The following is a 72,089-nucleotide window of genomic DNA, read 5'->3' as shown; positions in this document are numbered from 1 at the left end:
CTCCTGCTTTCAGTTGTAGGCCCTCTTGGCTCCATGGTGTGGTGGTTGACATTCTTCAACTCCGTCTTAGCAGAGTGGGGTAAGTCCCCTTGGATTTTAATCACAATTCTGGAAGGATGCCAAAAGCAAAATATAAAAACACAGTTGTGTGCAGCATAGGAGGCCCTGCTAAAAGTGAAAGATTTAACCCTGATAGTGACTGGTCACTCTGAAGACTGCCATCCCTATCCAGGGGTGGATTGCAAATAATAAAGCAAGACAGAAATGATGGACTATTGTAAATCACCCTCAGATCTATGAAAAAACACCTGGGATAGATACCTGCTAGTAGTAACAGGTGACTGTCTGTCATCTCCCTGCCCATTCCACTAACATCCCTTTTAGGACTGTTGATGAAGATGCTTTTGTGAAGATCCAGGGCCCTACCACTGAAACCTGAGAAAAGGCAAAGTGGCTCCACTGAAAAGGTGAACATCGTGAGTACCAAACCTTGTGGTGCCTGGCTCAGCAATTCTGGCTGCCTGTTACTCACCAACAGTGCATAGACACCCCCCATAAGTTCTTTTGTGCTTACTCCAATGACTGTAACATAAGATTCCTCCTACTCTTGAAAGGAATGAGTCCTCAGGGGTATACTACAAACCCTCTGGAGAGTAATACAACAAAAAACCACCTGAGCTGTATTCATTACTTTACTAAAACAAAAAGGGGGAAATGTGGAGATACGGCCAGAGGTTGAAATACTTCACTGAGACGTGTGGCAATTGCTGCCACACATCGCATTAACTTTACAAATCCTGGAGCTGTGAACTTGCAGCTTGTGTCTGCCTAAGGACTTTGGGCCTGTGTGCTTTCTCCTTATGCTTTTGTGGCAGGAACCATTAATATTACAATGGAAAATGGATACTGACCCCTTGGGCTAATGACACGCATAGTCATAACCTACAAAAGAATTTGTGGAAACTTTTTCTTGGAATTGCCCATACTTATGAATGGTTGGGAAATAAAGACAAGACAGGATAGCATTTGACTCTTAATTAAACATATTATCTTAATGCCTGTGCTAGAGATCCATTTGTATTCATAATTGATAAGATAACTATTAATAATGAGTCACTGTTTTATGAAAAGTGTACATTGTATACATGTCTATCAGAAAGTGTGTTGCAAGATGGAGAAACAATAGCGAGGGCCAGAAAAAGAAAAGGCATCTGGATACCTGTGAGAATGATGTGGATTTGGCAGTTGTCTCCTGAAAGTCACTTATTGCTACATATGGCACAAGAATTCTTGAGACAGACTGGCTGCTTTATTGGACTGGTATTATAAGCATTTTGGGACTAACTGGAATCATTACAGCTGCTTCTACTGCTGCAGTAGCTCTACATGAAACAGTACAAACACAACTATATGTATATGATTGGCTTAAAAATGCTAGTGATTTGTGGCATAGTCAAGAGCATATAGATGAGTAGTTAAATAACTGAGTTAATGATTTGGAATCAGCTGTGTTACATGTTGGAGATCAATTGTATAATTTAAATTTGTTAAGGGGGTCGAGGTGTGTTAATTAGAATGAAAGTAATTTCTGTATAACTCCACTTGTATATAATTCATCAGATATAGAATGGAAAAAATTAAGACTCATTTGCTAGGCCAAAAAAGTAATATCTCACTGGAAATAATTGAATGACAAAGAAAAATATTAGAAAGGCCTCATAATCAAATTCATGTAGCCAATGATAAGGATATTTTTTCAGACTTGATTTCACATATTACAAAGTTTAATCCAGTTGATTGGTGGAAATCACAGCATTTTCTGTCGTCAGCTTTAGGAATAGGGCTAATCATATTTGTTCTGTTGCTCATGATTTTTGCCTATGCTGGACAGTGCTTTAGAAGAACATTGCAAAGCATAACAGCCATGGGACACATTAATAATTTGGTGCTAACAAAAGCACTTCAATAACTTCCTCTATTTGAAGATCTTGGCTGGTAGTTAATGATGGGTAAGACTCTCAAGAGGAGGGCAACCTGAAACAGGCATGGTCACCTCGACTAAAACAAAAAGGTGGAAATGTTGGAAACTAAGGCATAGTAGTCTCACAAGGAGAGACGTGCTGTGTCCATGGTTACACTAGCACCCTAAGGAATGTGGCAATTAAGAGTTTTGAGCAAACAGGATGAAGCTGTTAAAGGCTGAAAGAAAAGATGAGGACATACAATTTGTAGGTAGATAGAACATTTACATTTTGTACCTTGAGGTAAGATTCTTTGAAATCTTAGATCATGAATAATGCTAATAGTTAACTGCATGTTGCTGCTTGTTCTCACGTAGACTGAGGTATATATATAAAGCCTCTTGTAAACAATAAAGTTTTCTGATGAGTCTTTACTCAAGAACCCCCTGCTCCCAGGTCTCTCTCTCTCTTTCTTTTTCTTTGTTTCATTCTCTTTCTCTTTGTTTCATTCCCAATATCCTGCAGGCCCAAATCTGCAACACAGAGAGCCTTTTCCTCCTTCTTCCAAAGTCTCTATTTTTAACTGATTATACATTTCTCTGTTCTGCTCACCTCACCTGGGATCTGTTTGTTTTGAAGGCACTTATTTCCTCATCTTCCCCTCTAGGATACCTAGCAGAGTGGTGCTTAACGAGTGCTTGACCAAAGAATGCACCAATGAGGTTTTGGGGCTGCACCATGCACACCAGTGAGGCTGAGTCCTAACATGATACCCCCAAGGGGATGGATGATCCAGCCTCCACTGCTCCTAACTCATGGCCACCAGCCTATTCTCCCCTCCATATCTACTAAGACATGGTTCCCCTCAAAGGGATCCCACTTCCCTCCTGTATCCTGTGCTTCAGTCTGTCTAGGAGGGACACTTCTCCATCTGGTCCTCAACTGGGGTGTGAGCTGGCACTTTCTGTCTTTCGACTCCCCTGGGCATTTCTGTACTCAGCATTCTTTTCCACCGTCTGGGACAGGAAACCTCTGTCTTGCTTTCTTCCCTCTAATCCTATTCTGGGCCCTGTCTTGTCCCTTTGTAGAGGTTGATGTTCCTCCCTCATATCAAGGGATGTGTTGAGGGTTGCCACCCAGGGGTGATGGGGGGCAGCAGAGTCCAGGCATATGGGCTGGCCTGGAGAGAAGGGGGATTGTCATGGGTTAAATCATGTCCCCTCATCTGGTCATCACTTACAGAATGGGACTGTGGTGAGGGCCATCATCTATGCTTAGTGGTGATGCTCCAGGACATGCTCACAGTTGTGGCAAGTGTGCCATGCTATGAGGGTTGTGAATGTTGGGATGGGAGTGGGACATGTGGGAATCTCCTGTATTTTTGGTGTAACATTTATGTAATGTAAGCATCTTTTAAAAAAATTTAAAAAACTATATTTAAAAAAATAGTCATGGCGATTATCTATCAATCAATCAATCAAAAGGCAACACACACACAATTGTGTCCCCTAAAAAGATATTCAACTCCTAACCCCAGGTCTTGATGTGTCACCTTATTTGGATAAAGTGTCTTTGGACATGTGTTTAGCTTAGATGAGACCAAACTGGATTCAGGTAAACTCTAGTCCCATATGACTGGTGTGCTTATAAGGGGAGGAAATTTAGATACAGTGTCAGCTGGAGGGGAGAAGGCCATGGAACAACAGAAGCTGCAGCTGGAAACTGTGGACCACCACAGAGTACTGGCAAAACACTGGATGCTAAGCAACGCGTGGGAAAGAATCATCTACAGGTTTCAGAGAGACCTTGGTTTTGAACTTTTGGCCTACAGAATGATGGGACAATACATTTCTGTTGCTTTAAGCCATAATGTTTTATTGCAGCGTGTCTAAGAAATTAGGAGAGGCATGGAGCTTGATGGAAATAGGAATTGGAGGTTGGCAATGGGAAGTCAATGTGTCTGCTCCTGGCACATCAGCTATATTTCCTGAAACCCAGAGTCATGAAGGGTTGCCTCAGTGTTTAGCAATCAATGCACATCAGGGATGTCATGTCACGGTCCTGTTTCAGGGTGCCTTTTTAATCCCCTCCCAAAGCGGGATTAGAGGCCCAACTCGACCACCCCTCAAATGTAAATATGGAATAATGGATGGACTTGATTGTAATACATTATAATGAGTATAAGAAGCACTGTTTCTTTATGGATGTCATTCTGGCTGAAACAAGTAGTCTAGGAAGGTTAATGTTAGTTGGAGGACAGCTGGAAGACAATATAGGGATGTACAAAAATTATTTTGGTGTTAATGGGGATTGTGATTAATAATATAAATAAAGGAATATTCTACAGGGTGTTAAGAATGTGCTGATATATAGGAAAATACAGCTAATGTGATTTATAGACAGTAGTTAACAAAAACTTTGTAATTTTTGTTGCAAAAGCAATTAAGTTCTATATTAATGTTAAGGTAAGAAGAATATGAGGTTTTGGTTTGTGAGATATGAATATGATCCAGCATTTTCCCCTTCCTCTAAGGCTTTTAAGGATGATGATGGGGTGTGGGGGTTGCTGCATCACAGATCTTGGTCTTCTAATCAGTCCCTCTCTTCCTCCCCTTATTTCTTCAAGAGTGGGACTAATGCCTCCAGGCCCTCATCACCAGAGAGGAGGGGGGAAACTGCCACTCCTGTCCAGATACCTTCCTGCCAGGTTGCCTAAGGCCAGGAGGTCAATATTCTCTTGGGAGACAAGATGTGGTCCCTTGGACTGTAGAAGGGGCTGCAGAGGGAGTTCCCTAGAGATAATGCCTGGGGCATTTCAACCCTCAGAAAGAAGGACCCAGATGGGTCTAGGGGAAGAAGGGAGGGAGGAAGAGTGGGGATCTGACCCAAATTCTTCCCTGTCTCTCCATGTCAGCAACCTGCTCTTTCTCCGATGTCATTCTTGGAGCAGCTTGAAGGATGAATTAATGTGGGGGACACACTGGAGGAGTCCTCATGTTTGGACTGAGGAGGCTACTCCATCCTTCTCGAACCCTCCCTCTACACTCTCTCATTCCTTCATGCCACAGTTAAGGACTGACTGAACAAATCCTAAAGAACCAGGCTCTGTGGTACCTTGATTGCCTCTAGGAGCAAAGTCTAATAGAATGGAAGGAAGGAAGGGTGGAGAGAAGGAAGGAAGTGAGGGAAGAAAGGAGGGAGTGGGAAGGAGGAGGGGGAAAGAAAGGAAGGAGGGAACAAATAGGGAAGGAAAGAGGGAGGGAGTAAACAAAGGAAGAAACAAGAAGGAAAGGAGAAAGGAAAGAAGAGAGGGAGGGAAGGAGGAAGGAAGGAGCGAAGGAAGGAAAGAGGGAAAGAGAGAGGGAGGGAGGGAGAGGGAAGGAAGGAAGAAATGAAGGAAGGGGGAAGGAAGGAAGGAAAGAAGGAACAAAGGAAGGGAAAAGAAGGGAGAGAGGGATGAGGAAAGCAGGAAGGAAGGAGGCAAGAAAGTACTCTCCAAACCTGGAGACACTGGAGAAATGACAGAGTAGACACATAATAAGTGTCTATTAAATGACTGAAAAAAATAACAGGGTAAAAGTCCTGTCCTCCAGAAATTCATAGTTACATTCCATAAATAGGTCCTTGACAAGAGCTTGACCATTCATTCAAGTGTTTATTCCCTCAGTGCCTCCAAAGTCTTTATTCCTGTGTACAGATCTCTGATGATACAGGAGTGAATGAAACAGATGAACATAAAAAACACAGCAGGCTAAAGGCAGACAAGATCAGAAAGCAAAGGCCACCCCTGGTTGGATGGAGAAGGACAAAGCCAGGCAGGCCCAGGCAGGGCCAGAGGCAGTGGCAATATCAGGGTCCTGCCTATTCTTGGAAGCCTAGGGTAAGCATGCCCGTGGGCCAGCGCCGGTCTGTAGCCTCTGTGTGTGCATTGTGCTGACCTTCTAGGGTGCAGGATGCCCAGGCCTGAGGGGAGCCCCGGGCCATATGTGGTCCCGCCTTTCTGCCCCTACTGCTGAGAGCAAGGACGCTCTGCATAGTCATCTCACAGGCACACCCTAGCTTGTCTATACACCTCTCCCTAGCCTTCAGAAGGCCTTGAATCTTCTCCATCTAATGGGGCCAGTCTTGTTTCAGTAGCCCGATCATGGTCCTCTCTGTTCACCTCCCCAGCCCCCAACCTTCTCCTTCATTTCCATCAGAGGTAGAGCTGAGTCCAGAGTTCTCTAAGGTTCCACCCTGCTCTGGGCTCTGTTATTCTCCTTCTCCTATTAGTCTCATCTCACCCTCAAGCACGCTGGGCTCTGGCCCACCACTGAGGAGCCCAGGCAGTCTCTAGTCATTCTCTCTGCGTGGAATGGTCTCCCCACAGGTATCCTTGAGCCTTTGCCTCCTTTGAGCCTTTGCTCAGGTGGTGCCTTCTCAGGAACGCCATCCCTGACCACATGCCCTTCCTGACCCTTCACTCCCTCCTTTCCTTTACTTCTCTCTGAAGAATTTATCCATTGTCATACACTGTTCTGCCAAATAAAAATTAACAAGAACAGAGGCCTAATGATATACCGTTTATGAAATGTGAAGGAGATGGATACAACTGATACATATTTAGTCAAAATAGTATGCAGGAATAGTTGCCAATTAGTGATTAATAAGATATGTGGCCTGTAAGCAACAAACAGGGGTCCAGCTGTTTGAGGAAATTCACAAGCCACCAGAAAGTTAATGGGAAAATTTTCCCCCTGATTTAAAAAGATTTGTCTTTTACTTTTTAATAGCCTTTTTTTAAAAAAAAAGATACATAGATCACAAAAATGCTATATTAAATTATATATATATATAAGAGAGGCAGGGCAAGAAGGCATCTGAGTGAGTGTACCTCATAATCTCTCCTGCAAAGAAGAGGCTGAGTAGGGTTGGAGTCTTGCTGGAGCAGGTTGTTTTGGGGGCTTGCAGAGCAGGAGGTGTCTGGACATTGATTCGGAGAGACAGTGACAGAAGTGGTTCTTGCTAGAGGTAGAATTTGGGTTTCTGACAAGGAGGTCAGAAGTTGTGCGGGAGGTGGGACCCTTCCCCCTATGGCTGGCGGCCACAGCATTCCCTGAAAACTGTTGGTTGGTTGTGTTCCCAAGCCCCCTGTTTCCTGGATGCATGGTTCTGGGGTCCGTGTCCCCTAAGCCCCCATAACCCATGCTCCACAGACACACATACCTTGAGTGCGCAATATCCCAGACTTCTGATTCCTGAATCCAGCATTTCCTGAGGTCCATGATTACCCTAGCCCTCCAGCTTTAGGCTGACTCTGTGAGTGTGAGAGATTTGCTGTGAGACACAGAGGGGCTAGGTGAGTGTGGGTTCAATGTTCTGGGCCCCTCCCTCCCTTTTTCTGAGCTGGGAGGAGCATGCCAGCTGGCTTGGGGAGAGCCTGGGAAGAAAGGAGAGGTGAATCTGCTGAGAAAGCCCAATTTACCTAAATGCCCTGGGATAGGAAACTTGGTCTGGGAGAAGGTGGAGTTAGAAAATCAATTAGCCCTCCCCTAGCACACCTAAGGGAGAGGGACTGTAGGACGTGCTTTCCAAGCTTCCAATAACAGATTTGGAGTTCCTGGTGAGGTGTAGGTGCTCTCTCACTGGAAATAGAGTCCTTGTCTTCTGTGTTGAGTTGATTCAGCAAGGACCCACTTGAATCTCCCACCGGAACCCTCATGCAGCTTTTCTACTGCCCTGGGAGAGACGGAAGTGAAGAAGGGAGAAAGGGGGAAATTCAGATTCCCAAGTGCTTTATTTAACTGCAAAGAGGATTTCTTGCTAAACCTTTTTTTTTTTTTTTTTTGGTGGTGTGTCTTCTTGTTTTTCATTCCTCTTTATCCCCCCAAGGCCTTTTTCTTTTCTTTTCTTTTCTCTCTTTTTCTTTTTCTTGCTTGCTTCCCCCCCTTTTTGCCCCCCTGTTTTTATTTATTTTATTTTATTTTATTTTATTTTTGTACATTAGGTGCTGGAGGGAGCACTTCACATTTGCTGTATTTCCTCATCCTCCATTTCCTCTTTTCAGTGTGTATTGATGTTGGCCACCAGCACTATCCCCTTTCCTCTACATCTTTCTATCCTCCATCATTTATTATTTCTCTTACATTCCACCTCTCTTTTTTGGCTCCCCAATTTTTTGACTTTTTATTTCCAATACCTTTGTTCTGTTTTCTGTCTTTTATTCACTCTTAATATTACTGTCTTTCTTTTCTCTTTCCCTCTCTACTCAAAACACTGGCCTTTTAATTCATACTATATTCCTACCCATATTCAGTTGACTGTCTCAGTATAGGTACTCTACTTTACTTACTGTTATAACTCTACACAACTTACATGAGTCTAATATCCATTCTCCTAGATCTCACATGGTTCCTCTGTTAACATTTATTATCAATACTACTTTTAGACATTTTCTTTTCTTGCTCCTTTTGTTTCCTCTGGCCCTCATATTTTCCTTCAAGTGAACTTAGCTAGCCACAAGAATATGGAACAAGAAGAACAAAGTGAAAAAGAGAAGACATAACATGTAAGCAAAAACAACAACTAATTAAGCCCCAAGACTAGACAAAGAAGCTAAGGAACTGATTAAACCCATCAAGATAAAATGATGACCAGACAGTAACAAAAAATGACAAACCAACCAATAATCATGAAACCATGCCCCAATTGAAAGACTAAATAATCAGGAAACCATGCCCCAATTGAAAACTAAAAACTAGGATGAGGTGGAGACCATCAAACAAGTAATTAAAGCTCTCAAAACATATATTAGTAACCAATTTCATGAAGTGAAGTAAGAGATTTAGAATATGAAGGAAACACTTGGAGAGAAAACAGAAGAAATTGTAATCATAAGCAAAATCATAACGAATATGATGATGAAAAGCACAATTCAAGAAATCAAAAATACACTCTCAAGAAATAACAGCAGATTTGAAGAGGCAGAGGAAAGAATTAGTGATGTGGAAGACAGTACATCTGAACTCGAACAGATAGTAGAACTCATCAATAAAAAGACAGAAAAAATCTAGCAGGGACTTAGGGACCTGAATGACAAGGCAAAACACACAAACATACACATTATAGGCATACCAGAAGGAGAAAAGAAGAGAAAGGGGACAGAAGGGGTGTTGGAGTAAATAAGGCTGAAAACTTGCCAAATCTACTAAGGGAGATGGATGTACATGTCCAGGAAGCAGAACACATAAATCCCAACAGGCCTACCACAAAACATATACTTGTCAAATTATCCAATGCTCAAGACAAAGGGAAAATTCTAAAAACAGCAAGAGAAAAGAGAAGCATCACATACAAGGGAGTCTCCATAAGATTAAGTGTTGATTTCTCATCTGAGATCATGGAGGCAAGAAGGCAGTGGTATGACACAGTCAAGGTATTAAAAGAAAACAATTTCCAACCAAGAATACTCTATCCAGCTAAGCTAACATTCAAAAAGGATGGAGAGTTCAAAATATTCACAGATAAACAGACACTAAGAGGGTTGCCAACAAGAATCCTGCCTTTCAAGAAATATTAACGGGAGTTCTGCGGGAAGAAAAAATCAGAAGAGGCAGAGTTGGAGAAGAGTGTAACAATAACTAAAGCGACAAAAAGAGAAAAAAATTAAAGTGTGACAAACAGAAGTCCGAAGAAAATATGGCTAATATGAATAATTCCTTAAAAATAATAACACTGAATGTCAATGGATTAAACTCACCTGTCAAAAGATTCAGACTGGAAGGTTGGATAAGGAAATATGACCCATCTATATGCTGTCTAGAAGAAATACATCTTAGACCCAGGCATTCAAGGAGGTTGAAAGTGAATGACTGGAAAACAATCTTACAACCAAACAATAACCAAAAAGTGCAGGAGTAGCTTTATTAATATAAGACAAAATAGACTTTAAATGCAAAACAGTTTTGAGAGACAAAGATGGACACTACATATTAGTGGAAAGTATAATCTCTCAAGAAGAACAAACAATCATAAACATTTATACTCCTAACAAGTGTGCCTCCAAATACATGAGGCAAACACTGGAAAAACTAAGTGAAAGAATTGGTGCCTCTACAATTATAGTGGAGGACTTTCATACACCACTATCAACTTTGGACAGAACATGTCAAAAGAGAATCAAAAACTTTGAACAGTATATTAGAGGAGCTGGACCTAAGAGACACATGCAGAAACAAAAACTTTGAACAGTACATTAGAGGAGCTGGACCTAATAGACATATACAGAACATTACACCCAAATACAGCAGGATATACATTCTTCTCAAGTGCACATGGATCATTCTCCAAGAGGGACCACATGCTAGGCCACAGAAAACGTCTCAATGAATACAGAAAGATTGAAATCATACAAGATAATTTCTCTGATCACAGTGGAATGATGCTGGAAATGTGCAAGGCCACAGACCCAGATTTGGCAACAAGATCTGGAAGTTAAACAACACACTCTTATAAAAACAGTGGTCAAGGAGGAAATTTCAAAAGAAATCAATAACTACCATGAAACTAATGAAAATGATAGCACAACATATGAAAACTTATGGGCTGCAGCAAAAGCACACTGAGGGGGAGATTTATAGCCGTAAATTCATACATCAAAAAAGAAGAAAGAGCTAAAATGGAAGACCTAACTGTACACTGGGAGGAATTAGGACAAAAACAACAATGTAACCCCACAGGAAGAAGAAAGAAAGAAATAAGAAAGATAAGAGCAGAACTAAATGAAATAGAAAATAAGAAAGCACTCAAAAAAATAAACAAATCCAAGAGCTTGTTCTTTGATATCAATAAAATAGACAAACCCTTAGCTAGACTAACAAAGAAAAAAAGAGAAATGTAATTACAGAAAGTAAGAAATGAGAAAAGAGCTATCACCACTCACCCCAGAAAAATAAAGACTATTGTTAGAGGATACTTTGAAAAAGTATATTCCAACAAGAAGGACAATTTAAAGGAAATGGACAAATTCCTAGAAACACATAAGCAGCCTACATTGATGAAAGAAAAAGTTGATGATCTCACCAAAGCAATCACAAGAAAAGAGATAGAATCAGTCATTAAAAACCTCCCAAGTGAGAAGAGCTCTGGGCCAGATGGCTTCCCAGGTGAATTCTACAAAACATTCCAGAAAGAACTAACACCAATCTTGCTGAAACTCTTCCAAAAAATTGAATCTCATGGACCATTGCCTAACTCATCTATGAAGCTAACATTACCCTAGTACCAAAGACAAACAAAGACACCACAAGAAAGGAAAATTACAGACCAATCTCTCTAATGAACCTCTACATGAAACTCCTCAAGAAAATACTTGGTAATTATATTCCACAACCTATTAAATGAATTATACACCATGACCAAGTGGGATTTATTCCAGGTATGCAACGGTTGTTCAACGTACGAAAATCAATGAATGTAATACACCATATAAACAGACTGAAGGAACAAAATCACATGATCATATCTACAGATGCAGAAAAAGCATTTGACAAAACAAGCACCCTTTTTTTAAAAGGTTTGTTTGTTTGTTTGTTTGTTTATTTATTTATTTATTTATTTATTTATTTCTCTTCTCTTCCCCCCACCACGGTTGTCTGCTCTATGTGTCTATTTGCTGCGTCTTCTTTGTCCGGTTCTGTCAGCTGCATGGGAATCTGTGTTTCTCTTTGTTGCATCATCTCTGCATGTGTGGGGCACCATTCCTGGGCAGGCTGCGCTTTCTTTCATGCTGGGCGGCTCTCCTTACGGGGCACGCTCCTTGTGCATTGCGCTCCCCTACATGGGGGACACCCCTGCGTGGCACAGCACTCCTTGTGCACATCAGCATTGCACGTGGGCCAGCTGCACATGGGTCAAGGAGGCCCAGGGTTTGAACTGTGGACCTCCTATGTACAGTACCCTTCTTTGTAAAAACACTGCAAAAGATTGGAATAGAAGGAAACGTTCTGAACATGATAAAGAGTGTACATGAAAAACTCACAGCTAACATCATTTACAATGGTGAAATCCTAAAATTTTTCCCTCTAAGATCAGGAACAAGAGAAGGAAGCCCGCTCTCACCCCTTCTATTTAATATTGTCTTAGAAGTACTTGCTTAAGCACTGAGGCAAGAACCAGACATAAAAGGCATCCAAATTGGAAAGGAAGAAGTCAAAATTTCATTATTTGCACATGACATGAACCTATACATAGAAAATCCTGAGAAGTCTACAAGTTCTAGAACTCATGAGTGCAGTAAAGTTGCAGGTTATAACATCAATGTGCAAAAATCAGTAGCATTTCTGTACACCAGTAATGAGCAAGATCAGGAGGAAATCAAGAAACAAATACCATTTACAATAGTAAATAAAAAAATTAAATACCTAGGAATAAATTTAACTAAAGATGTAAAAGACTTATACACAGAAAACTACATAACACTGTTCAATGAAATCAAAGAAAACCTAAATAAGTGGAAGAATATTCCCTGTTCTTGCATAGGAAGACTAAATATTATTAAGGTCTATCCTAGCAAACCTGATTTACCCATTCAATGCAATCCCATTAAAAATGAACACAACATTCTTTAACGAACTAGAAAAACTAGCTATGAAATTTGTTTGGAAAGGAAAGAGTCCCCAAATAGCCAAAGACATATTGAAAAAGAAAAATGAAATTGGAGGCATCACACTATCTGACTTCAAAACGTACTACAAAGCTACAGCAGTGAAAATGGTGTGGTATTGGCATAAGGATAGACAGATTGACCAATGGAACTGAATTGAGAGTTCTGATATAGATCCTCATATATACAGTAATATAATATTTGACAAGGCCACCAAACCCACTCAACTGGGAGAGAATGGCCTCTTCAACAAATGGTGCCTGCAGAACTGGATATCCCTATGTAAAAAAATGAAAGAGGATTACCAACTCACACCTGATACAAAAATCAACTCAAGATGGATCAAAGACCTAAATATAAGAGTGAAGATGATAAAGACTTTGGAAAGCAATGTAGGGAACCCTCTACTGGACCTTGTAATGGGAAGGGCTTCATGAACTTCACACTCAAAGCACAAGCAGCAAAAGAACATATAGATAAATGGGACTTCCTCAAAAGTAAAACCTTCTGCACCTCAAAGGATTTTATGAAGAAAGTGAAAAGAGAGCCTACACAATGGGAAAAAATATTTGGTAACCATATATCTGAAAGGAGACATATCCTGCATATATAAGGAACTCCTATCTCGAAAATAAAAATACAAACAACCCATTTAAAAGATGGGAAAAAGATTTGAACAGACACTTCTCCAAAGAAGACATGCAAATGGCTAAAAAGCACTGAAAATTGCTCAAAATTACTAGCTGGTAGGGAAATGCAAATCCAAACTACAATGAGATACTATCTTACTCCCATAAGATTGGCAGCTATGATAAAAACAGAAGTCTACAAGTGCTGGAGAGGATGTGGAGGAATGGGCACACTCATCCACTGCTGGTGGGAATGCAGGAGGATCCAGCCATTCTGGAGGACAGTTTGGCGGTTTCTCAAAAAACTAGCTATAGATTTGCCATATGACCCAACAATTCCACTGCTTGGTGTATACCCAGTAGAACTGAAAACAAGGACACAAACCGATATATGCACACCACTGTTCATAGCAGCACTATTCACTATTGCCAAAAGTTGGAATCAACCCAAATGCCCATCAACAGAAGAATGGATACATACAATTTGTTATGTACATGCAATGGAATACTACTCAGCTATAAGAATGAATACAGTAGAAACAAATGTGATAACATGGATGAATCTTGAGACCCTTATGTTGAGTGAAGCAACTCAGGTATTGAAGGTCAAATACTACATGACCTCCCTGATATGAAATGAGTAAACGAAGCTGTCTTAGAGAGCTAAAGACTGGATGATAGGCTTAAAGGAATTTGGGGGGTAGAGGAAGGTTTCAAGCTGACAACTACCTGGGTGAAATCTATGATAAGCTGGAGGTAAGTATTTGTACAGGGAAGGGATAAGATGGGGGCCTAGGGATAGCTTTGGGTAGGGCTTTGCAGGCTTGAGAGGGGCTAGGGATGGGATTATAGTAAGAAGGCCCAAGAAATTAGTGTGAGAGTAGGGCGAACATTTGAACATAGGAGATTATTAGGTATGTGTTTTAAGTTATACTGTTGAGAAAACTTTTCCAAAATTTAATAAGGCAGGTCACCTGTTTAAGATGCTTAAAGAGAAGAATCTGACACAGGGCAGGCTTCTAGGGAGTGTGTGGGTGCTCATTTTGTCATAGTGGGTTATATCATTGGATGGAGTCCCATACAATGATAGCAAAGGTATACCCACATCCTGGGGAGGACTGATGTTCTCAAATAGAGGTAATTGTATCTCTCAAGAGAACTGGTGCTCCCAGTGGATTAGGGCAGTCGAGCATGTCAAGCCCTCAACATTGTTGCAAGTATCTCTGAATATGGTCCTTCAAGCAATGAAGATTGATTGTCACTGTGGGCCCTGAGGGGAGGGGGAAAGAGGTATTGAATAGATGGAATCAGTGTAACTGTGGGGCGATGGAAGTGTTCCACAAGATCATGCAATGATGGATATAGGACATTTTAAATCACACCAAAACTGTATAAAAGCCTATAGGTTAAAATGTAAACCACAGTGTAAAACATAAGATAAATAAAAACGTAGAAAATTGTATAGTCTAAAATATAAACCATAACGTAATTCCAAATGTAACCATGTTTAAAAGCTATTGTCTCATTACCTGCACTCAGTTGCAACAAATATAATATAAACGTGTAAAAGGATCATTGATGGGGAAGGAACAAATTGTTGGATATTGGATGTGGGAGTACTGTATATTTTGTATATGAATTGCTGTGATCTAAAATTTTGTGAAGACAAACTTAATAATTGAAAAAAAAATAAAAAGAAAGGGTGTAGACTCTGAGGAAGAAATGGAAGAAATTGCCTTGCTACTGGACATACAGGACAACACTTATTGCAGTGATAAAAGGCAAAACATCAAAAACAAAGCTTTTTTGTTCTTTAATTTTTTGATACCCCAATTTATTTTTACTTTAATTTTTCTAAATTTGTATGTATTCTATATCTAACCTTTAAACCTATCACTGTATTCCATTACACTATTAATGGGAACTGGCAATATATTAGGCTTCAATGTCGAAGAAGTTTTGGACCACAGAGAGGCTCAAATGTGGCAAGGGGGAAACATTGGTATTGGGTGTTATTGATAGGGGGCACATGATTGGGAGGGAGTTCTCCAGGGCATGGATACAGGGTACATAAAAATGTTTGGGTATTTTCATAGTGGTAACCATTAAAAATGATAACCGAGGCAGTGCTGAGTTCCTAGCCAGGGGAGCTCTATCACATTCTGCAATGGAACAGCAACAATGTCTCAAGTGCAGTGTTAAAGACCAATAAAGAACAATAGTCCAACAATAAGCCCTTGATATTGATGACTATGCTTGTGAGCCTGTGCACCTGAAATATGAACTGGGCCTAGAGTTGCAGAGTGCCTAAGCGTTACCTCCTGAGAGCCTCCATGTTGCTCACATGTGGCCCCTCTCTAAGCCAAACTCAGCATGTAAATCCATTACCTTACCCCCAGCATGGGACATGACTCCTGGGGATGAGCCTCCCTGGCACTGAGGGATTACTACCAAGTACCAGCTGATGGTGTAATTAGAAAGCAACCTTGAATAAAAGGGTCACCCAAGACCAGCACACTATCTCAGCCTACATGTAATGTCTGGCATTAAAAATGCTTTTTGACCCTGAATAAAAGGGAAATGGAAAGGACAAATTATTTTATATGGCTATGAGTCTCCAACAAAAATCAGGTGGTCATCAGTGGGGACGCCCTTACGCATGCCTCAGCAGGGTCCCAAAGACAGCCAAAGTAGACACAAGCGCAGGTATTGGTACTTCTGAGGGCTACAGAAATCCACAGGTTCTATGTTCATGTCGGATGGAGTTCAGTGCCATGTCAGTTGGCCCTACTTTGGAGTTTGTGTTCCTGAGTGTGATGGAGTTGTACTGAGATGTGACCTTGTTCACAAGTCTCTCCTGTTACTTTTACTGGACTTGTGGTTGGTGCTGGGGTTCGGTGTATATTCAGGGGACCTGAATCTCTGGACTGTCCATGTGATAGCCAGGCCCTGAGCATCAACAGACTTGTAACTCCTACCCTCTGGTTTCTTGGACTTACCTCAGCCAGCTAACAGAGAGGTAAAGAAGGTCAACCACCACACCAGGGAGCCAAGAGTGCCTACAACTGCAAGCAGGAGAATTGCATCCATCATCCATGTGGAATATAAGCCCCCTTTTGATATAGAGGGGGAGTGGACATAACCATCCCAGGGCCCACAGGATGGAGGAATAGAGTATGGATTAGAGTGGACTTACTGATATTCTATTCTGGAACTATTGTGATTAGTAATGGAAGAAAATGTAGCAAAGATGTAAAGAAAGTGGCCACAGTAGCTACTGAGGGCAGGGAGAGGGAAGAAGAGATATGATGCAGGGGCATTTTCAGGACTTGGAGTTGTCCTGGGTGGTACTTTAGGGACAGTTGCTGGACACTTTATGTCCTGCCATGGCCCACTGGGTAGACTGGGGAAAGGGTAAACTATAATGCAAACCGTTATCCACGCAGTGGAGCAGTGCTCAAAAATGTATTCACCAAATGCAAGGAATGTCCCATGATGATGAAAGAGGCTGTTGATATGGGAGGAGTGGGGTGAGGGGGGTGGGGTGTGTATGGGAAACTCATACTTGTTGAATATAACATGAAAAAAAACAAAGACAAAAATTATATAAAAAAAGAAGGTACAAAATATTTGGTTAAAATGGCAAAATAAAAATTATAATTATTTCCATTAAAATAATATGAGTTTCCCATATATATCATCCCCACCCCCCATGTGGGATCTAAAGCCCCTTTCAATTTAGAGGTGGAGTGGACATCACCATCCCAGGGCCCACAGGATTAAGGAATAAAATGTTGATTACAGTGGACTTACTGACATTCTGCTATAGAACTATTGTGAATCTAGCAATAGAAGAAATTTTATCATTGATGTGGAGACAGCAGACACAGGAGTTGTTGAAAGCAGGGAGAGGGATGAAGAGGTGAGGTGTGGGGGCATTTTCAGGACTTAGTGTTGTCCTGAATGATATTGCAGGGACAGATGCAGGACATTATAGTTAATAGAAAGTTAGGCAATGATACATGTATTTACAAACTCACCAAACCAGGGGACACACCAACATCTGGCCAATCAGCAGCTGGTGCCAGAATCCCAGGTGGAATCAATACCTGGGGCACTTGTCCAGCTTGCTTCCTCAGGGATAGCCCCTGGTCTATGGCCAGTATCTGTCCTACTCTCAGGTGAAGCCAACAACACCTGAGAGTCACCAAGTTCGACGCTGGGATTATCCGTGTGAACAATCATCCTCAGAGTGGGACTGCACAGCCCTCATGCATCCTGCCCATTTTATAGCAACCCTGAGGATTGCTTAATGTCCAACTTAGGAGGCAAAGCACATTCCAGAGTTTGCGTGTCAGCTTTCAAGGAAGCAGTCAGTTTTCTTGAGTATGTCCAAGCCTTTTCTTGGTGCTTACTTGCCCCAGAACCAAGAACTGTGGGTTCTGGCTCTATTCCATGGGTCATGGCTCAAGTCACCAAATGCAAAGGATGTGCCACAATGATGAAAGAGGATGTTGATGTGGGAGGAGTGAGGGGTGTGGGGAGTGTGGTATATGGAAACCTCTTATATTTTTTAATGTAACATTTTGTGTGATCTAGGTATCTTTAAAAAAAGACATTCAAATAAAAGAAAAAAGAAAAAACAAGAAAAGAAAAAACATAACTATGTTAAATATATAAAAGATAAAAATGTATAAGATAACACTAATATATATATCTGTATATATAAGAAACATGTATTGAATGGACAGCCCTAAAGAGTATTGAATTCAAGTGGGCAGAGCAGCTTTACTTTGCAGGGCCTTCACCAAAGAGGGGGCTGAGGCAGGGGCTTTCTGCCCATCTGGGACCTTCCTATTTCTGAGAGGGCTTTCCCACTTGACCCCTCTTGGCCCACCCATCCTGATAAGGCTTCAGGGCTCCCTCCTCTGGGACCGGGTTCCTGAATGCCTCCAGCTCTCGCTCAGCAGCCATCTGGCACGGGTGTGAGTGGTGGGGAGAGGAGGTGGTAGGTGAGAAGGGGTGGGCTGTGCTTCCCCTGTTGCATGCTGGGAAGGGGAGGGGAGTCGGCATGTCACTGGGGTATTTGTGCACTGTATGTTCAAGGAGACCAGGCACATCTTGGCAAGGCCATGTGGTATCTGCTTCCACTGTGGATGTGGCTGTGGCTGTTGCTGTGGGTGTCTTCTATTTACCCCTTCCTGGACTTGCTCAGGTGTCTGCATGTGGGTCCTTGTGGACACGCAACTGCATTCATCCGAATGTGCCCCAGAGCCACCAAGCTCATCCTGTGGTCCACAGAGAGCTCCCAGGCAAACAAGGAGAAAAGCCCTTCTCTTGTTCTCTCTCTCACATAGCCCATGACAATTTAAAAACTGACATTACACAGGTGTGATGATATTTAAAAATTGATATCCAAATAAAAACATGGGAAATTAATAAAATACAAGGGGATTATTCAATTGATAACTTAGTTGAGAAACCACTGGCTTATTTATAGGCTCTTGGACAAAGTAAATTAGATCAGTGTTTCTGAAGCACTAATATTTCTTTGGCTGTGAAATCTTTCGGAAGGATCATGATCCACATTCTTTAAATGAAATAAAATGGAGTACAACTGAAGAGAAAAAATAGTACATCACACTTAGGAAGATTAAATATTTATTTTATATTTTATTTTATGAAATTTTGTTTAGGAAAAATATTTCGGCAAAATTGCATATGTCGTTAGATCAATAGATACACATTCTGAGTACTATTAAATATTTAAAAGTGATTTCTTAAATACTTCTTGTTCTTGTTAAAAATGTTTGAAAGCTCTTCATGATCTTCTAATATTTCTCAAGCCTAATAGTATGCCAAGTATTCCTTTATTATTTTATTATTATTAATATTTGAGGTACCAGCATCCAGTGATTGAATTGGGACATTGTATGTGGGAAGCCAGTGCTCAACCACTGAGCCACATTGGCTCCTCTAAATTGTTTTTTTTTTTAATTTGCTTTGCTTGTTTGTTTTTTCTAGGAGGCAATGGGAACTGAACTCAGAACCTCCCATGTGTGAAGCAGGCGCTCACCTGCTTGAACCACATCTAACCCCTACATAGATCCTTTGGGAATATGTATTATGTCTCTTTCAAGCATTTCTGGAGTTTGCAACTTATTGGATGGACCTTTTTTGATTTCTCCATCTGAGAGGAAGGTCTTTGTCTATTCTCAGGACTTTGTGTGTCCCTTGTTATACACGCATCACTTTGCAAGGCCATCAGTTGTCAGTTTCTCCATTTACCTCATCATACTGCTGGTGATTGAGGATGGAGCTCACATGCATTGTTGAATCTCCAGCCCCTTTCCTGTTGCCTGACTTGGAAGATGCACGTGAAACATGTTGGATAGATGAGTGAAGAGAGAGGTTGTACATCTGAAGCTTTGATAGTTCAAAAATTTGGGCCAAGAGACAACCAGCAAGATGGTTGCAGAATAAAAAGCTCCTAGATGCAGCTTGTCCTACCAGGCAATTAGTAATCACCGAGAGCTATCTAAAGCACCTGTTTGAGTGTTCCAGGAGGCCTGCAACATCCTTGAAAGGATGGAAGCAGAGGACTGCCTATCTGAGGAGAAGATTCATAAGTAGAGCACTCTCTACCCCAAAGGCTGGTGTCTATCCTTGATGCCTCAGCAGCTATTCCATGGCTGGAATTCGAAGCTCCACTTCCCAAAAATGGGGGAGGAAGAGATGATGGGAACCAACTTCAGCTAGTGATTAGTAAATTCAGCAGGCTAAAGTATAAGCCTAAGAACAGCTATGGCTTGAACCTGTCCAAGTCAGAAAGAGGCCAATAGCCACCATCTTAACTCCTTCCCTGGCAAAAGGGGAAGTGGGACAGACTGAAAATCCCAGTGCTGGTAGGGACCAGCTTCTTTCCATCCAGATCAGATTGCAGATCTAACACAAGCCCTGGCCCCACATCTGGCAGGGAGGAAGCTGGGGGCACCTGTGCCAGCCTCTCTGGAAAATAGAGGGCATGCTACAGAGGCCATTGATCTTCTTACTCTGGTGGCATAAGCTACCCTGGGAGCTATCTGGTGGATGGAATTGGAAGCTCTGTTTCCTAAACACAGGGAAGGAAGAGACAGTTGGCCACTGACCTTAACTTCTGGTTAGTAAATTTGGCTGGCTAAAGTATAACCCTAAAAACAGCTCAAGTTTGAACCTGTCCAAATCAGATTTAGGCCAGTAACCAGCATTTTGACTCTGCCAGCAGAATGAGAGGAAGTTGGGCTGACGGAATATCACAGTGATGGTAGAGACCCATTTCTTTCACCCAGGTTGTCCTGCAGCCCTAGCTTAGGCTTCACCCCACCTCTGGCAGGGAAGAGGCTGGCACGATCTGCACCAGCTTGTCTGGGTAACTGCAGGACATTTGGCTGGCACAGACTGAAGAGTTAGAAATTTACCTGGACAACAGCAGTCATTTTGAACCTGAATGACATAAACTGCTGCCCACACCTGCAGCTCTATCCGTGCCCCAGGCAGTGGAGGAAAGAATGTGAAGCTTCCTCCGTTTGTCTAGACAACTACAGTTTAGGCCTGCATGCCTTGGATTACGTCATACATCTGTGACTCTGTCCCTACTCTTGGCAAAGGAGAATTTTGGGAGAAGCTTCCTTGGTCCCTGGGGCAATGAGCGCAGCTTGAGCCTCCACAGCTTATAGCATCAATTAAAACTTTGGCTCCTACTGCACAGCCAGCAAGGGTGAAAAGGCAGGGAACCCTAAATTAAGAAGGAAAACTGCACCCAGAATAAATAATTCTAGTAAGCCAGATGCCAAGACATCAACAAAAAATTACAATCCACACCAAGAAACAGGAAGATATGGCCCAGTTAAAGGAACAAGATAACCCTCCAGATGACATAAAGGAGTTGAGACCAATCATAGATGTTTAAAAAGTTTCCTTGATAAATTCAATGAGATGGCTAAAGCAATGAAGGATATTAAGACGTCATTGGATGAGCACAAAGAAGAATGTGCAAGCATACCGAGAAAAACAGCAGATTTTATGGGAATGAAAGGTGCAATAAATGAAATTAAAAAACATTGGAATCATAGAATAGGATATTTGAGTAGGTAGAAGAAGGATTGATGAGCTTGAAGAAATAGCCTCTGAAAGCTAACATACAAAAGAATAGATGAAAAATGGGGAAAAAAATTTAAAAAGTTTTCAAGGAGCTAAATGACATCAAAAGATGTGCAATCATATGTGTCATGGGTATCCCAGAAGGAGAGAAGGGGAAAGGGGCAGAAGGAATATTTAAAGAAATAATGGTAGAGAATTTCCCAACCCTATTGAAGGACATAGATATTAATGTCCAGGAAGCACAACATACTTCCATTTGAATAAATCCAAACAGAGCAACTCCAAGACACATACTAATCAGAATGTCAAATGCCAAAGACAAAGAGAGAATTCTGAAAACAGCAAGAGAAAACAATGCATAACATAGAAGGAATACCCAATAAGATTAAGTGCTGACTTCTCATCAAAAACCATGGAGGCAGGAAGACAGTGATATGATGTATTTAAGATACTGCAAGAGAAAAAGTTCCAGCCAAGAATCTTATATACAGCAAGAGTGCCTTTTAAAAATAAGTGCAAGTTTAGAATATTCACAGATAAACAGAAACTGAAGGAATTTGTAACCAAGAGAGCAGTTTTTCAGGAAATGCTAGAGGGTGTCCTAGTTTGAAGAAAAGACAGGAGATAGAGGCCTGGAAGAGTGTCTAGAAATGAAGATTATATCAATAAGAGTAAGTAAAAGTGTCAAAAGAGTGATGAAACTAAAATATCGCAGATGAAAGCCAAATATTCAGGAATAAATTTAACCAAAGATGTAAAGCACTTGTATTCAGAAAACTGCAACTCACTGTTAAAAGAAATTTTAAAAAGGCCTAAATAATTGGAAGAACATTCCATACTCACAGTTTGGAAGACTAAATATTGTTAAGATGTCAATTCTACTCAAATTGATATACAGATTAAATGCAATCCTGATAAACATTCCACCAGCACTTTTTAAAGAGATAAAAAACACAATTATCAAATTTATTTGGAAGGGTAGGGTGGCCTGAACAGCCAGAAAGATCTTCAAAAGGAAAAGCAAATTTGGAGGACTCTCACTTCCAGACTTTAAATCATATTACCTAGCTACAGTGGTAAAAACAGTATGGTACTGGCATAAAGACAGACACACAGATAAATGGAACTGATTTAGTGGTTCAGAAACAGATCCTCACATCTATGGATAAGTGATTTTTGACAAGCCTGTCAAACCCACCCAGCTAAGGCAGAATAGTCCATTCTACAAATGGTGCTCAGAGACCTGGTTATCCATAGCCAAAAGAAGGAAAGAGGATCCTTATCGCACACCTTATACAAAAATTAATTCAAAATGGATCAAAAACCTAAATATAAAAGCAATAACTCTAAAACTTATAGAAGAAAATGCAGTAAAATATCTTCAAGACCCAGTGGTAGGTGGTGGATTTTTAAAGGAGACAAGAAGAGGACTGAGATGGACTACTGATATTTAATATATGCAGAAGTTTTAATTAACTTTACTGTGTAAGTATGGAAATGTATAGAGTGGATGGTAACAAATTTTAGTAACAGGTAGTTTATATATGGGAATGTGGTTATAAAGGGTAGTCTGGGGATGTAAATGTTAATTGAAAGGAAGCTAGAGAATAATCTAGGGACTGACTAACGCAGTAAACTCAGAGTTGGATGAGCCTTGTGGTTGATGGTACTGATGCAAGAGTGTCCTTTGTGAGCTAGAACAAATGTACATCACTATTGCAGAGTGGTGGGAATGTGGAGAAGCAGGGGAAAAACACAACTTGAGTGACCTACTGACTGTGGTTAGCAGTAATAAGGTAATATTCATGCATCTATGTCAAAGATATAATGTGTTGATAATGAGGGAGTATGGAAAAAGAGTGCCATGGGAAGCAGACTTGGTCCAATGGATAGGGCATCCGCCTACCACATGGGAGGTCTGCAGGCCTCCTTGACCCATGTGGAGCTGGCCCATACACAGTGCTGATGCACGCAATGAGTACTGTACCATGCATGGGTGGCCGCCCACATAGGGGAGCCCCACGCACAAGGAGAGCTGCCCAGCGCAAAAGGAAGTGTAGCCTGCCCAAGAATGGCACCTCCCACACAGAGAGCTTACACAGCAAGATGATGCAACAAAAAGAAAGACAGATTTCCGGTGCTGCTGATAAGGATAGAAGCGGCCACAGAAGAACACACAGCAAATGGACACAGAGAGCAGACAAATAGGGGGGTGAGGAAGGGTGAGAAATAAATAAATTAATTAATTAATTTAGAAAAAAAGAAAAAGTGTGCCAAATGTACGTTATGGACCTGGTAATAATCTGATGATATTTTCTCATAATCTGTAACAAGTGCTAAACCATGGGGTGATGTATTGATAGAGGGGTATTGTATGGGAATTCTCCACATGTGTGGCTCTTTTGTAAGTTTACAACTTCTGTCATAAAAATATATTTAAAAAATAATAAGGTGGGTTGGGGGAAATATACACCAAATGTAAGATACTTTGGTTAGTAGTAATATTTTGAGTATGCTCTTTAATCATTAATTAAAATGTTTCACAACAATGCAAGGTATTGGTGGTAGGGTGAGGTATGAGAGCCCTGTGTGATGTTATGTACGTTTGTTTTGTAAGTTTTCAACTAATACTATACAGTTATTGTTTATGTATGTTTATGACTGAGTGACATACTTCAATAAATTTCAAAAAATGACACATACATACAAATTGGGACCAAGGTTTTGGAACATTGTAATTGTCTTGCAATGATGGATACATGCCGTTATACATTTTGTCAAAATCTATAAAATTGTGAGGGACAGAGTGTAAACTATGAAGTAAATATAGTCCCTGGTTAGTAGCAATGCTTCAACATGTGTTCATCAACTTTAACAAATGTACCACACTAATAAAGGATGTTGTTAATGGTGGGGATTATGGGACTCCCCTATATTTTTAATGTAACCTTTATGTAATATAAAGCTTCTTTTTTTTAAAAAAAAGAGAGGCCAAAATTCCAAATCAGTGTGGGGACAGTTCTACCCATCCTGCAATGCAGAAACTCAGAGCCAGGAGAATCCCCATGGCTGGAATGCTCAGGAAGGCTTTAGGAAAGGGGAAATAGGATTCTCCACCTCCTTCTCTGCTTTGTTTCATGTTTGAGCCCTGGAGCCATGTCTACTTTCTCTCTGTCCTGTCTGTTATTGCTCTCATCCTACTGCCACTGCCAATTCTGTTCCTTATTTTTTAGAATTTGTAAATGGATGACTAATTCTTGAAGCAAAAATTTCAAAGTCACAGGAGGCCTGCAAATTGCTGATTGGGTGTTGGTTTGAATATTCCTTTTCTGTTGTTGTATAACCTATCATCACAAATTTAAGGATTTTAACCAGTACATTTATGTTTATTATCTCACCCTTTCAGAAGGTCAGAAGTCTGGGTTGTATTTTCTGGAATCTCACCAGGTTATAGTTACAATGTTAGGACTTAAATTATTCAGGTCTGATTAAATTGTGTACAGAGATGAGAAGTGGAGTGGTTTTGAAACAAGTTAGGTGTTTTTTTTGGCTACGCACAGTTCCCAGAGAAGTACAGAGCATACAAGACATGTCCACACTGGAAAGCACCAGGATCAGCCACGAAGGCAAGGACAGCATGTGGAAGTGTGAAAGTTTCTTACATGATTTCTGTGAGAAGCATGCAAATGTAGGGCAGGCACACACCAGTACGGCCACATTTGAAAATGGCACCCCTCAACTGGGGTAGGAGTGACAGGGCTACAAGGAAGGCTTGGCCACCTGGTGATGCCTATGGATGTAAAGCTTCAGTTTACAGAAGGTAGAAAATGCGATTAATACAAAGTGCCAGCAAGGGCTGTAATCTCCCCAGAGGTTGAAGGGGGCTATGATTCCAGTTTTCTTGTCAACTGTGTGCTGCAGCCACTTTCAGATCCTAGAGTCAACCATCAGCTTTTGCCACATGGGCCCTCCACAACATGGCAGCTTACTTCCTTAGCACCATGAAGGGGTGCTATCTCACTCCAGTCTGCTAAGGTGGACTCCTCCATGGTGCTATGCAATCCAGAGAGTGGTCTTCCATCACCTTTACCAGATTCTGTTGGTTACAAGCCATGGTTGTCCCATTGTCCTCAGGAGCACCACTATCTGGAGTTTTACCTATTTTGGCTGTCTCTGAGATCCTACTAAGACATGCATAACCACAACCCTCTGATGGGCTCCTGACTCATTTTGAAGTCTCTTAGCCATTTAAAGTCATTTGTCTTTACCATTTCCCCTTTGTATTCAAGGTCTTGTTGCATGACCAGACGGTGCTTGGTAGTAATCCCTCAGTGTCAGGGAGGCTCATCCCCAGGAGTCATGCCCCATGCTAGGGGGAAGGTAATGCATTTATATGCTGAGTTTAGCTTAGAGAATCACCACATTTGATCAACACGGAGGCTCTCATGAGGTAACTCTTAGGCACCCTGCAGCTCTAGGCCTAGTTGAAATTTTAGGGGCAACAGGCTCATAAGCATAAGCAAATGTATCAAGGGCCCATCATTGGACCATCCTTCTTAAAAAAATCTTCATCCTTTTGTTTAGCCTTCTATATGTACCAATGCATGTGGAGGACTTCATGAGAGTATAAAACAATTTGTTAAAAATAAATGAGGGGAACCAGACTTGGCCCAATCGATAGGGCATCCTCCTACCACATGGGAGGTCCGCGGTTCAAACCCTGGCTTCCTTGACCCATGTAGAGCTGGCCCATGTGCAGTGGTGATGCACTCAAGGAGTGCTGTGCCATGCCAGGGTGTCCCCCATGTAGGGGAGCCCTACGAGCAAGGAGTGCACCCCATAAGGAGAACCGCCCAGCATAAAAGAAAGTGCAGCTGGCCCAAGAATGGTGCCACACACAGGGAGAGCTGACACAAGATGATGCAACAAAAAGAAACACAGATACCCGGTACCGCTGATAAGGATAGAAGCGGTCACAGAAGAACACACAGCGAATGGACATAGAGAGCTGACAACTGGGGCGGTGGGGGGGAAAGGGAGAGAAATAAATAAAAAATAAATCTAAAAAAATAAATGAGAATATGCATTCATATTCTAAAATGCAAATTATATAAGATTTGTACTACACATATATGTAGGAAGCAGGTCCCTGCCTGTTCGCACTGCCTCACTCCTGACGTCTAGTTATCCAGCAGAGACTGAGAGAAAGAGCTCTATCCTGAATAATTTAATCAAGCCCTGCAAAAGGGTCTCTTCAAAACTTCCTGTTTGTCAATGTAGTTAAAAGAGTGATGATTAAAAGGAAATAGCAATTGGTCAGCTTGTTATTTCTAATAGGCCCAAATCTGCACAATTTAAAAGGAGTGAAGAGATTTAAAAAGAGTATCTTCAAGAGATCCCATTTAAAATAGGCTCACACACACAGGAATGTAGATTGAGAACATGTCTGAACTGAGTTATGTATTTCAATCTACTCTACCATACATTGCCCTTCAATATTAGAGGCCGAAAGAAACCGTATTTTTAGAGTCAAATGGGTATGACTTTGATAATCTGCCTTCCAAAGTTTCTGCCACTGTATGTCCCCCTGAGCACTGATGTTATCAACCATGATTTGCAGTTTTCAGTAAGAGATCATCCATTGTTTCATCATCAGAGTGATGGAACTTAAGTGCCGTGTAATTGTGGACATTTAGAGTACATCTTTGACTTTGTCTGTGAATGAACTGTTGTGTTTTGTATTGAGATAGTGCTAGTTTAATCTTTATTATTATTATTTTTTTTTAAATTATTTTTTGATTATTTCTCTTCCATTCCCCTCTCCCCCTAGTTGTCTGCTCTTTGTGTCCATTCATGGTGTGTTCTTCTATGCCCGCTTGTATTCTTGTCAGTGGCACCAGGAATCAGTGTCTCTTTTTGTTGCATCATCTTGCTGCATCAGTTCTCAGTGTGCACAGTGCCACTCCTGGGCAGGCTGCACTTTTTTTTTCATGCTGGGTGGCTCTTCTTATGGGGTGCACTCCTTGCACATGAGGTTCCCTTATGCACGGGACACCCCTGCAGGGATTTGAACCCTAGACCTCCCATGTGGTGGCAAATGCTTTATCCATTGAGCCAAATCCACTTCCTTAGTTTAATTTTCAACACCATGAATATGGTGGCCATGCTTTCCAAGAGTTCAGATAATGAAAATGAGAACAACTACTATACTAATGCCAGCATGCCCCACGCATCACCAGAAAAGAAGGCTAAATGACTATGTTATTTTAATGACAGGTGGAGGGACACATATACCTGGGTTAGGGAAGTAAATAAACAAAACCAGAGATCCTGCATGATAGGCTAGGAAGAATTCAGGATTGGGTGTGGTGGAGGAGGGGATCAAAGCACACGTGGAGAAGAAAACTCACAAGTACAGGAAGAGACAGTGCAAGTATTTTTAAATTAATCAATAGTTTTTGTGTTTTTTTTTTCTCCCCCCAAGACACCAAAGCTCAATTGAAAACAGTGACTGCTGAATTAGCTTGGTTATAACACACAAACTAAGACACACAAGCATACCAATCTCTTAGTGCTCTTTGAAACTCAATAAAGAAACATTTCTTGATTGAGAGGTTGAAACTAAAATGTCCTGTGTGTAAATAAAAGGGTCAATTTGGATAGCATGTCTTGGCCCCTTATATGAAGAGATGATTCTGTCAGTTCTCATAAATGACAGTGCTTTCTGCAGTATGTCAAGTTATGCTTCAAATCATGGCATAAAAAATATATTCCCCGTAGCTCTTAAAGACTTAAATTTGAAAAAGGGAGTTTCAAACTGTTTTCATTTCTGTGGAGATTTTAATGGAACTGCAAAAATTGTAGAACAAAACGATGTTGATATCTTCTCCAAATACAAACTAGACTTTGCTTATCTATCTGCACGATTGGCAGGCACTGAAAAAAGTAAAGTGTTGTATATTTTACCCCAAGTTCTGTACATGGCACTGCTGACAAAGGATGTGTTTTGCTAACCAGTGACAGGGAGGCTTTGCTAATGAATGTTTTGATCACTTTTCAATTTCCACCAAACCTGCAGAAATATTTGGTGGGTTTGTTGATTTTTATAGAAATGGAAATGTTGAGGAAGAAAAAGCATAACTTTGCAGAAAAAATACCTAATGAGTCACTCCTGCCCCAGCTTCTGTAAATCAGCCTGTGAGAACATGGCCTTGCAGGAGAATATCACAGAACAACTCCTGCCCCTGCATCTGTAATCTAACAAACCTCTCCTGCCCCCCACTTCCGTAAATCAGCCCACGGCCTTGCACCTGCGTTCTGCTTCTGTAACCCCACTGGAAAACTTTTGTCTAGCAACGCATTAGCCAGTGAGCAAAAGTCATGCTGATCCCACATAAAATCCTGTATAAACCTATGAAAACGGAAAAGCGGGGCTCAGAATTTGGAGATTAACTCTCCTCTAGGCCGTGCATAATAAATCTGTTCTTCCACTTCTCCTGAGTGCCAGTTTTGGGTTTTGCTGTGGTTCAGAACTCCTGGCTTTGCTACAACAGAAGGAGATAGCTTCCTTTGACATGTGTCTACAAGATGGCTATCATTTTTTGTTGGCGATATGTTAAAATGTTTGACTGAAGTAAAATCATATTTTCAAAGTGTGGGACAAGAAGAATATCCTTTAATTTGGAAATTCATTGAGGATGAGAATGAAGAAAAGGATTATAGTTAAACAGAAATTCATATGCTATTTCTCTAAAACTGATTGAACAGGAACAAGGAAGAACTGACTACATTTCAATTGTTTAAGGTTTTGTGGAGGTTGCAATAAAAGCTCATATAGAAAAAAATTAGAAAATAAGACTGATTCAGTACTAAAAAATGCTGCAAGAAAATGGCAGGTGAGGTCAACAGGACTTTGTGAATTTCTTTAATAAAACTGTGACATGTTTGGAATCCAAATTTAATTTCAGAAATCCAAATAATCTCTGTACTTTAAAATAATTTTGCTTAGAAAGAGTTGTTTAACTTATGGTTATGTTCAATGTTCTTCAGGGTGTTTAAACATGATGGGCATTTTAGACATGAATAGCCTATATGACTGACAAACCGTTGGCCTATAAAACAAGATTGAAGATACAAAATGGATGGACATTTTTGGAGTAATGGAGATGAATTCACACAAGTCTAAAAACCTGATGTTGCTAGTAAGTAAAATCCCAAGTGTTGCATTATCAGACACTTTTTTACTTTTTTATTTGAGAAGTTGTAATTATACAGAAAAATCACACAGAAAGTACAGTCCTCATAACCCCACCCCCACCCTATACATACACTTGTTATGATTAACACTTGGCATTTGTGTAGCACCTAATACTACAGGTAATGAAACAATATTGTCATAATTACATTATTAACTATAGCCCACAGTTTGATTAGGGTTCACTGTTTGTGTTATACAGTTACATGTTTTTTAGAATGCTTTTACTCTGGTAACATTATTTAGAACCACATTCAAATAAATGTTTCTGTGCTGTTAATTACATTAACAATGTTGAGCTACCATCACCACCACCCATTTACAAACCTTTACCATCACCCCAAGTAGAAACTGTACCAATTAAGCATTAAGTTCCCATTTACTTTCTCTACCATGACCCCTGGTAACCTGCATTCTAGTTTCAGACTCTATGAACTTGCTTATTCTAATTATTTTTAAAAGTAAGATTATAAAATACTTTCCTTTTGAGTTCAGGTTATTTTGCTCGAAACAATATCATCAATGTTCATCATATTGTCCCATCCTTGAAAACTTCATTCCATTTTTTGACAGATTAATATTCCATTGGATGTCTATATCAGATTTTTTTCATCCATTCATCGGTTGATGGACAATTGCATTGCTTCCATCTTTTGGCAATTTTGAACAATATTTGAACATTGGTGTTCAAATATCAGTTCATATCCCTGCTTTCAATTCTATTGAGTATGTGTCTTGTAGTGGGATTGCTGGACCATATGGCAATTCTATACTTATCTTCCTGAGAAACTGCCAAACTGTCTTCAACAATGGTCGCAGCACTTTACATCCATACCATCAACGACTGAGTGGTGTTCTTATTCCCCCACATTCCATTTTAAACAGTAGCCTTTCTAGTGGGGGTGAAGTGGTCTCCTTGGTGTTTTGATTTGCATATTCCTGATGGCTAATGATGGTGGGCATCTTTTCATGTGCTTATTGGCCATCTGCAGAACTCCTTTGGAAAGATGTCTATTCACGTCTTTTGACCATTTAAAGAATTGGGCTATGGGATGGTTACGTTCATGTGTCAAACGAGCCAGGCTGAAGGTGCCCAGTTGTTTGGTTAAGCAAGCACTGCCTGATTGTTACTGTGAGGACATTTCATGGACTTAAATCATCAGTAATTGATTTCATCTAAGGCTGATTACATCTACAACAAACTTAAGAGATTGTCTTACAACGAGTGAGGTCTCATCCAGTCAGCTGAAGGCTTTAAAAGGAGAAGTGATGATTTCAAAAGGCAGAAGAGACCATTTCCATCTTCTTCAGAGAACCAGCTTCTCTTGGTGGATTCATTGAAAGCCTTCATCGGAGTTCCCAGCCTGTGGCCTGCCCTACAGAATTTCAACTCATGCTTCTCCACAATGTGTGAGACAGATTTTATAAAATCTCACAATATTTGCAGATATTAAATACATCAAAGTGAAGTGTAACAGTTAAAGTGAATGTTATGTTTGGGTTCCATTTTACCAACACATAAAAGAAAAGAAGCATGTCCTGAAAGTCTGTAGGCAGGTCATAGAAGTTTAGTGGAAACAGAAAGAAGAAAAATTTATGACTGTATCTGAAGACAGAAAGGAACATGTCATAGTTATTTTTAATCAAATATAGGTAATAGTTTTTTAGTTAGTCCTATTGTGCTTTTGGTATCCTTTTAAAAAGGCTTACATCCATGTCTCTTAAGAATGTACAATAAAATAGCCTAAGAATTTAAATATCCAATAAAGAGTAAAAAAGCTAAAAGCTGCTTTGCTATCAATTTTCACATGTATCATTTGTTTAATTAACCATAATATTAATTATTATTAGTTGCTATTGTTAAGTAGCCCTATTGTTGTTTTTTAAAAATTAGTACATTTATATAACAGAAAAGTAAAGCAGAATGAAATATAATTTGAAATAAATACCTCTTTTCATACTTTTATGTCAAAGTAATAGCACATATATGTATCATTCTTATATACTATGCTATCATGATTTTTTAAAAACTGGTCCAGCTATGTCCCAGGTTGGCTCTCTAGAAAACTGGTCAACAGGGAGGTGGGTAAAATTTGGAACTGTTAGATGTCAGCTGGTGCAATGCTGGGCTCTGCAGGCTCCCAGGTGGCTTTGCCCAGGAAGGCAATGTGATGAAGGAGCAGGAGAGCAGGTCAGAGTGATGTCCTGTGAGAAGGACTTGGCTGGCCATTCATTGCTGACCTGAGGAGGAGGAAGGAGCTATAAGCCAAGAAACCTGACAGTTTGTAGGAGTTGGAAAAGGCAAGGAAACTGATTCCCCCACAGAGCCTTCAGAAGGCACATGACCCTGCAGTGCATTGGTTTTAGCACAGCAAGACTGTGTCAGGTTTCTGGTCTACAGAATGGTAAGATAACATATTTGTGTTGTTTTAAGTCACTCAGTTTGTGTTCATTTGTCTTAGCAGCAGTAGGACACTGATACTATACCTCATTGACCTATGTTTCCTAAACTGTGGCAATTTGATATTTATGAATTCCAGAAAGAGAGATTATGTTTGTAAACTGGTCTGTTCCTCTGGGCATGATAAGCTTGTGATTGTATTAGATTCAGCCGAGACATCTCATTAACCATTCTAAGGTGCACAGGATGGAGGAACAGAGTATGGATTAGAGTGGACTTACTGATATTCTATTCATGAACTATTGTGATTAGTCATCGAAGAAAATATGGCATTGGTGTGGAGAAAGTGGCCATGGTGGCTACTGGGGGTAGGGAGTGGGAGGAAGAGATGAGATGTGGGGGCATTTTCGGGACTTGGAGTTGTCCTGGGTGGTACTGCAGGGACAGTTACCGGACATTGTATTTCCTCCCATGGCCCACTGGGTGGACTGTGGGAGAGTGTGGGCTATGATGTGGACCATTGACCATGAAGGTACAGCGGTACTCAGAGATGTATTCACCAAATGCAATGAATGTCTTATGATGATGGAGGAGGTTGTTGTTATGGGGTGAGAAGTGGGGTGAGGGGGGTACCTCATATTTCTTTAATGTAACATTAAAAAAATAAATAAAGACAAAAAAGAAAAGAAAAAAAAGATTAGGACTTTGCTTCAAACACATCATTAGAGTGCAGCTCTGCATTGAGTTCCTTTCCCTTTGGTGAGCTGATAAAACTGACTTTCACATGGCAGTAAACAAAGGAGAAGAAGAACACAGAGGAGGAAAGACAGCTCTTTAGGCATGGCAAAGACCCTGGGAAGAGAGGTGAACCTGCTAGTCCACAGCTGACCTTGTGAAGAGAACAGAGTAGCTGAGCCTGGAAAGAAATGAGTCCCTGGGAGGGAGACAAGCCTTATGCCAGCCTACAGCTGAGAGTGGAAGGATCTGGGACCAAAAACCTGTATATGAGTGTTCCTAGCAGTGCTATTTGTAATAGCCATAAACTGGAAATAACCAAATATCCTTTAACAAGTGAATGGTTAAATAATCAGTGGTGCATCCATACAATGGAATACTACCCAGCTATAAAAAGGAATCGACTATTGATACATGCATAGTTAGATGGCTCTCGGGCATTACGATGAGTGTAAAAATCAATCTCAAAAGGCCACATACTGTATGACACCCTTTACCTAACATTCGTAAAATGAAAGCTTATAGAGATGGAAAACAGATTAGTGGTTGCCAAGAGTAGCGATGGTGGGAGGAAGTAATGGTTGCCAGGGAGGTTAGGGACAGTGGGTTTGACTGTAGAGGGGTAGCATGAGGGACATCTGTGAGGTGATGGTATAGTTTTATATCTTGATTGTGATGGTGATTACGCAAATCTACCCGTGTGCATAAAAGACAGAACTATCCACACACTTCATATTGATGTCAATTTCCCAGGTCTGATACTGTATGATGGTTACATAAGATGAAATCATTGGGGAAAACTGGGTGAACGATATACAGGATTATCTGTACTATCGTTGCAACTTCCTATGAATCTATAATTATTTCAGAAGAATAAGGGAAAAAAACCTGCCCCTACGAAATGGGTGGCATTAACCTCACCCATGGCATCCCAGGGTTTCTGTTTTAGTAGTGACACTCACCATCATCTGTCACTTTTCACATGGACTTGGACATATGACCAAATATGTCCCTAAGCCTGCCCCCCAGATCACTGAGGGCTAGGCTTGGGCCTGATTCCCTGAATTTCAGGGCAGTTGTCTGGGTATTTGTTTAATACAATTGAACCTTATGCAAGCAGTGTGGAAGAGTGGGGCCCTTATGAGGCTGTGGCAGCCAGTGGTCCCTGTGGGCTGAGTTGACAGTGAGGGAGGAGAAAGATAACTACACTTTAAAGGGAGGTAGTTGGGGTTTCGATGGGTCAGTGCTGCACTGGCCATCTGCCATGTGGCCTGAGCACATCCCTGCACATTTCTGCTGGGTATGCCTCAAATGCGAGGCTTGATGGCTCTTTGCATGAACCATTTCTCAGAGTTGTTTTTCAGCAGGCAACCTTGAAGGGAAGGTAATTTCTGACCCTTAACCCCTAAAGAAGGAGCAGACTTAGTGTTCCTCAGCTGTAATGGAAGTCCATTGCATGCATAGTGTCTATCTGAGCCTCTCTGTGCTGCCACCTGTGGACTTAGGGGCATGGGTGCTCATGCCGATTGCTAGTTATGAGTAATAAAGACTTTTGTCTCTAAAGCAGGGGCCTCGTGTCTGTCTTCTGCCCACGTCCATGAAACTGTAGCAGGCAAGCTTGTTCGTTTGCAAGTAGGATGAAATTCCAGACCTTGACAGAGTGTGGTTCCTGGATAGTGTGTTGTTTTGTCCAGTCTTCAGGATCTGATGAGAATGACACCGACTGAGCTGGTTTTTTGTTTTTTGTTTTTAATTTTAAAAGACACTTTTGATTACATAAATGTTACATCAGAAATATAAGGGATTCCCATATGCCCCATTCGTTCCCCTGCATTTTCCCACATCAACATCCCTCATTAGTGTGGTACATTTGTTGAAATTGATGAACACATATTTTTGAAGCTTCGTTACTATCCATGGGTAACAGTTTATAATTTATACTCTATCCCCCGCAATTTTGTAAGTTATGACAAAATATACAATTACCTGTATCCGTCACTGCAGTGTTATGCAGGACAACTCCAGTGTCCCCAAAATGCTCCCATATTACACTTATTCTTCCCTCTCCTTACCTTCAGAAACTCTGGTGGTCCCTGCTTTTATATCAAAGATAAAAGTGCTTCCATTGCTAGAATAAGGTAGAATGAGTCTGTAGTAGACTAACAACAAGTCTACTTTAGTCCATTGTTCATTCCCCAATCTTGAGGATTTTGGGATGGTGATGCTCACTCTGCTTCTAATTGAGAGGGACTTCCTTTGGGCTCTTGTTACCCCATGGTAGTAAACTGTCTGCTCAACTTAGAGCCCATTGGCCCCTTCCAGTGGCCCTTGGGTGATTGCTCACACCCAAAGGAGTCCCATAGGGACAAAATTCAGGTCAGGTGAATGCCAAATAATGGACCCCTCTAGAACTCATCTATCTATCTGCCCTGCCATCTCTGTGTCTGTGTCTTGAAAGAGCTCATCAATATCTACTCCATCTCTCTGCTTCTTTAACCTCAGGGTTGCCAGGCAAGAAAGGTACAGGGAAAAAGTTAGGGGCAGCCATGTGGCCTTGGCCTTGTGCATTCTGGCGACTTTTATTTATACGAGCATTACATATATCCATTGCTGAATGTCTCTGAAGTTAATTGTTGATTGTTTGAGGAACATAGAAAATAATACAACAGAGCCATTGGGCATACAAGAAGCAAGAGGATTTTTTTTTTTTTTTGAAATACCAGAACCAGGGATTAAGGCCTGGACCTCCTATGTGGGAAGGCAGTGCTCAATCCCCAAGCCACATAGGCTCCCCTATATTGGTCTTATTGTTTGTTTACTTGTTGTTTGTTAGTTTTTTTTATTTATTAGGAGACACTGGGAACTGAATTGGGGACCTCCCATGTGGGAAGCAGGCACTCACAGCTTGAACGATATCTGCTCCCCAGTGACTTTTTTTTTTAAAGAAATTTTATTGAGGTATATTCCCAGAGCATCAACCCACAGTGTACATTCAGTGGATTTTGGTATAATTATAGAGTTGTGTGTTCATCACCATGATCAATATTATAGCATTTTCATTACTCCAACAAAAAAACTCCCCACACCTTAGCTATCACCTCTCAATCCCTCTATCTCAGGCAAGTTATTTTATCCTCTTTAAGAATCAGTTTTTCTCCCCTGTAAAATGGAGTCTTTACTACTAGAATGTGTACACCCAGGTTGTTGTGATAACATGCAACAGCATCCAGCGTCTTGCCTTGCTGCTCACACATACACATTTGCCTCTCTTGAAGTACCTAAATCCCCAACTTCTCTTAGAATTCACAGTCAAGGGAGGTGGAGGGGGAGAGGAATGCTAGGGTTAGACACAGATGAAATAACAGAGGAGTGGAGGGCCGAAGATAAGGCTCTGGAAGTCAGGGCCCTTCCTCTTTAGGCCTCAGCACTCAGCTCTGTGGTTATCTGCATGCCTCCCAGAAGGCAGATAAAGTACTGAGTGATGGTCTTAAATCATGAGTGCTTTATTGCTTTAATGACTACATCAGGAGGTGGCCATGGGCCAGTCGTTAGGGAATCTGTCTACCACACGGGAGGCCCATGGTTCAAACCAGGGCCTCCTTGACCCGTGTGGAGCTGGCCCATGCCAGTGCTCATGCACGCAAGGAGTGCTGTGCCACACAGGGGTGTCCCCTGCGTAGCGGAGCACCACGGGCAAGGAGTGTGCCTTGTAAGGAGAGCCGCCCAGGACCCCAGGACGAAAGAAAGTGCAGCCTGCCTACGAATGGCATCTCCCACATGGAGGAATGACACAAGATGATGCAGCAAAAAGAAATACTGATTCCTGTGCTGCTGACAACAGCAGATGCGGACAAAAGAAGACGCAGCAAATAAACACAGAGAACAGACAACTGGGGTGGGGTGGGAGGGGAGAGAAATAAATAAATCTTTAAAAAAAAAAATAATGACTACGTCATGCATTGTGGTTCTTGTTAAGACTGTCTACAGTGCCAGGGGCTAAGATTTAATAGCCACTGAGCCAAACAGTAGAGTTACTCTGTTACTTGGACTTATTTACCTTCTTCTAGTCCAATCTTTGGGCACAGGTGGAGATACAGCTGGTGTTAAGGAAAACAAAATGGCCACCTGCATGGGCCGTTGCTGGGGGAAACCCTCTGGGGGAGTTTTATATTATTTATGAATTCCCAAAAGAGATATTCATTATGTTTGTAAACAGGTCTGTTCCTCTGGGTGTGATAGCCCATTGAGTGTATTAAATTCAGAAGTTTCACTTACTTTATTGAATCAAGATTAGGGTTTTGATTCTACCACGTGATTAGGGTCACTCAGTGTGTTTCCCTCCCCCATTGTGAGCAATATAGACAGACAGTCACTCAAGGAGAACCCAGAATAAGATACACACAGAGGGCGAATTGGATGTGGTTCAACGGATAGAGCTTCCACCTACCATGTAGAAGGTCCAGGGTTCAATATCCAGGGCCTCCTGGCCCATGTGGTGAGCTGGCCCACGTGGACTGCTGCCACATGCAAGGAGTGTCACCCTGCTCAGGGTGCCCCCCGTGCAAGGAATGGCCCCCACACACGGAGTGCGGCCCGGTGAAGGAGTGTAGACCACCCAGGAGTGGTGCTGCTTTCCACAAGAAGAGCTGATGCAGCAAGCTGACACAATGAAAAAAAGACACAGAGAAGAGACAACATGAGATGCAGTGAACTAGGGAGGTGTGGTGGAGCAAGTGAACGATCACTTCCTCCCGCTCTAGAAGGTCCAATGGTGGGTTCCTGGAGCGGCCTAATGAAAATACCACAGACAAAGAAGAACACACAGTGAATGGACACAGAGCAGACAATGGGGGAGGGGGGATGAAATTAAAAAAAAAAAAAAAGACACACAGAGGAATAGAAAGAGCACCACAAACACAGAAGAGGAATGAACTTTGATCCTGTGGTGCTGGAATGAACATGACAGTCTATAGCTGACCTTGTTAAGGGAACAGAGCAGCTAAGCCTAGGAAGAAATAAGCCCTCCAGCCTGCAGCTCAGATCAGAAGAAGCTGGGCCCATTGAGTCTTAGGGGAAAGAGGAAGGCTGAACCCTCAAGACATTGCACGCCATCTTGCATTGTAGCAACAGAATTTGGTGAGGAACTAATCTTGAGCTGGGCTCTTTAGGCCTTGTGACTGTAAGCTTCCACCCCAAATAAATACCCTTTATAACAGCCAACAGAGTTCTGGTACTTTGCATTGGCACCCCTTTTGGATAACACACCCTCTTCAGAAGGGCTTGCCTAAGAAAAGGAACACATGCTACAGGGTTGGTGATAAGCAACACCTGCTAATAAACTGTTTTGGGGTCAATAGAGATAGCTCATCAGATGGGACAAGCATACCATAGTAATCAGCTTATATCTGCCCTTCACCCCCCCAACTTTGTAAGACTCTCCCATGTAAAAGGGGAACTTAACGTCAGTCAGTTGGAACATCTCCTCACTAGACTCCATGTTCCCACTCCCTCAGAGGAGCTCCCTCCTGCTTTCTCAATGAGATGCTGCTGTGTGTGTGAATCATTCAGTACAGCCACGAGATGAAGAGCCAATACAGCCTCTTGCATGAAGAGTTTTTATTTTATCACAAGGTACTATGTTTTCAGACTTCTCCCAGGAGACCAATTCCTGTGCGCCCTGATGCTGCCTACAGCTCAGTTTTGGGGTGGACCCCTTCCGGGTCTCTGGGGCCCTTTGAGGAAGCCAAGTTCACAGCCTCCTGGATATCCTGGGCGGCCCTGAGGCCTGACTTGATGGCTGTGTCAATCCAGCCGTGGGGCAGGGACGTGTGCTCGCCGACAAAGTAGATCCGCCCTTGAGGTTGGCAGAGTTCCCGAACATAGTCCACGTATTGGTAGGGGGTGAAGGAGACAAAGGCGCCCATGGAATAGGGGTCCTGGCTCCAATCCTTGACCTTGGAGTAGGGGCACAGGGCCTGGAGCTCCTCCTTGGGCCGGTTGTGGATGGCAGCCAGGTCATCCAGGACGACATCCACCACTCGGGCAGGGTCCATTGCAGTGAAGATTGAGCTGTCATTGTCCAGGGTGAAAGAGGCCAAGAGGACCCCTGTGCCATTGGGGAAGATGTGGCTGGGATAGATGATGAAGCGGGAAGGCCGGTCTGTGGTGGAGTAGGCACCAAAGATGCCGTCACGCTCCCAGAAGCGCTGTGTGCAGGCCAGGACCACCTTGGCAGCACTGTGGTAGTGGACAATACGCAGTGCATCCTCTTTGCTTGGGGAGAGGGGTGGTTGGAAGCGGAGCAGCCGGGCTGCCCTGGTCGTGGTGGCCACGACGACATAGTCCGCAGTCAGCAGTGCTCTTGGCCGCAGAGGGTTGGGGGTCTGGTACCTGATGCGGACGTGGTCACCTGACACCTCCACCTCCTCGGCTGGTGAGTGGAGCTGGACAGTCCTTGGCAAGAGGGAGTCGTGCAGGGCAATGGGGAGCTGGTCAAAGCCTCCGGTAATTTCATCAAAGCTGAGGATGAATAGGCAAGAAAGAGGGAAGTGAGCTGATTGGCAAGGCCATTGGGGCTAGACATGGGCTGAGTCCTTTAAAGAACTTGCTTGGGCCCAGGGCTAGAGAGATGAGCAGTTGGAAAAAGGAAAACAGGCAAGGCCAAATGACCATTAGCTACAAGGGGCTAGTGAAAGGGGCACCTTCAGGCTGACAGGTCAGACAAAGGCCTCCCCTGTGGGCAGGTCCGGCCCCGTGCTGGGTACAAGATTTAGAGGATGCACAGTGGTCTGGCACCCAGCCACTTCCCTCTTGCCCCTTTGGGTGGCCATCTCCATACAGTGCTCCAAAGCCCCATGTCATGGCCAGGATTCTCAGTCACAGGGCTGACAAGGACACAAGACCCTTGCAGTCACTCTCAGCCCCTTCTACAGAATGCCCTTTGTGAGAGCCTAGCACAGGGTGGGCTCTCTATGCATGAAGTTGTAGTACCACTAAGATTCCCCATTCAGGAGCAGATGTGGCTCAAGAAGTTGAGCACCTGCTTTCACACAGGAGGTCCCTGGTTTGATTCCCCATGCTTCCTAAAAACAACAAAAACAACAAACTAAAAAATGTCAGGGGAGCCGATGTGGCTCAGTAGTTGACTCAGAGTAACCTATGTGGCTCAGTAGTTGACTCAGGGGAGCCTATGAGGCTAATAGTTGACTCAGGGATGCTGATGTGGCTGAGCAGTTGATGCAGGGTTGTCGATGTGGCTAATAGTTCACTCAGGGTAAAAAATGTTGCTCAGTAGTTGACTCAGGGTAAACTATGTGACTTGGTAGTTGACTCAGGGGAGGTGATGTGGCTCAGTAGTTGACTCATGGTAACCTATGTGGCTTAGCAATTGACTCAGGGGAGCTGATGTGGCTCAGTAGTTGACTCAGGGTAACCTATGTGGCTTAGCAGTTGACTCAGGGGAGCTGATGTGGCTCAGTAGTTGACTCAGGGTAACCTATGTGGCTTGGTAGTTGACTCTGGGTAACCTATGTGGAGCCGACATGGCTCAGCAGTTGACTCAGGAGAGCCAGTGTGGTTCAGTAGTTGAGCACCGGCTTCCCACTTATGAGGTCCAGGGTTATCCCCCAGCCCTGGTCTGTCTAGGGAGTCCCCTTCCCTTCCATCCTTCCTTCAAGCAGGCCTTGGCTTGAATTTAAACTGATTTGCCCAGACTACCTAAGTTGGGGGTTGGCAGAGAGGACACTACTGGGGAAAGAAGAGGTCTGGAAGCTCAAATATCTGAGTCTGCTTGGCTCTCCAGCAACCACAGCCTGCCCTCCTGTCGCTATCCACAGCCTTGTTTGTCTGAGTGGGGTCTCACGGAACCAGGAACACATACTCCATTTTATTTCACCTTTACAGCCCCAGAGTGGATGGCTAGCTGCCAGTAGGCTGGTGGCTGTGGGTCCAGATCCAGCCTCCCTAGTGCATCTTTCGGTGCTGAAAGCCTCAAGCTTGAGCTGTGGCCATCGTCCTACAACATCTGTAACCTCCTGGCACGATTGTCCCTTAGCCAGTGGTTCTTAAAGTGGGGTTCCTAGACCAGTACTATGTGCATCACTTGGGAACCTCAGGCCCGGTCCAGATCTCTGGAGTCAGAAACTCTGAGGGATGGGACTTCCAGAGCTTGAAAACACCTGCTTTCACCCCTTGCTCCCCTATCTGTTCCGTTGGGGATCCTCACCTGCTCTAACAAGTTCTTCCACCACTCTTCTGGTTAGTAACCCACACACCCATGCCCATTCTCCCACCTCCCACTCCAATCCCTACGTTTGGTTGTGGAAGGAGACGATGCTACGCAGGCTCTCCATGAAGGACTCGCAGTAGCCAATATCGGCATTCATCAGGTCTCCGATCATCTGCACGGCCCCGCGGCTCAGGTTCCCCACCTTGATCAGGAACTCCTGCAGCCGCATGCAAAGGGAGAGAAGGAGGGTCAGGGTGTCTGTGGAGCTGAGGGCCAGAGACCGCAAGCACCAGAAAGGATCAGGGTGGGATGGCAGGACAAGGGCACACTCAGCTGGGCACAGAGCTCTGAGAACTATGCTCAGAGATGTTATCAGGGCTGTGGAGGCCATGGCCACTGGAGGCTCTGAGGGGGGAGAGGGAGGAAGAGGGGTAATTTGCGGGCATTTTCAGGACTCGGGAATTGTCCTGAATGACATTGCAATGACAGATACAGGTCACTGTACATCTGGTAAGAAATGTGCGGGAGAGAGCATAAACTGCATGTACACCACAATCATCGCTTAGTGGCAATGCTCCAAGGCGTGTTCATCAGTTGTGACACATGGACCACACTAATGGAGGATGTTGTTATTGTGGGAAAATGTGGGAGGGGAGGGAGCGGGGCATAAGAACAGCAAAAACAGAACAAAGGGTACTGAACTGCAAAGCAAGCCAAAGCTGCCGCATCTTCATCTTCCTTACCCAGCCCTTCCCCACCGGTGTCTAACTGATTCCTCTTGGTGCCCTGAAGAAAAATGATTTAGTCCCGGCTCCAAAAAGATTAAGACTTCTAGGGAAACCTGCCATCCACTAGAGCACTTAAACCTTGGGCCTAAACTAAATGAAGAGCTATAATTAAAGAATTCCCCAAATATTCATGGGAGAATTTAGAATTCTTTTGGGTGCCTATGATCCAGGATTATCTGACCTTTATCAGCTTGTTCATGTGTCGGTCCGAATTCTGATGCTACATCCTGGATGGCAAAAGCTGGTCAGACCTGGAAAGGGACCTACAAAATTTCTCTTTCCATGATAAATCTGAAAGTCAAATAAGGCTGGGAAACAGGGCAAAGTTTTTACAAGATTACATGTCAGGGCAAAGAAAACCTTAAAAGTCTCCTCCACAGATTAAAATGGAAAAGCTTTACATCTCATATTAAACAAAGAAGTTCAACTTGTCCCATCTGCCAAGAACAAAAATTCTGATAACTAAATCCAAATGTTTTAAAAATTCAGGCATACTTAATCTAGGTAAACCTTTAGCAAACAGGACTAGTTGACTATTGTTAATCAAATAAAAAATAACTATGTCTTCTGAGTTATCCACATTAAGTGCAATATAACCAATTTTACATGGTAATAGGTTGCAATCTACTTGGGTATGTTCTTCCTAAATTTATACAGATTTGCTGATGAAATAAACTAGCATTGTATCTACTAGAAGTTTAAAATGATGAAAAATGTAAATCTGTGTTTAACCAAATTGAGATATTATTCTGACAAGCTTTCTTTCAAGAGTTATTGTGTTTTGTAGAATGTTGACTTGAAGACGATTTCTAAGGTCATTTTCGTAATTTAAGTATGTAAGGAATACAGGATGAGTTTTGTTAAGGAAAAAGAGTAGTTTTGTCCAAAAGTAAATGGACTGGATGTTGCAGAATGAGAAATAGGAAAAGTGTAGGAAAAACACAAAGGAATATAAAAAGTTGTAGAGGATGTGGAGAAGTGGATTTTATTTGTCATGTTCAATGGTAAGATTTGAAAGGCTTATTTATAAGAATTTTTTAAAGGGCTTTCATATAAGATAACATTTTCATCTAAAATTAGAATTTGAATTTCTCTCTATTAAAATTGTAAAATTGTTTTGGATTATTGGCTGCTTTAGTGAGAGGTTATAAAAGCTTTTGCTTAACTATCTGAGTAACATGCCTAGAAAGCAAAGTTTCTATGTCATATCAGAATAGCTTCACTGATACTTATATTGACTTTATCATCCTCTTTTAAGAGGATGTCTTCTCACTTTAAAAAGAACTAAGTTTTTATTTCCTTTTTAAAAAACAATAATTTTACCTCCCATATTTAATTTTAAAATCTTTCATTATCACTTTCGATAAGTTGGTAAACAACTACTGTTTATCAGTGACCTATAATCCTATTTAGGATCTCCCTGACATATTTGCATTCTCAGAATCAAACACTAAGGGATACCCTTTGAAGACATGCCTGAATTTCCTTATCTTATTTTCAGTCTATTCTCTTATTCATCCTATACCCCTTCCAACTCCCAATCTCCACCCCAAAAATATCCTATCTTCAACATGGTCTCCTTTTTATAAAGTTTTAAATTTTTATTTTATTTTTTCCATGATTTCCTTTTATCTCCTATTTACCCTATTTTTGCACTATGTACTCCTATCTTGAACACAATTCCTTTGTATACCACCACAGAGCAAAGGAAACCATTCAGAATAAATTCTGGGTCCGTGCCCACCCCCCACTTTGTCCCCAAACAGGTATTCCTGTAATAGCCATATCCCTTTCACTTGCAGTCTTGGCACTGACAGGAAACATTTGATACACCCAACCAGATAGATCCTCTTTTTGGAATGACTGTGCTGGGCATTAAGAGCCCCCAGACTGGATGACAATGTGACCTCTTAATTCATCCCACAAGGCCAACCAAATCTTCATGTCAAGACCAGATAAAGATACCACAAGAAAAGAAATGACTGATCAATAACACTAATGACTTTAGATGCAAAAATCCTCAACAAATACCAGCAAATTGAATGCACTTTAAAAGAGTCAGAGGGAAGCAGACATGGCTCAACTGATAGAGCATCCGCCTATCATATGGAGGGTCCAGGATTTGATTCCCAAGGCCTCCTAATCCATATCGTAAGCTGGCCCATGCACATAACTGCCATGCAAGGAGTGCTGTACCACACAGGGGTGCCTCCGCATAGGGGTGCCCCATGTGCAAGGAGTGTGCTGCACAAGGAGAGCCACCCTGCATGAAAAAAGCATAGCCCATTCAGGAGTGGCACCGCGCACACAGAGAGCTGGCATGGCAAGATGACACAAAAAAAAGAGATGTAGTTTCCCGGTGCCACCTGACAATGCAAGCGGACACAGAACATAGAGCGAATGGACACAGATAGCAGACAATGGCGGAAGAGGCAAAGGGGAGAAAAAAATCTTAAAAAAAAAAAAGAGTCATACACCATAATTAACTGGGATTTATCCCAGGTCTGCAAGGGTGGTTCAACATAAGAAAGTCAATTAATGTAATACACCACATTAACAGAAAAAAGGAAAAAAAACCCAAAACAATCCACACACATGGTCATCTCAATTGATGTAGAAAGTCACTAGAGAAAATTCACCACCCTTCTTGATTAAAACACTTATAAAATTAGGAATAGAAGTAACCTTGCTCAACATGATAATGGGGATATGCAAAAAAACGCACTGCTAAGATTATATTTAATGGCGAAAGACTGAGAGCTTTTGCTCTAAGACCAGGAGCAAGACAAGGATGCTCACTGTCACTACTCTTATTCAACATTGTACTGGAAGTTCTAACTAGAAAAATTAAGCAAGAAAAAGAAATAGAGCACATCCAAATTGGAAAGGAAGAAATAAAAGTTTCCCTATTTGTAGATGGCATGATTCTACATCCAGAAAATTCTGAAAAATCCACAACAAAGCTACTAGAGTTAATAAACAAATTCAGCAAAGTGGCGGGGTATAAGATCAACACGTAAAAATCAGTGGTGTTTCCACACCCTATTAATGAACAATTGGAAGAATAAATCAGGAAAAAATTCCATTTACAATAGCAACTAAAAGAATCAAATATGAAGGAATAAATCTAACCAGAGAGGTAAAGAACTTGTATACAGAAATCTGAAATGCATTGCTAAAATGAGTTAAATATGACCTAAACAAATGGAAGGACATGCCATGCTCATGGAATGGAAGTCTAAATATTGTTAAGATGGCAATTCTACTGAAAGCAATATACTCAAACCAATCCCACTAAAAATTCCAGCAACCTCCTTTACAGAAATGGAAAAGACAATCATCATATTTATACGGTAGGTTGAGGGGCCCTAAATAGCCAAAGCCATCCTGAAAAAGAGGAACAAAGTTGGAGGATGAACACTTTCCAGTTATAAAACTTATTACAAAGCCACTGCAATAAAAATAGCCTGGTACTGGCACAAGAATAGACTGACCCTGGTATCAAAATGAGGGTTCAGAAATCAATCCTTTCACTTATTGAATTTGACAAGGGGGCAAAAACCACTCAACTGGGAAAGAGTAGTATCTTTAAAAAATGTGCTAGGAAAACTGGATCTCCACTCATTTGCAAAAGAATGAAAGTGGATTCCTACTAATGTGGGCTATGAGTGGAAGGCTCTTTGTCTCTTCAGAGATAACCTAAACTATCTGTAACTTGTGAGTGTGCGGTGATAAAAGGCTGCAGTCCTGCCCTTAGTAACCATGGCAAGGACTCCAGTCCCAAGAAACAGTTTATCAATGCAAAGTCTATAAACTTTAAGTATTCAGGGGAAATGTAAACCAAATACCCTAAAAGCTTATCTAGAATGCCTGAAGTCCATGCTAAAAGCTTACCTAAGATGTAGAAGATATATATGCTAATTCAAGCCTATTAAAAATGGAAACAAAAAGACCTTTTAGCCTTTCCTCTGTATAAAAAGAACTCAAAAATCTTGTTCCAGGCTCGGGATTAAAACAAAAAACTCCCGAGTCCGGCCAGCCATCAATAAACCATTTTTCCTTCTCAAAATCATTCCTGAGTCCTGGCCTCTCTAAATGCAAATAATTAAACCTCTCTCAAATTCTACAACATTTTCGGTCCACGAAGGGATCGCAAACGAAGGCCAGAGACAGTAGCATTTTGCTGCCCCTTCCAAATCCCTGAGGAAGCCTGGAGGACTTGGGTGAACCCCAAATCTGGGTGCCCCTGGATTAAATTTAATCCAGAAAAGATGTTAGCTATACCAGAATCTTCCCGACAAAAATCGAGGGCAATGGAAGGTCTGAAGAAAAGGATTCTGGAAACGAAAAAGAACTCCAAACATGAAAGAATGTAAAACTCCCTGGGTGAGCACAGTCTGGAAAGCCCTAGCTTTAATTGGTAGGAAGGAGAGGCAGATCACCTCCCAAGAGAACCCTAGTAGCCCCAGAAAATTGGGGGAAAGCCGTTCTCTCTTAAGTCTGGAATAAGGAGAAAAACCAGGAAAAAGCCCTGGTGGTTTAGGTTTGTCTAACTGCATGTTAAAATCTGGTACTGGTCTTATATCCACTAAAGGACTGGAGGCTTGATTTTAATAAAAAGGGCTATTTATAGGTTCAAGTCCTAACGTCCTAGAAATTAGTCTAATATTAAAAAAAAAAAACAACAACTTAGTTACAGGAAAATGAATCAGCTTTTCTAGTGGAGCTTGGTCTGGGTATAAAGTTAAACAGTAAAAAAAGTCTAGCTGAAATCTTTTGTTATGGTGCTAAATTATAAATGAATTCACTTTATACCAAATGTTAAGTGTTCTAAGGTTTGTGATGGCTGTAGGGGCAGCCATTCTGAAAAAATATATATAAAATTTGTGGGTCAAATTAGTAACCTTTGTGCTTCTGTCTGTGTCAGCTCAATGCTAGTGTTAGAGTTGTTTCATTATGTAAAGTAGAATTGAGTAGAGCTGGAGCCCTCCCTTGCCATTAGCAAAGAGGTGAAATAATTATGGAACAAAACTGAAAAGCCTGGATGTTTGCAGAGTCTAGATGTTTGTGCATACTCTGCTGTCTTGTCTCTGGTCTGGCCCTTTGCTGGGGCTTGGAGGCCATCTGTGTCCTCGCCACACACCCAAATTTGTTAGGGCTGTCCCAGCATAGTGGCTGATTCCCTAAAAGAGCTGCCGAATTTAAGTAGGTTCTGTCTGCCCATTTTAACCAAAAGCTAGAAAAAAAAGAGCAGCTTGACCCCTTCTATTCATAAGCCACTTTCCTATTTGATTGTTGTGCACCCAACTGCCTGGAAGGGGTGGGGGTGGGATGGAAGTGAAGGGAGTAAAAAACAGAATCAAAATAAATGCAGTAAAGTTCCCTCCCTAGAGTGTCAAAGCCAAAATACGTTTGCATTCTGCCCAGGTTCTTGAAAGATATTGTAGAACTTTAAGTAAGAGAATATGTTCTGTCAAAGTAAAATTTGTCTTAAAAGTATAAATAATTATAAAAGTTTAACAAATCATTGTTTAAATTAAGGTATTCAAATGGCTAATTGCAAAAAGTCATTATTAAACAAAAACTGAATTAATAACAATAATAAAAAGTAATTTTATAACAAAAAAACTTTTCTTTAGCAGCCAGCCTCCCCTGCCAACCTGCTTCCAAAAATCTATTTCTAATATTACATGCTACTAAGTATTTAAAGTAAAAAAAGTTCATTATTTTAACAAGCTTGTTTAGTATTAATGGGAATTATATATTGTAAAAAATTTGCCTGGTAACTTAGTATATAGGATATATAAAATATGTTTTTATTCTTAAGGAAACAGAAAATGATTTTGTCCTAACATAAAATAATTGATTATTGGAAAGAGTCAAGTGTGGAACAAAACCTAAATGAATACTAAAAGTGTAGGCTTGTGGAAAAAAAATTTTTATAATTGAAATTAAATAAAATCAATATACAAAAAAAATCTGTTTTATCAAAATAGCTTCTTGTGCTTTAACCTCATCATTTCCTCAGTGTTTAGAAAAAAAAAGTCTTATCTCTTTTAAAAAACATTATGTTCTAAAAATCAAATCCTGAAAAGTAGCTTTTTCTTTCAAACTAACTGCGAGAGGTTTATTCTTTTACCTTAAAAGAAAAATTAAAATGATAGTTAAATTCATTTAATATATTAGAAGTCAAATAAAAAGTGTTTAAAAGTGTTATAAAATTCACAAGTTTTAAAAAAATTAATAAAAACTGTAACTAAGAGTTAAAATCATTTATAAATGCATATATATTAAAAAACAGCAGAAAAATAATAACTAAAATTATAGCTAAGTGAATTTAGCTTAAACTATTATTTAAGTGTAAATTCTAAACTAATCTTTCCTTTGTTTATGGTTACTTCAAGCCTAACCTCACCCCTTGCCTTTGCCTATAGTTTTTTTCATAATAGCTTCTGCCCCTACAAGGCAAAATAAAGCTAAAACATCACTGTCTCCTGTCCTAGTATTAGTAACCCTTTCTCTCATGAATTCAAGTATAAACTAAATAAATTGCTGCCTGATAAAATAAAGTTAAGCAACCACTGAAGTTTTATTATCTCCAAAATAAAAAAAAAAAAAAAAAAAAAAGAGGAAAAAGTCTCCTGCCCTAACAGTGAGTGCTCCTAAGAGTGGCAATTCATGAGAAAAACCAGTCTGCCTCCCTGAGGCTTCAAATAGCCTCAATAAATATATATAAGATTAATCTTGTTGCTCATCCAAAATTCTGCTAAATTCAAAGTAAAATATAAAGTTCTAAAATAAAAAATAGTGCTAAAGCATTAAAAACATTTTAGTTACAATCCATTAAATTAAAAAAAATGTTGTATAAAACTGCAGTCATAGTGCAAATTAAAAAAAGTTTCAAAAGTCTTTAAAATGTTTTGCAGTCACACTTGTTTTTTAAAGTAACTAAAGTTACATTTTTGTGTCAAACTATTCATGTCTGCCTATTTGCTCCAATTGTTAAATATGCTGTTATAGAAGTAATATATATTTTTAACCCCAAATTAAGCTAAATAGTATATAAAATAAAGCAAATTATGAGTAACATCAACAAGTTATTTCTTTGTCTCTTTGTATCTGCCCATTTGCTCAGTGTGTATCTTCATACATCAGAGTAATATCAAATTAACAAATAAAAATTCTTAAAGAAGCTCAACTCAAATTAATAAAAACATATTTAATTTTTAATAATTTGAAAATTAAATATGCAGTTATATATGTAAGTAAATATCCTTAAAGGCCAAATTAAACTAAGCAAGATGAAAAAGTCATATAAAAATCTAATCATAAAAACAATTAAAAAAGGGCCTCCTCTTTGCAAGAGCTTTAAAGGCAAAACTAGGTGTAGCAAATTAAACCTATCTACTAGGCTAGGAAATTAAAAATCAGTTTGCCCTGTAATTTCCCAGTGTAAACCTTTTGTCAACCATAAAATGTAAAAACAAAAATTAATTTTCACATAAAGAAAAAAAAAGTTAATTAGTGTAACCTGGCACCCTGCTGCCTCAGTCACCCACTCCCGAGTTGAACCGCGGTAGAAAAAACCAGCTTAAGCCAATCCTATGGGCAATAAAAGAATGCCCAAAAAGTAGCTAGGTCAGTGCCACTTCAGCACTAAATTTTATTCCTTATTTAACAAAAGAAAGCAAGTAAAAGCTAAAATGATTGAAATGTAATAAAGGAAGCAGTTAAATCACAAACTTTTGCAAGAGAAAGTTAAATCTTCTCAAATAAGCTATAACTTCTAAAGTATCCAATCTATAAAAAAACAGAGGAAGAGCTTGAATGCTAGGCCTAAGAGTGTAAATTGTGTCATTTTTCTTTGTTCGAGGTGCCAGCCATATCTGGCTCTGCGCCCCTTATTGCACAATTAAGAATAAATTATTTTCTTCTTCTTCACAATCTGGTGAGCCTTATTTTCTTCCAAAAAATTTCTTCCCAACAAAATAAAAGTAATTAGTGGCTCTATTAACAAATTTCAGTAAGTAAAGAAAAGTCCATAAAAACTACAGAAAAATCTTTCCTAGGTTATAATTAAACAAATTAAGTAATTGTGTAATGTGTTTTAAAACCTGATAATCAGTATGCTTTAAAATTATTCATTTTCATAACTTAAACAAAGGAAAAAAGTTTTTAGCTTCCTGTAAGAAAAAAGAAAAACATTCCTGAAATAAACTATAATCGTTTCAATTTTATTTAACTTGAGTATAATCTCCCATAGCTAATTTAGAAACTAAATTAACACTATATGAACAAAATCTTTAAAGTAATAAAAATTATAAGTTCACATTAGTAAAATTAAGCCAAAGAAAAAATTGTAAATATGCTCTCTTAAATATAGTAAATTTCTTTAGTTAGTAATTGTAATCAAATAAATTTATTTAAACATAAAGTAGCTAGTCAATGTAGTTATAATGAATTATAAAGAGTTTATAAAACATCTTCCAAACTAAAAATGTTCAAATAGTTCTAGTTCTAAAAGTCATTGTTAACTAAAGGGCAGAGAGGAAGGATGTGGCTTTCACTCTTGCGGATCCCTGACCAATGGGAGGATGATTTCTGGGCACAGGTTCCCTCTGAGATCTGGGACGACCTCAATGCTGAACATCCCTAACTTCTGCCTTGAGCATGGGGAGGGGACTGAGCCCTGCTTGATGGGGAGTGGGCTGCAGGAAGGGAGGTTCCAGGGGGACTGACCTTGGTGGAGAAGGAGTCATATTTCGCCAGCAGCTGGCTGCAGGTGGTACCTTGCTTCAGCTCTTCCTCCACCTGGGCATGGGGAAAAGAGAGAAGGAGAGATGCTAGGGACTGGTGCCCATTATACCTGAAGGCTCTGTGCATGCCCCTTGGCCCATCCCCATCCACTCCCATCTAATTGTGCAGGCATGTGAGACTTGCTACATGAGTTCAGGTGGTGAAAACCTAACCTCTGGTTATGGACAGATGATGAGGGTTGTGGAGGTGAGGGCCAGGCCATTATACTGGAGTTCTGGAGGAGGAAAGTCTACCACCCTCTTCCTGTGTGGGACACACTTCTTTAGTCTTAACCAGGTCATGGTGAATGGTACAGGAATGGCTGGGGCCCCTGGTTGTGTTAGTAAAGCCATTGGAAGCAGGGCTTTTGAGGAGGCTGTTCAGTTAAGGTGTGACCCACCTCTCTCATTCAGGATGGGTCTCTTTTTTTGAGTATTTATTTTTTTAACAGTATTTTTTTGAAGATACAATAAATCACAAAAATGTTACATTAAAAAATATTAGATTCCCACATACCCCACCTCCCACCCGCACTCCTCCCACATCAACAACTTCTTTTATCACTGTGGCACATTCACTTCATTTGGTGAATACATTTTGCAGCACTCCTGCACCACATGGATTATAGCTCACATTGTAGTTTGACACCCTCCCCCAGTCCATTCAGTGGGTTATGGCAGGATAGATAATGTCCAGCACCTGTCCCTGAAATATCATTTCTGACAACTCCAAGCCCCGAAAACGCCCGCACATCACATCTCTTCTTCCCTCTCCCTGGCCTCAGCAACTCCTGTGACCACTTTCTCTTTTGATGAGGCTGTCTATTTAATGTGTGGCCCACCTCATTGAGGAAAAGTCTTCATCCTGTTTTTGGAGGCCTTTACAAGAGGATAAACACAGAGAGAAAGCCACAGCAGTGATGAAAACCAGGGAGAAGGGAGAGACCAGCAGGTGCCACCATGTACCCTGCCGTGTTACAGAGGAGCCAAGGATCGCCAGCAGCCAAGCTCCAGGAAGAAAGCATCGCCTTGATGAGGCCTTGATGTGGATATTTTCCTGACCCTGAACTGTAAACTTATAAATTTCCCTTGCTTAAGTCGAACTCATTTCACGGAAGGTGCTTTACACAATCTAGGAAATGAAAATGTTGCCCCTGAGCTGCTGAGTAAGGCTCCAGTTGAGCTGTCCAAGGGCTGGGCGTGTCCCTGCAGAGCCTCTGCACCATCTTGGCAAACCCAGGCTGTGGGCAAGGCCTCGCAGGAGCGCACTCCTGTGAAAGAGCCTGGCTCCTCTGCAGGGAATTCAAGGGGTTTTCAAAGCAGAGCGAACCCCAGCTCAACAGAGAAAGGTGAGCAGCTACCACAGGTAGCGTCTGGCATTGCTCCTCCTCTCTAGCACTCATCTGACTTGACGATTCTTATCACCCCGGCCCTCACCACATTTCCAGGACTTTGACATTCCCACGCTCGCTCGTTTCATCCCGACCACCAACCTGTGGTCATTCTACAGAAACCAGGCAGAATCAATGGCCTACTATAAGTTCAACTGTGTTCCCCCAAAAGAAGAGTCAAAGTCCCACTCCTACATCTATGAAGTGGCTATTTAGTTAAGATGAGATAATACCCAGGTTAGTGTGGGCCTTAAACCAATGTGACTGGTGTCCTTATAAGAAGAAGAAATTTAGGCCCAGACAGAGAGAAGATAGCCATATGATGGAAGGCAAGGTAGAGTTAGACCTCAAGCCCCTGGCAGATTCCTGCAGACTTCAGCACCAGCACGGCCCTGGGGACACACAGATTTTGGATTCTGGCTTCCAGAACTGACAATGTGTTTCTGTGGTTTTGAATCACCCCAGCCTGTAGCAGCACTGACAAATGAGGCCACGGGCAGAAGCAGCTGGGGCAGTGTTTGAAGAGTCTGGGTTCTAGTGCAACTACCTAACACCTCGATTGGGAAGACAGTTTTAATGGAAGCTCTTTTTTTTTTCTATTTTATTTTATTAAAAAAAATCTTTTTAAAATGTTACATTAAAAAAATATAAGAGGTCCCCATATACCCCCCAGCCCCCTCAACCCACTCCTACCACATTAACAACCTCTTTCATCATCATGGGACATTCATTGCATTTGGTGAATACATTTTGGAGCACTGCTGCACCACATGGATAGTGGTTTACATTGTAGTTTACACTGTCCCCCAGTCCACCCAGTGGTCCATGGCAGGACATACAATGTCCAGCAACTCTCCCTGCAGTACCACCCAGGACAACTCCAAGTCCTGAAAATGCCTTCACATCATATCTCTTCTTCCCTCTCCCTACTCTCAGCAGCTACCGTGGCCATTTGCTCCACATCAGTGTTACAATTACTTCCATTACTAATCACAATAGTTCCATAGTAGATTATCAGTAAGTCCACCCTAATCCATACTCTATTCTGCCATCCTGTGCACCCTGGGATGGTGATGTCCTCTCTATCTCTATATCGAGAGGGTGCTTAGATTAATGGAAGCGCTTTAGCTTCCTGCACAAGTTCAGTGTCGGTGCTGGGATGTGGAGATGCTGGGGTGTCGGAGCCTGCTGAGCCCAGGTCTGAGTTGGGTGTGAAAGAGGGAAGGAGGACAAAGATCAGAGCAGTAGATGCCCCTATGGCTGGGCGTAGGGTCGGGGCAAATGAGAGAGAAATCAGAGGAGGCGGCGACCCAGGAGTGCCCGGGGCTCACGGGGAAGGGTCAGGGGCCTGCCACGCATGAGGGCTGCCTGCGCCCGCCTCCACTCACCTTCTGCAGGGACTTGATGAACAGCTGCTCCGCCGTCTTGCCCTCCTCATCTGCCTTGAGGCGGTAGTCCAGCAGGTGGGGACGGGCCTCCACCTCCCTCACCTGCCGCCGCACCCCATTGACCAGCACCCAGGTCCGGGAATTGTGCATGATGAACTTATTGAGTTTCAGCCCCAGCTTCCTGATGAACTCACGGGACAGCCTGTGGGGTGAGTCAGAGAGGGCTGAGCCAGGACTGGGAAGCTGCTGGCCTCCTTTCTGCTGGCGGAGCGTGCCGCCTGCCCCTTCCTTGCCTTCAAGGATTACCTGGGCCCCCCCAGGCCTCGATGCACAGGTGAGTTGCTCCTGAGCAGCAGGGCCTCTGCCCCCCCCCCCCCCCCCAGTGCTCTCTGGTCTCTCCACACCTGCCGGCCTCCCCATGCTGGCTGCAGTTCCTTGGCCTCCAGCTCTGGCCGTCTGTTGGCTGCGCCACTTGGACACCACAGGCATCTTCCTCTGGTCTCTAACAGGTCCTGTGCTTGACCAGCTCTGCTCTGAAGGGTAGGGTCTCCCGTACAGGAAGCCGCCCCAAGCCAATGCCCAGGTGTCCTCCTGGAGCCCCAGCCTACCCAGGGGGCGCCCAGGCCTTCCTGCCCAGGAGGGCACCTTGCTACTCCTGCCATCACAAACACTGCCCTCTGCCTCTTCAATCCCAGTTACCTTCGGCAACTGTGCCTTTCTAGAGAGGCAGAGAAGAATCAGTTCTGCTCTCAGTTAAATATCCTGCCATAACCCACTGAATGGATGGGGGAGAGGATAACCGACAATATAAAGTATAATCCATGAAGTGAAGTAGTGCTCCTAAACGTATTCACCAAATGCAATGAATGTGTCACAATGATGAAAGAGATTGTTGATGTGGGAGGAGTGGGGGGTGAAGGTTGGTATCTTATATTATTTAATGTAACATTTTGTGTGATCTATGTATCTTTTAAAAACAAAAAATATTTTTAAAAAACACAACAAAACTGGTGCTAGGGAGTGTAAACTACAAGTAAACTATAGTCCATGTGGTGTAGCAGTGCTCCAAAAAGTGTTCACCAAATGCAATGATAGCGCTACAATGATGAAAAAGGTTGTTGAACAGATGAATGGATAAACAAAATGTGGTACATACATACAATGGAATACTACTCAGCTATAAGAAGGAATGCAGTACAGACACATGGAATGACATGGATGAATCTTGAGGACCTTAGGTTGAGTGAAGCAAGCCAGGCATTGAAGGACAGATACGACATGACCTCTCTGATATGAAATAAGCAAACCAAGCAGTCTCAGAGAGCTAGAGACTGGATGATAGGCTTACAGGAAATTGGGGGTGGGGGGTGGGGGAGAGGAAGTTTGTGAGTTGATTCCTACAAGGGTGAAATCTATGATAAAGTGAAGGTAAGTAGTTCAGTGAAGGGACACGATGGGGGCATAGGATACATTTGAGTGGGGCTTTGCAGGCTTGAGGGGGGATTAGGTTGGGCGGGTGGGTCAGATGGCCCAAAGAATTGGGGGGAGGACTGGGGGGAACAGTTGAACAAGGGAGATTGTTAGGTATGTGGTTGAAACTACAATGTTGAGAAAACTCTTTAGAAAATATAATAAGGAAGGGTTACCTGCTTAAGGTGCTTAAGGGGAGCGTCTGGCAGAGGGGCAGGCTTCTAGGGAGTGTGTGAGCGCTCATCTTGTCATAGTGTGTTATATCATTGTTATATAATTGGGTGGAGACCCATACAATGAGTGGGAAGGTATACCAATATGCTGGGGAGGCTTGAAGTTCTGGAAATAAAGGAATTGGTGGCTCCCAGTGGGGGAGAGTGTAATATTTCAAGCCCTCAGCATTGTTGCAAGTATCTGTGAATCTGGGCCTTCAAACAGTGAAGAATGGTTGTCACTGTGGGCTCTGTGGGGAGGGGAGAGAGGAATAAAATAGATGGAAGCAGGTAACTGGGAGGTCAATGGATGTGTTCCACAAGATCATGCAATGATGGATATAGGACATGTTAAGTTTCACCAAAAATGTATGAAAGTCTATAGGCTAAAATGTAAACCATGATGTAAACCATAACATAACTGAAAATTTAGAAAAGTATAGAGTCTAAAATATAAGCCGTAATGTAAACCCAAATGGAACCATGATTGGTAGCTCTGTTTCAATATCTTTACATCAACTGCAGCAAATATAACATGAACATGTAGAAAGATCATTGCTGGGGAAGGGGGAAAAGAGTTGGATGTTGGATATATGGGAATCCCCTATGTTGTATATCTGAATTACTGTGATCTAAACCCTTTTTGAAGACAAAATTAAAAATTAGGAAAAATAAAAGGAGGTAGACACTAAGGAAGAAACAAAAGAAATTGTCTTACCACTGTACCTACAGGGAAACAACTATTACAGTGATGAAAAGCAAAATGTCAAAAACAATGTTTTATGATATTTCTCATTTATTTTTACTTTATTTTAATTTTTCTAAATTAGTATGTATCCTATTTCTAATCTTTAAACCTACCACTATGATTTCATTTTCCTATTAATTGAATTTGGCAATATATTAAGCTTCATTTTTGAAGTTTTAGACCATAGAGGGGTTCAACAATGGCAGGGGAGGAACACTGGCATGGGGTGTTATTGATGGGGGACATGTGGTTGGGAGGGAGTTCTCTGGGGCATATACATCGGGTACATAAAAATGTTCAGATATATGTAGGATATTTTCACAGTAGTTACAGTTACAAATAACAACTACAGGAGTGCTGAGTTCCTAGACAGGGGAGCTCTGTCACATTCCCCAATGGAACAACAACAATCCCCCAAGTGCAACAGCAAAGACCAGGGAAGGTGGATGGTCCAACAATGAGCCCTCGATATTGATGACTATGCTTATGTCCTGTGTACTTGAAAGATGAACTAGGCCTAGACTGCAGGGTGCCTAAGAGTTACCTCCTGGGAGTCTCCATGTTGCTCACATGTGGCCACTCTCTAAGCCAAACTCAGCATGTAAATGCATTACCTTCCCCCTCACCATGGGACATGACTCCCAGGGATGAGCCTCCTTGGTGCTGAGGGATTAGTACCAATCACTAATGGGTGATGCATCTAGAAAAAAACCTTGAATGAAAGGGGGATTGGTAAAGACAAATGAGATTATATGGCTAAGAGTCTTCAAAAAGAGTCAGGAAGTCATCAGAGGGGTCATGCTTACGCATGCCTCAGCGGGATCCCAGAGACAGCCAAAATAGATACAACCCCAGTTACTGGTGCTCCTGAGGGCTATGGAGAAACACAGTTTCTGTGGTCATGGCAGTTGGCTCTGGAGTTCAGTGCCTTGTCAATGGGCCCTACTTTGGAATTTGTGTTCCTGAGTGTGATAGAGTTGGACTCAGAGGTGATCTTTCTACACATGTCTTTTGTGTCACTTTTACTGAAACTATGATTGGTGAGGGGGTTGGTGTATACCCAGGAGACTTGACTGTCTGGACTGGCCATGTGCCCACTGGGCCCTGAGCCTCAGCAGAGTTGCAACTCCTACTCTCCAGTTTGTTGGACTTACAGAGGTCAGCTAACAGGGAGCTGAAGATGGTCAACCACCACACCAGGAAACAGAGTACCTACACCTCCAAGCAGGAGAATTATAGCCATCAACCATGTGGGATCTAAGCACCCTCTCGATATAGAGGTGGAGTGGACATCAACATCACAGGGTACACAGGATGGAGGAATAAAACATGGATTAGTGTATTTACTCTTATTCTACTATAGAACTCTTGTGACAAGTAATGGAAGAAACTGTAGCATTGATCTTCAGAATGTGGCCATGATAGTTGCTGAGGGCAGAAGAGGGAAGAAGAGATGAGATGTGGGGACATTTTTGGGACTTGGAGTTGTCCTAAATGATACTGCAGGGTCACATGATGGACATTATATATCCTGCCATAACCTACTGAAGGAAATGGGAGAGAGTGAAAACTATGATGCAAACTCTTATCCATGTCGTGCAGCAGTGCTCCAAAATGTATCCACCAAATGCAGTGAATGTGCCACAATGATGAAAGAAGTTATTGATGTGGGAGGAGTGAGGGGTGGGTAGTGGGGTGCATGGGAACCTCTTATATTTTTTAGTGTAACTTTTTTTGTGATCTATGTATCTTTTTAAAAAAAGACAATTTAATAAAAAAATAATTTTAAAAATATGTTGAGGTCAGAGGAGTGAGAGTGTAGGTTGTGGGGTATATGGGAACCTCATATTTTTTATGTAACATTTTTTGTGATCTCTGTATCTTAAAAAAAGACAATTTCATAATAATAAAAAAAGAGTTTGTTGATGTGGGACGAGTGGGTGTGTGAGTGTGGGTATATGGGAACCTCATATTTTTTTCTGTTTTCAAAAGCTTAAAAACATTTTTTAAAAAGATACATAGATCATACCCATGTTACATTAAAAATAATTTTAATGTAACATTTTTGTGATCTATGTATCTTTTTAAAAAAGGAAATTTAAAAAATAAATTAAAAAAAGACAAAGAAATATGAGGATCCCATATACCCCACTCCCCACACCCTCTACTCCTCCGACATCATCAAATTCTTTCTTATATTTTTTAATGTAACATTTTGTGTGATCTATATATCTTTTTAAAAGCAGACAATGAAAATAATTTCATTTAAAAAAACAAGCAAAACCGGGTGCCCGGAGAGGCTCTGCAAGTGACCTGGGAACCGGTAATGATTTAAGACCGATACTGAAGCTGAGGTGGGTGGTCCTGCTTCGCAGTCACCCGCACTCCTGTGGAAGCATTGTGCCTGCCCTATGCCTCTTGGCCCCTGTGCTGACCCTGCCCTGTCCTTCCCAGCTGCCCCGCCAGTCTCCCGACACTTACTTGTGGTTGCTGGGAATCCTCATGGGACCAAGGTCCACCTACCACTGGGTTCCAGGCACTCTGTGTGTTTCAATTCTGCCACCTACATGCCCCGAGGCCTCCAGGACAGTCACCTAGAAGGACAGACCTTGCCTGGACTCACCAAACCCAAACACATCCCTCCCACACCTTCTACTTGGTTCTGGGAGGGTCACCCAGCTGTCACAGCCCTTGCTTGCCTCTCCTAGTTAGAACTCAGTTTAGAACCAGTAGTCAGACCAAACAGTGCCCCTCGCCCTGCCCTTGCCTAGACCCCTAAACCCATCGCTTGCTCTAGCTTTGGGGGACATCCCACCTGCTTCTTCCCCCCACCCCACCCCCAGAGACCTCCTGCACCCCCAGTGTACCTGGTGGCCCGCGTCTTGCAGGGTCTTGGCGACAGTGAGCCTGGCCATGCCCGCTCCAATCACCACGATGCTTTTCCTCTCTGCTGTCTGCCCCAGCCCGTCCTTGGCCAGCTGCACCATCTCTTCATACTGGGGGTCCTCGAAACATTTCAGAAGCTGGCTGCTGAAGGCCCGGGCACCTGGGGTCACCGTGGACAGGAGCAGAAGCGACAGCCACCCTGGGTGCATGGCGGTGGAGGCAGCAGTCAGGAGAGGGGCCGGGAACACAGAGTAACACTTGCTGCGAGCGCAGGTTATATCCCTGCACCTGTGATGCAATAGTGCATCACTGCCATTCGCCTTCCTCCTTCCCCCGTGGCGCTTCAGGCACAGGGATGGCCCTGCCTGCCCCACGCCTCTCTCTGCTAGCTCCTGTTGCCCCTTTGCATATCCCCCTCAGGGGACGAGGACCTCCGCCCAGTGGGGGGCTGCCCATCTTTCCCTCTCCCCTCTCCAAGTAGACAGACTGTACCACTGGTAATTGCAGTGAGAAGACTCTGACTCATCTGGAGCTGTGGGACGACAGGAGCGAAGATGGGGCGTGTGATGGCCTTATTTAATAATACAACAGGATCTGAGATATGGAAGGAAGATCCTTTCCAAGCCCCGGGAGCGACTGGCTCTTCTGTTTTCCACGTTATGGGTTGGTGAGTGTTCCTGCGCCTCGTTTCCCAGAAAGCCTCGCCTCGCTGAGGTTAAGGAGGTTGTTGATGTGAGAGGAGTGGGGTGAGGGGGGAACCTCATATGTTTTGAATGTAACCTTTAAAGGAAAATAAAGAAGAGAAACAAAACAACAAAAACCAAAAACCAAAACGAAACAAAAAAGCAGCCTCAGATGGCAGGTAAACGAATGAGTATTCCAATAAAACTTTAATTACAAAGACAGAAAATAAAAGAATATTCCAGATGGAAAGCCTGCATTTCCATCTACCTCTGGACATTTGCTTGTTTTGTCCTGACTTGACTTCAAGGAAGGATATGCTCTACCTCGTAGGACCTTACAACCTTCCCTGTGGGCCCTAGGAAAGGCTACTTTTCCATTTTCCTTGGTTTCTTGATGCTGTTCCTTTCCAAGCTAATATCCTTGACCTCATTTCCCTCTGACTCTTTCCCCACTGTGGGAAAACTAGGGAGGCTGGCTATGGCCTCACTCCCTCTTGCCTTAGGAAATACGTGCTCATTTTTGTGCAGGTACTTTGAGCTGTCTTCTCCGGAATAGGAAGAGCTGTGCATGAAAGAGGTGCACCAGATTCAGCACATTAGGGCAAAGGATTCCTCTCTGGCTGGTGGGAAAAGTAGAGCCTATTTTCTTTGAGGTGAAGGAAAGCCCGGTATGGTCCCTTTACTTCACGGTGAAAAAATGAGATCCAGAAAGACTGTCATGGCCGTGGGGCTCCACAGCACAGGCAATTACTATTTGCAAAGCCAAATGGACACCATACGCAAAGTTCTGAGTGCCTCCCCGTCCCACTGGCCAACTGTGCTCCCCTGAGTTACTCAACCACCCGCCTTGAAGGGCACTGCATCCTGTCCTGAGGTGTGTGTGTGTGTGGGAGCTGCTGAGGAGCCCAGATATCTGCTTTGGGCTGTGTCTCTCTGCTGCACACTTAGCATGGTCGTGACTCCACTGGGGCCACATCGTGACTATGTTCTGGATGAATGACTAAGTGAATGGCTGAAGAATAGATGTGGAAACCCCCTGGTCTAGATTTTCAACTTCAAGAAGTCTTGTTCCTTGTCCTCTCCAAAATCAAGTTGTCAAATGATGTGTCTCCATTTTTGGTTTGGAAAGAAGGGACACCCAATCCTAGGGTTAAGGCAGTGGAGGAGGTGGGAGGGAGGCATAAGGAAAGAGAAAGACGACTCTGAGTACCTTGGAATACTTACAGGAGCTCCATAAAGTTCTTTCTTCTTTCTTTTTCCTCTTTAATTAAATTGTTGTTTTTTTAAGAAAAGATACATAAATCACAAAAAAATATTACATTAAAAAATATAAGAGGTTCTCACACACCTCCTCCCACATCAACAACCTCCCTCATCATTGTGGCACATTCATTGCATTTGGTGACTCCATTTTGGAGCACTGCTGCACCGCATGGAGTGTAGTTTACATTGTAGTTTACACTCTCCCCTAGGTCATTCAGTGGGTTATGGCAGGATATATAATGTCCAGCATCTGTCCCTGCAATATCATTTAGGACAACTCCAAGTCCCTAAAATGCCCCACATCACATCTCTTCTTCCCTCTCCTTGGCCTCAGAAACTACTGTGACCACTTTCTCTAGATCAATGCTCCAATTTCTTCCATTACTAGTCGCAATAGTTCTGTAGCAGAATACCAGTAATTTCACTCCATATAGTTATTGGGTTCTAACAGATGGGTTGTGTTTCTACTCCAAGAGGTGGGACTTAAGGGGTCCCTGAGGTCTGCCTGAGAGTTGCAGGGAAGGTCAGCAGACTCTGTCCTGCCCTGCATGTCCCCACTCCTACCCGTTAATTATAGGCCCTTTCCTGCTTTGTCTCTCGATCATTCTAGCCTGGGCCAGTGCGGTCCAGTAGGGAAGAGGTTCTAGATGGGGGAGGCTTGTATCCCGGGAACAGTGAGGCAGAACCCTGTAGTATGGTCCTTTTCCCCACTTGCCAGAACTACCCTTCCTTCTGACCCTCTACCTGGGCTGAGTGGGCCCTTACATGTGCAGTTTCTTTGGAAGACACTTTGCAGTGCTTTTTGAGATCTTCCTTCCCTCTGAGTATCCACATCCAAGGAACCAGTCTGATCAATTCTGGCCGCTGAGGGCATTTCTCACCAGCCTCCTGCCTTTTCTTGCCAAGACTCCCTCCCCCAACCTGGCCAGGAGGTGGTCTCTTCCCCTCCTCGCCCTGCCTTTGGCAGCTCTCTATGAGTCCCTTGTATCCCTTGGCTACATCCATCACAATGTCTCCTAGTCCAAGTTGTGTTATGGCAGCCCCTTGCTTTAAGCCCCCTCCCTGTGCTCCTGGGATATAGGAACTAAAGCATAGTGGTGTCAAAATGAGAGACGTGCTGTGTCCATGGCTACACTAGAAACCTAAGGAATGTGGCAATGAAGAGTTCTGAGCAAACAGGATGAAGCTGTTAAAGGCTGAAAGAAATGATGAGGACATACACTTTGTAGGTAGATAGAACATTTACATTTTGTACCTTGAGATAAGAGTCTTTGAAATCCTTAGATCATGAATAATGCTAATAGTTACCTGCAGGTTGCTGCTTGTTCTCCCATAGACTGAGGTATATACAGAGCCACCTTGTAAACAATAAAGTTGTCTGATGAGTCTTTACTCACAGAACCCCCTGATCCCAGCTTTCTCTCTCTTTCTCTTTGCTTCATTCTCCCTTTCTCTTTGTTTCATTCTGATGTGTACTATGGGTGAGAGGCTCTTTGTCTCTTCAGAGATAACCTTAACCTAAACTGTCTGTCCTAACTTGTGGGTGTGGAATGGTAAGAGGCTGCAGTCCTGCCCTTGGTGACCATGGCAACGACTCCAGGCCCAGGAAACAGTTTAACAATGCAAAGTCTATAAACTTTAAATATTCAGGGAAAGTGCAAACCAAATGTGCTAAAAGCTTATCTAGAATGTATGAAGTCCATGCTAAAATTTTACCTAGGATGTGGAAGTTATATGCTAATTCAAGCCTATTGAGAAGTGAAGCAAAAGGACCATTTGGCCTTTCCTCTCTGTACAAAAGGGACTCAAAAATCTTGTTTGGGGCTCAGGATTGAAACAGAACACTCCCGAGTCCGGCTGGCTGTCAATAAATCATTTTTCCTTTTCAAAATCATTCCTGAGTCCTGGCCTCTCTATACGCAAATAATTGAACCTCTCTCAAATTCTACAACAATTCCCAATATGCTTCAGGCCCAAATCTCCAACATCTGGTGCCCAGTATGGGTCCTGAAGAAATGTCTTCCAAAACAGTATCAGGAACCATGGAAAGGACTCCTATGAGCATCGTGAATGATGTCCAAACAAGTTTGACTCGAGTCTTCTTGGTAAGTAACATTTCCGAGAATCATCAGGGTAATGGGTAATCAAACAGGACGTGTGGAAGAATATTCACAAGTGTTAAAAACTTTGTTGAAAGCTACTGGGGTGCCTGTAAAAAATTCTGAGTTACTAGAATTGTTTGCTTTAATACAAAAGTATTGTTGCTGCTTTCAGTCGCAGGGGCATAATGTTTTAAATTTGAAACAGTGGAGATGCGCAATGAAAAGCTTTATGAAAAGCACATCAAAAAAAGGAATTCATTCCATTTTAGTATGGGCCTTATGCCACTAGATAGCAGCAGCTTTAGATCCTTTACAGTCTGAAGGAGAGAAAGATGAAATTACTATATTTTCTAAGCCCATAAGTAAATTTGAAATCAAAGAAAGTAAATTGGAAGAAGAACAGGAGCTTGAGGGGAATGGGGAACCATCAGGTTTTTTCTCTCATTCTGATACTAACCCTTTCCTCAACAAAAACTCAATGAAGTGTCCTAATGGAATATCTTCTATGTATCCAGTACAACCCTGTGCACCTACTGAATTACTTTGTGTTACTAAGCCTAAATTAGAAATTTTTTCAGATGTTGCTGATGCTTTGCCTTATGTTAATAAGATTGTTGTTCCTAATCCAACCCCACAAACACTCTTGATGCAATGTTTATTGCTATGCAATTATTATCTGCTTTCCGGGTAACATTACATGCGATACCACCAGATACAAATAATGCACAAGGGGGTGTTGAGTTTCATCCTGAGCCAATATCTTTTAAACTATTGAAAGATTTAAAACAGGCAAAAATCCTAAATAAAGTCCTTGTTAGTGAAATCAGGCTTGTGAGAAAACGCTCTGTTAAAGTGTTAACTAAGTAAGGAAACTATTCTGGCAGCAACTCTGCAAAGCCCCTGCTGTCTACATGATAATGTAGCTGTGGGCTAGTGGGGGTTAGCAGAACTAAACCACTGGAAAAGGAGAAAAACATGGCAACACTGGTGTTCTGTTTTGTTTCCATGCTAATTCTGATTAGGCCTATTTAACCAAAATAATAAAATTAGTACAAAATTTTTTTTATCAAGGTGTTAAAAGGAACTTTCAGTTTTAAATCAATAGTTTACTCCTGAACTTCAAGTCTCAGTGTAGTCTTAAAGAGTAGTAATTCAAAAAATATGTGTTAATGGTCTGTCTAAACTGCTAAATGTGAGCTTAACTACATTTATGCTGCTCGAGTTATCTTAACTGATTGCTGATAACTAATAAAAATGTTTCCAAGAACAAGCTTGCATGTTACAGGCAACATGGGTTCCAGAAGAAATCTTAAAAACAGTCAAATCTAAGATGAGAAATGATGGAGAACTTAAAAACAGCTATACCAAAAAAGTAAGAAAGTAAGAATTAGGAGTGAATTGTAAAGTGTATGTTTCTATTGGTGTGTTGTAATTGTTTTGTGTTTGTCTGTTTGTTCAATGTCAGTGTATATTTTGATCCCTCCGGAAAGTGATATAAATTAAGAAATAAAAAATTTAAAAAAGAGCTCTATTCAAATGGCCAAATATTAAATAAGTGCTTATATTAATACATAAGTTTAAATGTTAATAAGATCTCTACAATGATAAAAACTGTAAGTCTTGATTGACACAATTACTAGAAGTCTTTTCATAAAAAATAGTTCTTGCCTAGATTGAAATGAATAGTTTATTTTTCTTCACAGGGTGAAATGAAGGATGTAAAACTTAAATGAATATTAAAGAAGGTTAAAAATTTGTGGGAATGTTGACTGAAATTTAATACATTTTTTCAAAAAGGTGTGTTTTGTCCTAAAATAGGATGGCTAATTTTCATAAACTCGTGGGACTTAAATGCATGTGGCAAGTTGTAGAAAGTATTGTGGTAACTTTAAGTCAGGGAATGTGTTCTCTGAAGGTAAAATTTGTCTTAAATTAATATAATTATAGTCTATATAGTTATAAATAATTATAAGAAGTTTAATGAAACATTGTTAAAATAAGGTATTTAACGGCTAATTCAAAAAGTCATTATTAAACAAATCCTGAATTGATAATAATAATAACAAAAGGTAATTTTATAACAGGAAAACTTGTCAGTGGCCAGCCTCTCTTGCCAACTTGCTTCTAAAAGACTGTTTCTGGTATTGCGTGCTTCTAAGTATTTAAAGTAAAGAAAAATTAATTATTTTAACAAGCTTGTTTAGTGTTGATGATAATTATATGCTGTAAGAATTTTTCGTGGTAACTTATGTATGTGGGATGTATGGAATGTGTTTTTATTGTTAGGAAACAGGAAGTGATTTTGTCCAAAGATAAAATGATTGTTTACTGGGAAGGAGTAGAGTGTGGGACAAAACCTGAATGAATACTGAAAGTGTGGAAGGGTCATGGAAAAGAAATTTTTATTTCTTTTAAAATAAAAGAAAAAATTTGAGTAAGATTTGATGGCTCTATCTATTAGGTTTTAAAAACTTTAGTATCAAATAGTATATTGACGCAAAGTTAAAATTTTGTTCTTTCTCAAAGTCTCTCAAGTCATTAGTCTGTTTTGGTAAATGCTTATGAACAGTTTTTATCCTGAATAATCAGTACACAAAGAAAGTCTGTTTAATCAAAATAGCCTCTTGTGCTTTAACTTCATCATTTCCTCGGTGTTCCAAGAAGAAAAGGCCTTATCTCTTTTAAAGGAACATAATGTTCAAACCTGCTTTCTCAAAGTCCAATCCTGAAAAGTAGCTTTTTATTTCAAACTGGTTACAAAAGATTTGTTCTTTTACCTTGAAAGAAAAATTAAAGTAATAAAATAGTTGAGTTCATATAATATATTATAAGTTGAATGGAAGGTGTTTAAAACGTTATAAAATTAACAGTATTTTTAACCCTTTGTTAATTAAAGTTGTATGAGTGAAAGGTTCATTTGAATGCTTAAGAGTGTATACATTCACCAATATTTCAACATAATATTAAACAAAAGTACAATATGGTTAATTATGGTGTTAATTATTACAAAAAAGTGTATGTCACAGAAACAACCTCTTATCATAAATTAAAGTAACAACACTGTAGTATGCAGCAGTCCCAAATATTGCTAGTTTGTTGCAAAAAATTAATATCCAACTATGTCACTATCACTTTGTTTTAAAAAATGCTAAGACTTTCTTTAGTATTTCCTTAGGCAAGTCAAGCCAGCCTACATTCTCCTACCTGTAGAAAAGTCAACAATGGACTTTTGCAGTGCCTCCCCAAGGCTGTGTGCATAGCCCAACCACCTGCCCTGGCCTGGTGGCAAAGAATCTGGCTGTGTAGAAGAAATCTGTGACTAAAATGCTACTGATGACATTATGTTAACCAGTAATCCTTTTTTTCAGAATGAAAAGAAACATCAGAGACGATAGTATCTTATCTTTTTTTTTTAAGATTTATTTTATTTATTTCTCTCCACTCCCCCACCCCTGTTTTCTGTTCTCTGTGTCCATTTGCTACATGTTCTTTTTTTTTTGTCTGATTCTGTTGTTGTCAGCAGCATGGGAATCTGTGTTTCTTTTTGTTGCGTCATCTTCCTGTATCAACTCTCCGTGTGTATGGCATCATTCCTGGGCAGGCTGCACTTTCTTTTGCACTGGGCAGCTCTCTTTATGGGGCGCACTCCTTGTGTGTGGGGCTCCCCTACACATGGGACACCCCTGCATGGCAGGGCATTCCTTGCATGCATCAACACTGTACATGGGCCAGGTCCACATGGGTCAAGGAGGCCCGGGGTTTGAACTGTGGACCTCCCATGTGGTAGATGAATGCCGTAACCACTGGGCCAAGTCTGCTTCCCAATAGTATCATATACTAAGAGCCTGAACTAGACAAACAATTGGGACAGGCTGCAAAGTCCCTGCTGCTCTATCAAATTCTTAAATGTTGTTTGGTTAGGTAAAACAAAACTATACTCTCTGCTGTAATTGATAAAGTACAATGTTTTCTCATGTTAATAGACTTTCTAATATTGTTAAAATACTAAAAATCTTTCATCCCTCATTTAGCTCAAATATTAAAACCATTGTATGAATTAATTGGGAAAGGTCCTTCATGGAAGTAGGAAAACCTCCATCAAGCTACTTTAAATAATAAGGAAAGGGAAGGAAATTGTGGACATTAACTTAGACTGTGAATTGCCTGTTGCAAGCACCAATATTGAGTTTGGGTGGAGTTTGTGGCAAAGGCAAAATCATAAACAAATACCCCTTGGATTTTTTAAAAAAAACTTTTTCATTTATTTATATATATATATATATATTTATTTATTTTTAATACATTTTTAAAAATATTACATTCAAAAAATATGAAGTCTCCATGTAACCCCCACCCCCCTCACCCCACTACTCCCCACATAGAAACATTCTCCTTCATCATCATGATACATTCATTGCATTTGGTAAATACATCTCTGAGCTTTGCTGCACCTCATGGTCAATGGTCCACATCATAGCCCACACTCTCCCAAGTTCCATCCACCCAGCCATCGGAGGACCTAAAATGTCCGGTAATTGTCCCTGCAGTACCACCCAGGACAGTTCCAAGCCCTGAAAATGCCTCTACATCTCATCTCTCCCTCCCATTCTGCATACCCAGTAGCCACCATGGCCACTTTTTCCACACCAATGCCACATTTCTTCGATTACTAACCACAATAGTTCATGAATAGAATATCAGTAAGTCCACTCTAATCCATATTCTATTCCTCAATCCTGTGGACCTAGGATTGTTTGTGTCCATTCCACATCTATGTCAAGAGGGGGCTTAGATTCCACAAGGATGCTGGATGCAATCCTCCTGCTATCAGTTGTAGGCCCTCTTGGCTCCATGGTGTGGTGGTTGACATTCTTCAACTCCATGTTAGCTGAGTGGGGTAAGTCCCCTTGGATTTTAATCACAATTCTGGAAGGATGCCAAAAGCAAAATATAAAAACACAGTTGTGTGCAGCATAGGAGGCCCTGCTAAAAGTGAAAGATTTAACCCTGATAGTATCTGGTTACTCTGAAGACTGCTATTCCTATCCAGGGGTGGAATGCAAATACCAAAAGCAAGACAGAAATGATGGACTATTGTAAATCACCCTCAGATCTATGAAAACACACCTGGGATATCTGCTAGTAGTAACAGGTGACTGTCTGTCATGTCCCTGCCCACCCCACTAATATCCCTTTTAGGACTGTTGATGCAGATACCTTTGTGAAGATCCAGGGCCCTACCACTGAAACCTGAGAAAAGGCAAAGTGGCTCCACTGAAAAGGTGAACATCATGAGTACGAAACCTTGTGGTGCCTGGCTCAGCAATTCTGGCTGCCTGTTACTCACCAACAGTGCATAGACAGCCCCCCATAAGTTCTTTTCTGCTTACTCCAATGACTGTAACATCAGATTCCTCCTGCTCTTGAGAGGAATGAGTCCTCAGGTGTATACTACAAACCCTCTGGAGAGTAATACATCAAAAAACCACCTGAGCTGTATTCATTACTTTATTGAAACAAAAAGGGGGAAATATGGAGATACGGCCAGAGGTTAAAATACTTCACTGAGACCTGTGGCAATTGCTAGCACACATCGCATTAACTTTACAAATCCTGGAACTTGAACTTGCAGCTTATGTTTGCCTATGGACTTTGGGCCTGTGTGCTTATTTCTTATGCTATTGTGGCAGGAACTGTTAACATTACAAATAAAATGGATACTGACCCCTTGGGCTAATGACATTCATAGTCATAACCTACAAAAGAATTTGTGGAAACTTTTTCTTGGAATTGCCCATACTTATGAATGGTTGGGAAATAAAGACAAGACAGGACAGCATTTGACCCTTAATTAAACATATCATCTTAAGGCCTGTGCTAGAGATCCATTTGTTTTCATAACTGGTAAGATAACTATTAAGAATGAGTCATTGTTTTATGAAAAGGGTACATTGTATACGTGTCTACCAGAAAGTGTGTTGCAGGATGGAGAAACAATAGCGATGGCCAGAAAAAGAAAAGGCATCTGGATACCTGTGAGAATGATGTGGATTTGGCAGTTGTCTCCTGAAAGTCAGTTATTGCTACATATGGCACAGGAATTCTTGAGACAGACTGGCTGCTTTATTGGACTGGTATTATAAGCATTTTGGGACTAACTGGAATCATTACAGCTGCTGCTACTGCTGCAGTAGCTCTACATGAAACAGTACAAACACAACAATATGTATATGATTGGCATAAAAATGCTAGTGATTTGTGGCATAGTCAAGAGCATATAGATGAGTAGTTAAATAACTGAGTTAATGATTTGGAATCAGCTGTGTTACATATTGGAGATCAATTGTATAATTTAAATTTGTTAAGGGGGTTGAGGTGTGTTAATTAGAATGAAAGTAATTTCTGTATAACTCCACTTGTATATAATTCATCAGATATAGAATGGAAAAAATTAAGAATCATTTGCTAGGCCAAAAAAGTAATATCTTGCTGGAAATAATTGAATGAAAAAGAAAAATATTAGAAAGGCCTCATAATCAAATTCATTTATCCAATGATAAGGATATTTTTTCAGACTTGATTTCACATTTACAAAGTTTAATCCAGTTGATTGGTGGAAATCACAGCATTTTTTGTCATCAGCTTTAGGAATAGGGTTAATCATTTGTTCTGTTGCTCATGATTTTTGCCTATGCTGGATAGTGCTTTAGAAGAAAATTGCAAAGCATAACAGCCATGGGACACACGAATAATTTGGTGCTAACAAAAGCACTTCAATAACTTCCTCTAGTTGAAGAGCTTGGCTGGTAGTTAATGATGGGTAAGACTCTCAAGAGGAGGGCAACCTGAGACAGGCATGGTCACCTCGACTAAAACAAAAAGGGGGAAATGTTGGAAACTAAGGCATAGTGGTCTCACAAGGAGAGATGTGCTGTGTCCATGGTTATGCTAGCACCCTAAGGAATGTGGCAATTAAGAGTTTTGAGCAAACAGGATGAAGCTGTTAAAGGCTGAAAGAAAAGATGAGGACATAAAATTTGTAGGTAGATAGAATATTTACACTTTGTACCTTGAGGTAAGATTCTTTGAAATCCTTAGATCATGAATAATGCTAATCGTTAACTGCATGTTGCTGCTTGTTCTCACGTAGACTGAGGTATATATAAAGTCTCTTGTAAACAATAAAGTTTTAGGATGAGTCTTTACTCACAGAACCCCCTGATCCCAGGTCTCTCTCTCTTTCTTTTTCTTTGTTTCATTCTCTTTGTTTCATTCCCAATATCCTGCAGGCCCAAATCTGCAACACTGAGAGCCTTTTCCCTCCTTCTTCCAAAGGCTCTATTTTTAACTGATTATACATTTCTCTGTTCTGCTCACCTCACCTGGGATCTGTTTGTTTTGAAGGCATTTATTTCCTCATCTTCCCCTCTAGGATGCCTAGCATAGTGGTGCTTAACGAGTGCTTGACCAAAGAATGCACCAATGAGGTTTTGGGGCTGCACCATGCACACCAGTGAGGCTGAGTCCTAACATGATACCCCCAAGGGGATGGCTGATCCAGCCTCCACTGCTCCTAAGTCATGGCCACCAGCCTATTCTCCCCTCCATATCTACTAAGACATGGTTCCCCTCAAAGGGATCCCACTTCCCTCCTGTATCCGGTGCTTCCGTCTGTCTAGGAGGGACAGTTCTCCATCTGGTCCTCAACTGGGGTGTGAGCTGGCACTTTCTGTCTTTCGACTCCCCTGGGCATTTCTGTACTGAGCATTCTTTTCTACCCTCTGGGACAGGAAACCCCTGCCTTGCTTTCCTCCCTCTAATTCTATTCTGGGCCCTGTCCTGTCCCTTTGTAGAGGTTGATGTTCCTCCCTCTTATCAAGGTATGTGTTGGGGGTTGCCGCCCAGAGGTGATGGGGTCCAGGCATATGGGCTGGCCTGGAGATAAGAGGGATTGTCATGGGTTAAATCATGTCTCGTAATCTGGTCATCACTTGCAGAACTGGACTATGGTGAGGGCCATCATCTATGCTTAGTGGTGGTGCTCCAGGACATGCTCACAGTTGTGGCAAGTGTGCCATGCTAATGAGGGCTGTGAATGTTGGGATGGGAGTGGGACAAGTGGGAATCTCCTGTATTTTTGGTGTAACATTTATATAATGTAAGCGTCTTTTAAAAAAATTTTAAAAACTATATTTAAAAAAATAGTCATGGCAATTATCAATCAATCGATCAAAAGGCACCACACACACAATTGTGTCCCCTAAAAAGATATTCAACTCCTAACCCCAGGTCTTGGCGTGTCACCTTATTTGGATAAAGGGTGTTTGGACATGTGTTTAGTTTAGATGAGACCAAACTGGCTTTAGGTAAAATCTAGTACCATATGACTGGTGTGCTTATAAGGGGAGGAAATTTAGATACAGTGTCAGCTGGAGGGGAGAAGGCCATGGAACAACAGAAGCTGCAGCTGGAAACTGTGGACCACCACAGAGTACTGGCAAAACACTGAATGCTAAGCAAAGCGTGGGAAAGACTCATCTACAGGTTTCAGAGTGACCTTGGTTTTGGACTTTTGGCATACAGAATGATGGGACAATACATTTCTGTTGCTTTAAGCCATAATATTTTATTGCAGCATCTCTAGGAAATTAGGAGAGGCATGGAGCTTGATGGGAATAGGAAGTGGAGGTTGGCAATGGGAAGTCAATGTGTCTGCTCTTGGCACATCAGCAACATTTCCTGAAACCCAGAGTCATGAAGGGTTGCCTCAGTGATCAATGCACATCAGGGATGTCATGTCACGGTCCTGTTTCAGGGTGCCTTTTTAATCCCCTCCCAAAGTGGGATTAGAGGCCCAACTCCACCACCCCTCAAATGTAAATATGGAATAATTGATGGACTTGATGGTAACACATTATAATGAGTATAAGAAGCTCTGTTTCTTTATGGATGTGATTCTGGCTGAAACAAGTAGTCTAGGAAGGTTAATGTTAGTTGGAGGACAGCTGGAAGACAATATAGGGATGTACAACAATTATTTTGGTGTTAATGGGGATTGTGATTAATAATATAAATACAGGAATGTTCTACTACAGTGTGTTAAGAATGAGCTGATATATAGGAAAATACAACTAATGTGATTTATAGAGAGTAGTTAACAACAACTTTGTAATTTTTGTTGCTAAAGCAATTAAGTTCTATATTAATGTTAAGGTAAGAAGAATATGTGTTTTTGGTTTGTGAGATATGAATATGATCCAGCATTTTCCCCTTCCTCTAAGGCTTTTAAGGATGATGATGGGGTGTGGGGGTTGCTGCATCACAGATCTTGGTCTTCTAATTGGTCCCTCTCTTGCTCCCCTTATTTCTTCAAGA

At 41.5% G+C, this 72,089-nt stretch overlaps 1 pseudogene; it reads right to left on the bottom strand.

The window, feature by feature from the left end:
- Positions 1–38,448: 38,448 nt before the first annotated feature.
- LOC131273719 (L-amino-acid oxidase-like) lies at positions 38,449–58,875 on the bottom strand (annotated as a pseudogene).
- Between the last annotated feature and the right edge of the window lie 13,214 nt (positions 58,876–72,089).

Source organism: Dasypus novemcinctus, chromosome 16 (genome assembly GCF_030445035.2).
Source record: "Dasypus novemcinctus isolate mDasNov1 chromosome 16, mDasNov1.1.hap2, whole genome shotgun sequence".
Classification (NCBI taxonomy): Eukaryota; Metazoa; Chordata; class Mammalia; order Cingulata; family Dasypodidae; genus Dasypus; species Dasypus novemcinctus.
The sequence above is the reverse complement of the archived record's forward strand: the minus strand, read 5'-3'. Positions and strand labels throughout refer to the sequence as shown.